Genomic DNA, 68,211 nt, shown 5'->3' on the forward strand with positions numbered 1-68,211 from the left:
GGCGAAATAAGCGCGCGCAGCCCCGGGACAGCCAATGCGTGAGTGACTGTGAAAGTCGCGCGGTCGTGTCCGACTCTTTGTGACCCCTCGGACTATACTGTCCCTGGGATTCTCCGGACCTGAATACTGGAGTGGGCAGCCGGTTCCTTCCCCAGGGGACCTTCCCAACCCGGGGATCGAACCCAGGACAGCCAACACTTTTAGAAAATTGTGAAGCCCGGATCTTTACATAATATCTGGAAGGAGAAGTTTATAAGAATAATAGAGTTCTTTAAACACGTTTTGCTTGGAAATCCCTATACTGGATATGCATTCTGACCGAAAGGAGGGTGAAAAGCTCCACGTTTTTCTCAAATCTTGAGTTTAATGATGGCAAACAAAGCTGAATTTTCAACAAATTTTTATTCACCCTAAAGCAAATTATTGGAAAATTGTGTTATGAGTAAAATACTTCAACACTCAAAAAAATCTATGTATACTCCATGACCTATAAAGCATATAAAAGGACAGAAATAGCCAGTCCTTTCTGTCGTGCCTTCTACTGAGTGCATGCTGTGTGCTGAGTCGCTTAAGTCATGTCCGACTCTGTGACGCCATGGACTGTAGCCCGCCAGGCTCCTCTGACCATGGGATTCTGCAGGCAAGAATACTGTAGTGGGTTCCCATGCTCTACATTTTTAAAAGTTAATAAAAGTTATACTGATTATGCAAAGTATTATTTTAAAATTGTCAGAAACCAATTAAGTTAATAATAGTACAATTTCTTAAATTTTGAGTGCACTTTTTTGTTACTTAAGAGTCTAAGAACTAGTTTTAGGGCTGCTGGTTAGGATTAGAGTTGCAATGGAAGGAATAAGAGAAAATATCTTATTCTAGTAGCTTGCAGTGGTAGCTGGATACTTATATAGCAAAACTGCCTCATTAAGGGCAACAACTTTAAAAAATTGAAGCTATAGTTTGTTCATTATAATTTTATCTTAGAGTGTAGAGAGGATCATTACTGAATTCTGTTCTTTCACTTCACTTATAATGACGGTAAAGCATCCAGCGTTGTGTTTGACATTCAAAAAACTAAGATCATGGCATCCAGTTCCATCACTTCATGGCAAATAGAAGGGGGAAACGTAGAAGCAGTGACAGATTTTATTTTCTTGGGCTTCAAAATCACTGCGGAGGGTGAGTGTAGCCGTGAAATTAAAAGATGTTTGCTCCTTAGAAGGAAAGCTAGACAAACCTAGAGACTATACTTTGCTGACAAAGGTCCATCTAGTCAAAGCTATGGTTTTTCCAGTAGTCATATACAGATGTGAGAGTTGGACCATAAAGAAGGCTGAGCACCATAGAACTGATGCTTTTGAATTGTGGTGTTGCTTGAGAATCGCTTGGACAACAAGGAGACCAAACCAGTCAATCCTAAAGGAAATCAACCCTGAAAATTCACTGGAAGGACTGATGCTGAAGCTGAAGCTCCAATACTTTGGCCACCTGATGCGAAGAGCCAACTCATTGGAAAAGACCTTGATGCTGGGAGTGATTGAAGGCAAAAGGAGAAGAGGGTGGCAGAGAATGAGGTGGTTAGATAGTATCACCAACTCGGTGGACATGAATTTGAGCAAACTCCGGGAGATAGTGAAGGACAGAGGAGCCTGGCATGCTGCAGTCCCCTGGCATGGGGTCGCAAAGAGTTGGGCACGACTTAGCAACTGAACAACACCTGTGTTTGAATCAGGATGGGCTAGGTTATATATAGTACTGCACTAGTCACCTGTAGGTCAGGTGACTCTCCAGGGCAGCTCACCTCCACGTGGTGACTCAGCATTTCCAGCTGCTTCCGTCTCTGGCTCTGCCGACCCAATGTGAGGTTCCACATCAGAGACGGCAGAAGAGCTACACTGGAGGATTCTGCAAAGGCTTTTCTTTGCCTCCTCCGGTTATGGACCTTTCATTTCTGCTGACCTTTCATTGGCCTGAGCTAGTCACATGGCCAAACCTGACTGACTCCCAGAAGGCTGGGAGGTACAACTTCCTGTGTGCTGGGGAAAAGGAACAAGAAAAAAAGATTTGGTAAACACAGCATTGTCTCTCTCACAGTGTTCAATAGTAAAGATAAATATAAACCAATCTGAAAGTGTTACAGGATCCAAGCTTTACAACCAGAGTTAACATAGAGAACTGTTCAAACTAAAGCCTTTATTTCCATTTCTATATAGTACAGTGTTATGTCTGTTGACTTAAAAAAAAAAAATTCACAACCTAAAAGTTGAGAGTTATGTTTTATTTGGTGGGAAGTTTTAGGACTTCAAACCCAGGAGACAGCAAGCATCTCAAGTAACCCTGAGATGTTAGGGTTACTGCTGAGCAAGGAGGTGAGGGAGAGGAGCCAGGTTATACCATTTTGCAACAAAGGGCAGGCAGTCTGAACATCAAATGATTATTGTTAAAGAAAACCAAATATTCCAAGTTAAGGAATTTAGCGCTTTTCTCTGTATGGAAAGATGCAAGAGTCTGGGCTCACTGAAATCATTCCTTTCATACGCACCTCAGCATCTGGAGCCAGTATCCAAGGTCTACACGTCTTGAGCTTCCTTTCCTCAGGGCTCATTGTGGGAAGTGGCCATTGTCTGATGGCGGCTAGATAGCACGTATTCTTCTCCTTCCTGAGGGTCCTCAAAGCTCACTGGCTTACACTGGAGGGCTGCAATTGCTGATAACTGTGACATCCTTGTTTACTGATATGGCAGGAAATATTTCACTTCTCTTGTCCTTTGAGTGAAAAGAAAGAAAAAACTTTTCTGATGTTCACGTAAGGCAGTTCCTGAAACAAATTCTCACTTTATGGAAAGGTTTCTTTCAGCAAATTTGTAATATATTACAAAACTCTGGACCCAACATTGGAGAATTAGGCTAACTATTGTGTCTTTTAATTAGGAGTTAAGAGTAAATTATTCTATTTTTGCTTCTAATTTCATAAACTGTTAATGAGCGTCCATGGGGTCACGAAGAGTCGGACACGACTGAGCGAGTAAACAACAAAAACAAATTTCATATAATGAATAGCGTATCAGATCTGATATTTTGGGGGTAGACATTAAGGAGATGGATTATGAAAACTGTATGGTCATAGAAAGCTGATTTTTATCAATTTATTTCTAATTTAATGAATCTCCGAAACCTGAATCTCTCAGATGTGTTTGTATCTGGAGTTGAAATGTTTTTAATGTCAAATTGGCAGACCAGAAATTTTCGATTGTCACAATGGCCAGTTCAAAAGGCAATATAGTTCATTTGATTGTGTTATTTAAGTTCCTTAAATATAACATCTGCTGCTGCTGCTGCTAAGTCCCTTCAGTCAGTGGCTGACTCTGTGCAACCCCATAGACAGCAGCCCACCAGGCTTATCCGTCCCTGGGATTCTCCAGGCAAGAACACTGGAGTGGGTTGCCATTTCCTTCTCCAATGCAGGAAAGTGAAAAGTGAAAGTGAAGTTGCTCAGTCGTGTCCGACTCTTCACGACCCCATGGACTGCAGCCTACCAGGCTCCTCCGTCCATGGGATTTTCCAGGCAAGGTTACTGGAGTGAGTTGCCTTTGCCTTCTCCAAAATATAACATGTACTACCAGTAAATATTACAAAGCACTTTCCACAGTATTTCTCATGACAACTTCTCAAAAGCCTTGTGTGAAAGAAAAAATGAAGCTGGTATTGCTAAGACAGCTCTCTAAAATGGAGCCAGGAGGCCACTGAGGAAATGTGACTTATGCATGCTCAGTCTGGATGGAATCTGACCTTTTGATCTGATGAAGTAATCCAGAACATTTGCCAGAGACTGCTGACAGTCTATCTACCTATTGGACTCTCACCCTAAAAAACTCATGATTCCTTAAAGACAAGTATTTTTCTGACTTGCATTGGAGTTAATCACCATTTTTTGCCAGACAACTTTTAACAACCTCATGGCTTTTTGTGTTTATAAGCCTCTGACGCTGGGAGGGATTGGGGGCAGGAGGAGAAGGGGACGACAGAGGGTGAGATGGCTGGATGGCATCGCTGACTCGATGGATGTGAATCTCAGTGAACTCCGGGAGTTGGTGATGGACAGGGAGGCCTGGTGTGCTGCGATTCATGGGGTCGAAAAGAGTCGGACATGACTGAGCGACTGATCTGATCTGATGTGATCTGATTCTTTTTCTTACCAGGAACCCTCCTTCAGGGTTACCCAAATCTATGTGTCCCCAGTTAGAGTTCTAAGTAAACTTTTCTTATTTGTAGCCTCCTGCGTAATTTTTTGGTTGACACCTGGGAGATAGATTTTACTACTCAAATTCACAAACAAGAAAAACAAGACATAAACAAGTAAAGTATCTAAGGTCATTTAACTACTCAGTGGTTCTGGTGGGCTGAAAACTCAGACCAGCTGACCCCAAAGTTCTTGCTTGACATTCCTTGAGTGAATGGCAGCTCGACCTGCTTCCAGGTGAACTCCTGAGCACTTCTAGACAGCACCCTAAATGCCTTCAACTGTTAAAACCAAGTAAATTATGGTTGACTCAATCTTAGAATGAAAATATTTTAAAGTAATAGCTATTATCAATCATATAAGAAACTAATTATCCTTTCTACATACTACATTGTATGTAGTAAATATAAAAACAAACCCCCAAATGCCAAGATTTTTTAACTCACTCAAAAGAATTACATTTGCAAAAACAATTTCTTTAAATGCTTTAGCTTGTATAATCTCTAGACCTGCAGACATATCAAATGAAACTTTATCAAAGAATAATCACTTATGTTTGGGAGTCCAAAATTGGGCTCAAATATAGATGCAAATGACTATTTCTGACTTTTTAGCAGGGGCCAGAACTCTGCATATTGACCCAAAGTAGATTCACAAGAATCTTTTGTACTTCACTTTCATCTGTTCACCTTCAGTAGCAATCTCTTCATGAAAGTCACAAAGGCTTATGACCAGCAGGAAACAGACTGGACCTTAAGTACATAATCAACCAGAGAAGCAAGAATTTTAAGTTCCTAGTGACTAGAATTTGCTACTAAATCGTTATTAATGTACATATGCTTTACATACAACTTCAGTATGCCATTTAGTCTCATTTATAGGACTGTTTCATCTGCAAAATCAATAAACATACAACCATAGTCCAAAGGTGTAGGACCCCAAGAGAATTACAAAGATGATAACCACAGGGTCTTTCCTCTAAGGGAACTTTAAAAAGTTAAGTTTGGTTATTTTGGTAACCAAATAGGAGATAAAGGGAAGTGAATCCACATCAGAATATTCCACTATGAAGTAAAAAAAGAAATGATAGAATATCCTAATTTTGCTGTCCCCTGTGAATTAATAGATACAGGTATTATGCATCAATAGGTCCTAAGATTATAAAAAGAGAGAATTCGATATTACATGCCTCCCGAGGGAAGACCACCGCACCACCTAAAATGCTGCTAGACGGATGGAACCTAAAGTGGGTCTAGACTTGAGATATAGTTGCCAATTTAAAGGAAACAGAGAACAGAGGGACATGTTGAACTGCACCGTGAATCACACAATCTGTGAAGTCCTGACCACAGAGGACTACAGGTCAAAAGGCCTCATTTCTTCAAGAGAAAACTTGTAAAGTTAAAAAAAAAAAGACAAGTTCAATTTTTTCAAACGTGCATGTATGTGTGTAGGGGGAAACCTATACTGTCTAGGGGAGAACACTTGTGTGGTCAAACCATTTTTAAAAAGGAAGTGAAAGTGGTTACTATAATGGTTACTTGTTTGTTGTTGGTGAAACGGTTGTGATTGGGAAGCAATAGACAGAAGGGACTCCTAATAGGTATTGAAGTTCTGTTTCTTAACTCAATGGTGATTACAAAAGTATTTGCCTTCCAGTTCCAGTTCAGTCGCTCAGTCGTGTCTGACTCTTTGCGACCCCAAGAACCACAGCATGCCAGGCCTCCCTGTCCATCACCAACTCCCGGAGTTCACCCAAACCTATGTCCATTAAGTCAGTGATGCCATCCAACCATCTCATCCTCTGTTGTCCTCTTCTCCTCCTGCCCTCCATCTTTCCCAGCCTCAGAGTCTTTTCAAATGAGTCAGCTCTTCGCATCAGGTGGCCAAAGTATTGCAGTTTCAGCTTTAGCATCAGTCCTTCCAATGAATATTCAGGACTAATTTGCTTTAGGATGGACTGGTTGGATCTCCTTGCAGTCCAAGGGACTCTCAAGAGTCTTCTCCAACACCACAGTTCAAAAGCATCAATTCTTCAGTGCTCAGCTTTCTTTATAGTCCAACTCTCACATCCATACATGACCACTGGAAAAACCATAGCCTTGATGAGATGGACCTTTGTTGACAAAGTAATGTCTCTGCTTTTCAATACGCTGTCTAGGTTGGTCATAACTTTCCTTCCAAGAAGTAAGCGTCTTTTGATTTCATGGCTGCAATCACCATCTGCAGTGGTTTTGGAGCCCAGAAAAATAAAGTCAGCCACTGTTTCCACTGTTTCCCCATCTATTTCCCATGAAGTGATGGGACCAGATGCCATGATCTTTGTTTTCTGAATGTTGAGCTTTAAGCCAACTTTTTCACTCTCCTCTTTCACTTGTCAAGAGGCTCTTTATTTCTTCTTCACTTTCTGCCATAACGGTGGTGTCATCTGCATATCTGAGGTTATTGATATTTCTCCCCACAATCTTGATTCCAGCCTGTGCTTCCTCCAGCCCAGAGTTTCTCATGATGTACTCTGCATATAAATTAAATAAGCAGAGTGACAATATACAGCCTTGATGTACTCCTTTTCCTATTTGGAACCAGTCTGTTGTTCCATGTCCAGTTCTAACTGTTGCTTCCTGACCTGCATACAGGTTTCTCAAGAGGCAGGTCAAGTGATCTGGTATTCCCATCTCTTTCAGAATTTTCCACAGTTTATTGTGATCCACACAGTCAAAGGCTTTGGCATAGTCAATAAAGCAGAAATAGATGTTTTTCTGGAACTCTCTTGCTTTTTCCATGATCCAGCAGATGTTGGCAATTTGATCTCTGGTTCCTCTGCCTTTTCTAAAACCAGCTTGAACATCAGGGAGTTCACGGTTCACATATTGCTGAAGCCTGGCTTGGAGAATTTTAAGTATTACTTTACTAGCGTGTGAGATGAGTGCAATTGTGTGGTAGTTTGAGCATTCTTTGGCACTGCCTTTCTTTGGGAATGGAATGAAAACTGACCTTTTCCAGTCCTGTGGCCACTTCTGAGTTTTCCAAATTTGCTGGCATATTGAGTACAGCACTTTCACAGCATCATCTTTCAGGATTTGAAATAGTGTTTGCCTTAGAATTACTGATTAAGGTGAACATTTTCTTTGTCTTGTCTTTGGTTTCTGTGTTTTATTTTATAATAAAAAATTTTTTTAAAAGAAAAGCTTTGGAACTAGAGGCTAGTCCTACCCAAGAGCAGAAATAATATTTTCTTCACAATGAGCCATTTGCAAATGTATCCACTTGGTTTCCTGGGAAAATATTAAGGTTCAGTTCAGTTCAGTTCAGTTCAGTCACTCAGTCGTGTCCGACTCTTTGCGACCCCATGAATCGCAGCAGGCCAGGCCTCCCTGTCCATCACCAACCCCGGGAGTTCACTCAGACTCAAGAGGCAGGTCAAGTGGTCTGGTATTCCCATCTCTTTCAGAATTTTCCACAGTTTATTGTGATCCACACAGTCAAAGGCTTTGGCATAGTCAATAAAGCAGAAATAGATGTTTTTCTGGAACTCTCTTGCTTTTTCCATGATCCAGCGGATGTTGGCAATTTGATCTCTGGTTCCTCTGCCTTTTCTAAAACCAGCTTGAACGTCAGGAAGTTCACGGTTCACATATTGCTGAAGCCTGGCTTGGAGGATTTTGAGCATTACTTTACTAACGTGTGAGATGAGTGCAATTGTGGGGTAGTTTGAGCATTCTTTGGCATTGTCTTTCTTTGGGATTGGAATGAAAACTGACCTTTAAGGTTAAATTACTTTAAAAAGAAAAATAAATGCTTTTTAGAAAACTTTTGAAAGATATTCCATGTTGAATTACAATTTGGGAATTTTATTTAGATACTGTCCATTTTTAAAGATAATGGACAAGTAGGTAGGAGTGTATTTTGAGGGTTAAAGGGGTAAAATGAGAAAACATAAGGAGACTAGAACAATTTCTTGATGCTTAATGGTTAAATTCCAATAAAGGTCAGGGGAGTAATCTATTAACACTTCCCACTGAGATTTTGTTGAGGGCAAGAATTCCCTCCCTTTCCTATCCTACATGGGAAGATAATTTCATCTCAGAATTCTATGACTTTTTAAAAGTACAGAGAATAGAATGCTCAGCTTGAGAGTCAAGAATCAAACAATCCTCTTAAACAGAAGTTCTGTGGGGAGTCAGACTGGAGAGTCAAAAAATGTAGATACACGTTAGCCCAGGCTTCAGCAGAGGCTGTGTGTAAACCACTGATATGTTTATCTCTCATTACCCTTTTTACCAGTTTACAGACTCAGACCTTCCAATCCCACCCACCAGCTCTGACCACTGCCCCTGTTTACCAACAAACAAGTCTCATTCTTGAGCTCAATACTGAAGATGCTGGGAAGTTTTTTTTTTTAACCTTATATGGGTTTTAAATAAACTGCATTTTGAAAAGAAAACAAAAAGGCAAGTCCCCAAATACACATTCTTCAGCTAGGATTTGAACCAGTGACATTTAGGCTCACAGAATAGATTCCAGCCACCCACTGAGCCACCACATAAAACCTTGAGGTTCTTTTACTTTGCTCAGATCACATTTTCTCCTTTTCCCCAAACATTCAGTAAATGAAAAAAGGACAAAATTTGTTTACCAAAGCATGCGTCCTGGTCCCTTTGCTCTCTGAGAAACTTTACAATGAAAAACAAACAGATAACTATTTAGTATGTTTAGCTAAGAGGGAGAAATCCCAAGGGAATAGAAGGGGAGCAGAAAGAAGGAAAGGTGGAGGCAATATCAAACTAAAAAGGAAAAAGAGAAAGAAGAAAGAAGAGGAGAGAAATATAGGAAGAAAAAGAGTTGGGGAGAAGGAAAAGAGAGAATGACAAAGAGGTAGGGAAGGAGAAGGAGGAATCAGAGAGGCAGAGAGGCTGGGAGTGGAGAGGAAGGAAGCTCGTCTCAGAAGGGAAGGAAAGACTAAGAACAAAGAATTGCAGCAGAAGCCAGGAGAGCTGAGTTGAGTTCCTTTTTTCATTCTACAAATATTTATTGCCCATTCACTGTGTGCAAGGCACTCTGATATAGTCATTTCTTGGGAGAAACAAATATGAATTACTCTATTGCACAGAGTTCATTATTTCATTTCTTTAGTACTCCCCCCCCACCCCGCCCCCACCGAGAATGAATGTAATTTATGCTTCTTCAGAAGATTTGGATGATAAAGCTCTAATTTTTTTCCTCTGGGAGAAAGGCAGGGTAAAAAGAGAGTCTAATTCTAGCCTGTTGACATTTTGCTGCCTTTTGTGTTGCATTCTTTCTGATGTTTAGTCTGAAGGGCAGCAGTTCCCCAGGGAAAACTCTTCCGTGGGGATGGCAAAGGTGCAAAAGGACAAGCAGAAACACACCAGGCCTCTTCAGGCCTAGGAACTAACCCACTGTCAGTCCTGCCTCTATCTCATGAAGTCATGGCAGAGATGTAGGATGCAGGGTAAAGAAACAAGACCAATAATTACATACATTTAATTTTATATCATATAAAAGGTATAACTCTCTAAGTACAGCAAATTTAAATTTATACAAGTTATACAGTCAGCTCTCCTCCACAAGCGTTTTTGTTTTTGTTGTTGCTGTTGTTTGGCTGCACCATGCAGCTTGCAGGATCTTAGTTCTCTGACCAGGGATCGAACTTGTGCCCTCTACAGTGGAAGTGCAGAGTCCTAACCACTGGACCACCAGGGAATTCTCTAGAACACTTTTTTTTTTTTCATATTCAGATAATACTTTATTATTCTGGCTTTGAAATAATTATGACACTACTCAGCAAAGTCCCAGGAAGTTCAAGTTACAAGGCTACCTTCCCAAAGTCCCTAAATAAATCACTCACATAGAACATCCATGCTTTTTCCAGTACAAAATAAAAGCCTGTGTAATTGTTAGGCTCTGAAAAATGCTTTAAAAAGCCTCTAATTCATAATTCATTTCAATCCAATAACCATTCATTGAGCCCCTAAACACCATATGCTAAATGACGATTGTGACAGTGTCTCTATTCTGGAGGAAGCTGCACACACAAAAATGTGCTGCTAAACATGAACATCTCAGGAGATGTTAAAGATGATTCTATCCTAGAGTCAGATAAGTTAGTGTAATGTAGTATAATTTCCATTTTCAGACCCCAAATTTTATTTGGCATATTAAAGGCCAAAGTAAGTCCCATAACAAAGAAGCCTGGCTTTTCACACCCTTAACTAGCAATTAATAAGCAAAACTACCTTCCAATGAACACCTAAGCCCCTTCCTCATCTCTTGCTTCTCTAATTACTTTGACCTCCACAAAGAATGCATTTGACTGTATCAGAATAGTTTTTATAGCAGGGGTTTTTTTTTTTTTTAAAACCAGGATCCAAAGTTCACACACAGCATCTAGTTGTTTTCCTTCTTTAGCATCTTCTAATCTAGGGCGATGCTCCCCATCTGCCCACCATTTTATCTCCCATAATACCACTTTTTAAAAAGAGATCAGCCAGTTAGCTTGCAGAATGTTCTCATGACTCTTTCAGACTTGTAACAATTTCCAAGGCCATTCTACTTTGAGGATTTCTTTGTCTCTTTCAGTACATAATTTTTTACTGAATTTTAATTATTTAAGGTATTTGTAATTTCCAGCTGCTGTTAGATTATTTCTTCTTCTAGCATCCTGTTCTTGTTTCATGGATGTAATGCTTTTCTGATGATATACTATGATTTTTTTTTGGAAGTATTTTTATGCTCCTCGATTTGTCTCTGTTTCTTGCAATTCTTTTCTCCCCTGATTCTTACGTATTGGAGATTTTAAATTATCTTATGTTGAAGTTAACCTTCAATATAAATCCAGTATTTACAGACTTCCCTGTAGCTCAAAAGGTAAAGAATCTGTGGATACAGGAGACTAGGGTTCGATCCCTGGGTTGGGAAGTTCCTCTGGAGAAGGAATGGCAACCCACTCGAGTATTCTTGCCATGGAGAATTCCATGGACAGAGAAGCCTGGCGGGCTACAGTTGTCCCTGCTGGAGGGATTGTTGTCCACTTATATTTTAAGAGAAAAGGCCCCAAAGCTGATCAGGGGCCACAAGTGTGTGTTTGAGTCTTGTCAGTTGAAGGGATTCACTGTAGGCTGTTCCTATGGGTCCCTTAAATGTCAGTATCTGTGGTTCTTTTTTCTGGCATGGTTATTTTTTCCTGAGACGCACCCTTTATTTTCTGCTAGAGATAAGAACGTGGCTGTGATGTTCTTTATGAGAATAAGAAGAGATCTGGTATCTCATATTCAAATTCAGACTCAGCTCCTCTCTTTTCATTAAGATGTCTCACTCCCACTCTAATCTATGCCTGGTGTTGCCATATTAGAACTCCTTTGGTTTACTTGTTCCAGAGGTGACATTTCTTGTTTCACATGATGGTAAAAGCAGTAGTCTGATTATATCAGGTGGAGTCAGGACCTGGGGATCTGATCACTTTTTAAACATATTTTCAAACAAATCTCTCTTTCCAGTGCTACAGTCTTTTCATCTCCACTCCTCTAACTTCCTTCTGTGTTTTACCTGCTTCCAATTCTGGAGTCTTTTCAGGGTTCCTCCTGGTGACATGCCTTGTTTCTCCGTGGTTTCTCCTTCTTCACCACTGAGATTTGACCTTCCTTGGGTCTTCTAAGTCCTTTGCCACCCTCCATCAGTTTTCCATTTTCATGTGCCGTAGGTTAGGGTGATTATCAAGTCTAAATAAAGATGAAATTTGTGGGTTTTTTTTTTTTTTCTCTCCTTTTTATTTTTGAGAGAAGTGGTATGCGGAAGGTCTCACTACCTTGAATTGAAAACTCTTCACTTATTTTTAGTTCTTCAAATGGCTTGAATTCTTTACCGCTGCTGGGCTTTTACATTTGGTATTCCAGCTCTCTGAGATATTCTTTTTCTCTCCCTCATCTTCTCTCCTGGCCAATTCCAAGTCATCTTTTAGGTCCCAGGTAAACATCATTCATAGATGAATCCTGCCCAGCCATCCAGACTAGGTTAAGTACACTCCCTATAGTAGATTTACATAACACCTGCCATGACTCTAATTAATGTACATGCCTAACTCCTCTGCTAACCTCCACAAGGGAAGGGAACATTTCTATCTTGTTGACTGCTAATGTCTAGTGTAATGCTTAGCATTCAGTAGGGGATCAGTATGTTTTTCTTACCGTTGATAACATATATTGCTCATTATAAAGATTTGTAGCTTAATTTACAGTTGCTGCTACCAATAAGTAGTTATTTTTAATTCAACAATCCTCATTATTATAATTGTCTAGCTATTAATATGAAAACACCATAATATGGACTCTTGGGTTTATTGTACAATGAACACTTTTTAAATTATCATGTGGGCTTCCCTGGTGGGTCAGATGGTAAAGAATCTGCCTGCAGTGTGGGATACCTGGGTTCGATCCTTGGGCTGGGAAGAGTCTCTGGAGAAGGGAATGGTGACCCACTCCAGTATTTTTGCCTGAAGAATTCCACAGACAGAGGAGCCTGGAGAGGGCGAGGCCAAGGCCAGGCTCCTCTGTCCATGGAATTCTTCAGGTAAAAATACATGTTTTGCCTGAAGAATACATTCCATGGGATTGAAAAGAGTCAGACACAACTGAGTGACTAACACAGACAAATCGTGTACTGGCAGTAATGAAATATGCCCGCAAGTCAGCACACTGTATAGGTTTTCTATTCCTACTGTTTCAAATGATCACAGATTGGATGGCCTAAAACAACACAAATTTATTATTTCATGGTTTTGGAGGTAGAAAATCTAAAATGGGTTGGCAAGGCTGCATTCCTTCTGGAGGCTCTAGGAGGGAATCAGTTTCCCCACCTTTTTCAGCTTCTAGAGGCTGCCTGCATTCCTTCGCATATCACTCTGACCTCTGCGTCCACTGTTACATCTCCTTCTCTGACTCTCTTGCCTCCTTACAAAAGACCCATATGATTAGTTCAGGTTCACATAACCCAGAATAATTTCTGCTTTTCAATAGCTTTAACCACATCTATAAAGTCCATTTTGCTGTAGAAAGGAAAATGTTCACTGGTTCTGGGAATTAAGATGTGGACATCTTCGAGGCCTACCACACAGAGACAACAAAATATGAACCCACAGATGAATTAGTTGCTGCAGGAAATGATAAAAACCTGACTCACATACATTTAAAACATTAAATTAGAACAACCTCCAAAATAGATAAATAATTTAAATGAAAAAATATCATTACTATGCCTCGAAATAAGATACCTAATATAAACCAATGATTATTAAATAGACAACATATATCAGCTCAACAATTACTTAGACTTCCATATACCTCCCATGACTATGCTTTTGAGAATCCTTGGATTTCCTCAAGGTTTCAGGTAGTCACAGCATTTTGTAAAGACAATTATACTAACAACCATGTTAGTATAGTTGTTACTAACAAGAGTTTAGTGTTTTTCTTAAATATATTTAAAAATAAATTTTAGATGAAAAATATAGCTGGTGCTCTGTAGTCACCAGTTCTGCATCCTTGGAGCTCAGTTGTAAAGAATCTGCTGTAATGCAGGAGACCTGGGTTCAGTTCTTGGGTCAGGAAGATTTCCTGGAGAAGGAAATGGCAACCCACTCCAGTATGCTTGCCTGGAGAATCCCATGGACAGAGGAGCCTGGCAGACTACAGTCCATGGGGTCACAAGAGTCGGACACAACTTAGCAACTAAACCACCACCACCACCAGATAGAAAATATTCAGAAAAGAAAATTCCAGAAAGTTTCAAAAAGAAAAAAACTTGGAATTTGTTGTGGGCCAGCAATTATTTACATAGTATTTACATTACATTTACAATTATTTACATGGCATTTACATTGTGTTAGGTATTATAAGTAGTCTAGAGATGGGGGCATAGCAACCCACTCCTGTATTCTTGCCTGAAGAATTCCAGGGACAGAGGAGCCTGGCGGGCTACACTCCATGGTGTTGCAAAGAGTCAGACACGACTGAGCAACTAACACTTCATTTCAGAGATAATTTAAAGTATATGGGAGGATGTGCATAGGTTATATGCAAATACTATGCCATGTTATATAAGGTACTTGAATATCTGTGGATGTAATATCCAAAGGGGATCCTAGAATCAATCCTCCATGGATACCAAAAGATGGCTGTATAATTAGCACTGATCATGTTTCAATAAATATCTCATAACATCCTGCAGAATTACTTGGGAATAATTATAATAAAAACCTATTTGGGGAAAATGAAGTCTAATATGCTCAATTATTTACTTTAACAGGCCATAATTAGATACTTTATTCTCAATTATCTAGCAATGTCATGTGAACAACCAGTACAAAATGACAGTTTCACAATGAGCTGGTGGGTAATGCTGTCAGCTGGCTCTTTCAGACAAGACTCTCACCCCAAAACTGTATCTTGATTGTCAATTTTGCTCATTTAGTAATTTAATAATTGTACCCAGGTCTGATCTAGCTCTGAGGCATTAGCTGGAGAGGATGTCCTTTTCCCAATGGAAAGTTAACTTGAGAAATCAAATAAAGGTTAGAAGATTGCCTGATGAGAACAGTTAAAATGTCAGGCATCCTAAGGCATCAAAAATGACCAGGCACACACTACACTTCATCCCACAGCTCCCACACCCCAAATCTGGCCCAAATTACAATAATCAAAATTTATAATAGCATCCTACACTGGAAAATGTCATACATTTGAATAATGATGAAATTAGAATTTTACCTAATGGCATTGTTGTATGGCAGAAACCAACACAACATTGTAAAGCAATTATCCTCTAATTTAAAAAAATGAGAATTTTACCTGATGATATCCCCCAACTTAGTTTTTCTAGCTGAGATTGCTGCTTACTGTCGTTCTCTCAAAGCCATTTCTTTTCAGTTCTTGCTTCTTCCTCTAAAGCTGCAATACAGCTTTATCATATTTATTGTCCAATACAGTAGCCACTGGCCAAATGTAGCTACTGAGCACCCAAAGTGGCTACATTTGAACTACATTTGTGGCTAATTTGGACTGAGATGCGCTGTAAAATATATACCAGGTTTTGAAGACTTACACTAATGAGAATATAAAATATTTCATTAATAAGTTTTATATTGACTACCTGTGGAAATGATAACACTGAAATTTATTTAGGGATACATTTGGTTAAATAAAACATATCATTAAAATTCATTTTACCTATTCCCTTTCACTTTTTAATGTATCTACTAGAAAACTTAATGTTATATATGTGTCTCACATATTTTTATTGGACAGTACTGATGCAATGCTTCAGAAGGCCTCCTCTGCTACCTTTCAGTTGTTTTTTATGGTTTGACCTCTCAGTCATTCTTTGATTTTTTATTAACTGCTTAGATTTAGAAGGTAAAATAGCAAGTCAAATTCTGTGGCCAACCTTTAAAATAAGATAAGTAAGTATACTGATAGACAATGAAAATCATCAATTCTTCAACTTACTCGATTGGTGCTTTACTGCTGCTGCTGCTGCTGCTAAGTCGCTTCAGTCGTGTCCGACTCTGTGCAGCCCCATAGATGGCAGCCCACCAGGCTCCCCCGTCCCTAGGATTCTCCAGGCAAGAGTACTGGAGTGGGGTGCCATTGCCTTCTCCGACTGGTGCTTTAATATTGGAAGAAAAGGGAGCAGTGTGCACAGAATAGCCTTCATTGGCATCTGCAGAGATGGACTGTGTGTATATGGAGTATTAAAGAGGGAATACAGGAGCCATTCTGGGGAGGAAATACACACACCCACATCCACACACACACACCCTGCAGTAGGTTGAAGAATATATTCCATCTCCAGTCTTCCCCACCTGTCTAGGTTTTTTAAATCTATTTTTCTTTTGGCTATACTATTAATAATTTGTCTCTCTTCTATGTGTACTAATTTAACACTGTTCCCTGGATGGAATGTAACTATTATGATGAGAAACTGCTGGGAGATGAGGATACAGGGTGATGTATCAGATCTAAAGAGTAAACAACATAGATGTTTACTTCAGTTAAAAAAAGAACTTACAGATCACCCTGTTCCATCTTCCACCCAAATGCAAAATCTTTTAATATATGGTATAAAGGCTGTTTGTGTTAAAATATCAGTATTCATTTATCATACCAAATATATACTGAGAAATGGGAGAAATCCTCTGAAAATATTTTTAACAGGAAAAAAACATGAAGAAGAAAAAACACGATGCCATTGTTTATGAACCTAAAGAACTTCTGAATCCCTCTCCCAATGTAACAAATTGTTGCAAATCACTGTGGGTGAAATACAGTTTTCAGAGTGCTTACATGACCCAACTTGTCAGCTCCCAGCCAGTTTCAGCCATGTCAAGGAAACCAGGTAAGATATTATTTGTATTAAGCTAAGTTAAATATTCTATTTAGCTTGTATTTTTCCTGGTACTGAAGATATAAAATTGGGCACTGGAGTATTTAAACATTAAGAAGTAGTGTAAAAAAAAAGAAGTAGTGTAAACCTATTCATCGAAGTTCTTACATAGTAAAAATCTAAAACTGACTTTGCTTCATGGTATAAATCTCCTAGTTTCTATGAGCTCTGAATCACTGATGTGACAACTAATTAAGATGATCCCAAATTCACTAAAATAAATCAAATTCATCTTTTAATAAAAATATACCTTTAAACTTGACCTGAAAATATCTGCATTGTTAAGGTAGAGAAAATTCAGTGTAGGTTCCTTCTTGATATTGTCAATATAGGAAAGAACATGAGGGAAAGATAAACTTGAAATTTTGTTTTTAAAAAATGTATGATTCCTAAATGTCCCAAAATGTTGGAAAATTAAAGTGCTATGTTTGGAAAAGCATTAAAGAATGTTAGAGTTAAATGCATGCGGTTTTAGACTTTTAGATTAAAAACATGCTAGACACCTGAAAGGATTTAAATTAATCTCAAACTATTTTCCACTTTAAAAGAATTACGTGCCACTAAGAAAGCAGAAATTTCAAGCATCCTAATGAGACTCTTGGAGAAGGCAATGGCACCCCACTCCAGTACTCTTGCCTGGAAAATCCCATGGACGGAGGAGCCTGGTAGGCTGCAGTCCATGGGGTCGCTAGGAGTCCGACCCGACTGAGCGACTTCACTTTCACGCATTGGAGAGGGAAATGGTAACCCACTCCAGTGTTCTTGCCTGGAGAATCCCAGGGACGGGGGAGCCTGGTGGGCTGTCATCTCTGGGGTCGCACAGAGTCGGACATGACTGAAGCGACTTAGCAGCAGCAATGAGACTCTGGCCGCCACATCAAATATGGTATTCATTTTCTAAAAAGAACTCAGTTGACCAAAATTTTGAATTTTCATCTGGACAGGTGTCAACAATGGTATCTCCAAACCTGAGACTGTGTCACCTATTATTACCTTATAGAACATACATTTCATTTTTCTAAGTTGAGATGTAACTCGTACCATAAAGTTCACACTTCTAAAGCACAAAATTCAGAAGCTTTTAGTATATTTACAAAGCTGTGCACTATTCTAGAACTTGTATTTTACTGCAAACCTTTTCCAGTGTTTTCACACTCACTATGGGGTCGCAAAGAGTCGGACACGACTGAGCGACTGAACTGAACTGATATTACTTAATCCTCACCGATCCTTATGAAACTGAGGTGCACTGTGGGTGGTTGCCACATTTACCCCAAAAGCTTTCCTAATTAGTTTCACCTCAAAAAAAGCAGAAGGGTGAAGAATTACTAATGCTACTAACAGTGACAGCCAACAGCCTAATCTGCATTTTTTTTTTTTTTTTTGCATAGAGTTCTCATTTTACTGCATGTGTAAAAATCTTTGTGTCTGGCAATTTTTGTCTGGTGCGCCAATAGTGCATGCCACGGCCGCGGGTTACCGCTCTGTCAGAGGCGGTAGCGGCCAGAAGCCGCGCCCCACCCCCACTCCCATTTCCTTCCCTCACAGGCTCAGCAAGAAGCATCGTGTTTCTCCCCTTTTATCGCTGAAGGAATGGGGATGCGCAGACTGAAGGGGGCAGTGTGAGGGACACTGAGTTATTTATGACGTCGAGAACGCTAAAGCCAGGGTCACTGGAGGGGCCTGGTGGTGTACCCCGGATACCTGTTCTCCCTCCCTCGCAATCGGATTTGAAGCAGGTAGCGAACAAGTTCGCCTGGAAAATCCCACGGACGGAGGAGCCTGGTAGGCTGCAGTCCATGGGGTCGCTAAGAGTCGGACACGACTGAGCGACTTCACTTTCACGCATTGGAGAAGGAAATGGCAACCCACTCCAGCGTTCTTGCCTGGAGAATCCCAGGGACGAGGGAGCCTGATGGGCTGCCGTCTATGGGGTCGCACAGAGTCGGACACGACTGACCTGACTTAGTAGTAGTAGCGAACAACGAGCGCCACCCCCTGCGCCAGAGACCGCCTCTGGGCACAGCGCGCCATGTGCACTTCCCATTGGTCACAGACGCTCACGTGACCTCTACTGCCAGCCCCGCCCCAAGGGTTTTTCCGGCCTCCGACGGGGTCTGGGCAGCGCGTCTGAGGAGAACCCTGAACGCGCAGTCATCCAGGTCTGGTTGGTCGCGTGGAGGGAAGCTCTTCTGCTGGGAACTTGATTGGATGGATGGACGGATGACAGAGATAGATTAGATAGGTTAGATAAATTAGATACAGCGAACTGTTAATGAAGAAGCTGATTGAGAAGATCCCTTTCTCCTATTAGTGCTTTTGTCCCAGGTTGCAACACAGACTGAAAATGAAAATCACAAGCCATTGTTGGCTGGAAAATGACTGGTTGAAGCCCAAACTTATCTCTGTTACTTTGGGGCTATTCTCTTGATGAAAGTGAAAGAGGAGAGTGAAAAAGCTGGCTTAAAACTCAACATTCAGAAAACTAAGATCATCGCATCTGGTCCCATTACTTCCTGGCAAATAGATGGGGAAACAATGGAAACAGTGAGAAACTTTATTTGGGGGGGCTCCAAAATCACTGCAGATGGTGACTGCAGCTATGAAAGTAAAAGACGCTTGCTCCTTGGAAGAAAAGCTATGACCAACCTAGACAGCATATCAAAAAGCGGAGACATTATTTTTCTGACAAAGGTCTGTCTAGTCAAAGCTACGGTATGGATGTGAGAGTTGGACTATAAAGAAAGCTGAGCACCGAAGATTTGATGTTTTTGAACTGTGGTGTTGGGGAAGACTCTTGAGAGTCCCTTGGATTGCAAGGAGATCAAACCAGTCAATCCTAAAGGAAATCAGTCCTGAATAGTCATTGGAAGGACTGATGCTGCAACTCCAATACTTTGGCCACCTGATGCAAAGAACTGACTCCTTGGAAAAGACCCTGATGCTGGGAAAGATTGCAGGCAGGAGGAGAAGGGGACGAGAGAGGATGCGATGGTTGGATGGCAACATCAACTAGATGGACATGAGTTTGGGCAAGCTCCAGGAGTTGGTGATGGACAGGGAAGCCTGGCCATGCTGCAGTCCATGGGGTCGCAAAGAGCTAGACACGACTGAGCAGCTGAACTGAACACTAGCCATATGAACATATCTGTTTGGTGCTGGGGTCGGGGGGAACCCATAGTATTTGTATGGAGAATGTGTGTGTGTGTGTGCACACACACACCTGTGCTCAGTTGTGTCCAACTCTTTGCGACCCCGACTATAGCCCACCATGCTCCTCTGTCCATGGGGTTTTTCCAGGCAATAATACTGGAATAGGTAGGTTGCCATTTCCTCCTCTAGGGGATCTTCCCAGCCCAGGGATTGAACCTGAATCTCTTGGTTCTCCTGCATTGTCAGGATTCTTTATCACTAGCACCACCTAGGAAGCCCATGTAGAACTAAAAGACACTTAGAAAAGTTGAGGAGGTGGGTAGGATTTGGAGAAGTCCAGAGCAACCGTCCTGATACGTCGTTTAAGATAAATTAGACACTCTTGGGAAAACAAAAATGATTAAAAGTGGAAAGAAGCCCTGTCCACCTCTAAAAATGTAAAAAGTATTGCTAGGAAAAGTGTGTGTGCTCAGTCATGTCCAACTCTTTGTGACCTGTGGACTACAGCTGGCCGGGCTCCCCTGTCCATGGGATTTTCCAGGCAAGAATACTGGAGTGGGTTGCCATTTCCTTCTCTATTGATAGGAAAGGGCAGACATATATATACACACACACAGAAAAATTTCCTGGCATCTGGACTCTGCACTTCTGTACAGGACTCTGCACTTCCCAATGCAAGAAGCCTGGGTTCAATCCCTGGTCGGAGAACTGAGATCTCACAAGGTGTGGGGTGTAGCCGAAAAAGAATCTGTCAGCAATGAAAGAGACCCAGGTTCAACCCCTGGGTCAGGAAGATTCTCCAGAGAAGGGAATGGCAACCCACTTCAGTATTCTTGCCTGGAGAATACCATGGACAGAAGAACCTGGCGATCTAAAGTCCATGGGGTTACAAAGAGTCGGACACAACTGAGCAACTAACACAGAGACACTCATAGATACATAGGTAGGTGTAAATGGGATATATTAATTGTAGAAGTCAGAAGAGGGTCCAGTTTTCAGCTTCTTTCTGCTTCTAAGATTGCTTGTATTACAGAAAGGGGGGCCCTCCAGGGTCCCCCTTCCTGCACCACTTGGGTGTTCATTATATATATATATATTTTTTTACTCTCTAGTTGTGGTGCATGGGTTTCCGGTTGCAGTGCCTGCTTCTTGTTGCCAAGCATGGGCTCCAGGGCACAAGGGCTCAGTAGTTGTGGTGCATGGGTTTAGTTGCTCCATGGCATGTCAGATCTTCGTTCCCAGAGTAGGGATCAACCCTCGACCCCTGCACTGGCAGACATATTCTTAACCACTGGACCACCAGGAAAGTCCCTTGGATGCTCATTTTTGCTTTTTTTTTTTGGTGCTCCTAAGGCTCACCATCTGTCTCTTTCCTCCTCTAGATGGACACATTGACTTTTTTTATTCATTAAAAAAAAATACTATTTTAGGCACTGTATTACATACTCAGCTGACAATGGTGAACAAAAACAGCAACAGCCCCTTCCTTCCTGGCACTGATGGTCAGGTAAAGAAGGCAGACAGCAGTCAATCACATGTACCAATGTTAAATGTAATGTGATAGGGTGCTAAGAGGTCCAGATGCTATAATGGGGCTTCGACCTAGGAGGGAGGTTAGAGAAGGCTTCCCTGGAGATGTAACCCTGGACTGAGACCTGAGCGGGTTAAGGAGGGTGCAAGTTGCAGGCAGAGGGAATGGCTTGGGCAAGGGAGAGCTAGTAGCCTCTCCCCTTCTGATGACTGCTCATCTCACCCATTTCCACTAAACATACACTGATCTTGCCTCTAAGTTCTCAGAAAATACTCTTTTCTTTTAATTCTAAGTTCTTAGGGAGTAACGGTAACCCATAATTACTGATATAGACAATGTGTATCCAATAGGTAAGTATGCTGATACACACATCTAATACGCAGTATCATCTCTGTTATTTCAGGCTTCCCAGATGGCACTAGTGGTAAAGAACACACCTGCCAATGCAGGAGACTCAAGAGACGTGGGTTTGATCCCTGGGTCAGGAAGATCCCCTGGAGGAGGAAATGGCAACCCACTCCAGTATCCACACCTGGAAAATCCAATGGACAGAGGAGCCTAGCAGGTTACAGTCCATGGGGTCAAAAAGAGTTGGACATGACTGAGCACACACGCATTTGCCATGCTGCAAGTGTTTCACCAGTAATTGTTCAGACATGCACGAAATACAAATAGTTGTTATGTTGAGTTCCAGAATACAAAACACACTTCTTGCTTTGAGCACAATCTTCTGTTGTGTACTATCTCTAGGTCCTTCCTTCTCTGCCCCTTTGTCTACCCAGCTGAAATACCCAAGGCTTATTAGCATTCTTTTCTTTTTCTTTTTTTTTAAGTCGCTCAGTCGTGTCCAACTCTGCGACCCCATGGACCGTAGCCTATCAGGGTCCTCCGTCCATGGGATTTTTCAGGCAAGAGTGCTGGAGTGGATTGCCATTTCCTTCTCCATTTATTAGCATTCTTATAGCTCCATGTCTCCCAATGTCCATTACTGGAACTTACCCAACTTGTATTCCATCTTCATACTGCAGATACTGGATTTTGTACTTCCCAGGTGACAGTCAGTTAAAATGATAGTTGCAAATCATCATGCTTTTGATTGGCACAGGTAGGGCTGGCCCTAAACCCATTTTTAAGTTGATGATACTCATTTTGAAGGTCTCCCCACTCAGTTGCCCTTTCTCCTCTCCACATGTTATGTTACAAAGGTAAAAGGTTATGCAAATACCCTTCACATTCTCTTAAGGCTCTGGGATTCAGGAGTGGTCACTACCACCAATCAAGTTCGTAGGTACTGAAGTGATTTTCCCTGAGAATAAACATCTCCAAGTAATGAAATAGTGGATTAAAGCTGTGATTGCTTAAATCAGGCTGAGTGCCATCAAAAAAAGTTGATCAGTTGGTCTAAGAAAGAAATGGAAATTTTATTTTGAGCCAAATTGAAGATTATAACCCCGGAATAGCCTCTCAGAAAACTCTGAGAACTGTTCTGTCCATTAAAGGTCAAAGCACAGTTACATATGTTTTTGAGACATTATGCTGTACATTAAATGATGGATTGTTGACAGTTTACATAATCCAGATCTGCAAGTAGTGGGTCATGAAAGTGAAAGTTGCTCAGTCGAATCCAACTCTTTTCGACCCTATTCCTTTCCAGCGGATCTTCCTGACCCAGGAATCTAACTGGGGTCTCCTGCATTGCGATGGCACCCCACTCCAGTACTCTGGCCTGGCAAATCCCATGGATGGAGGAGCCTAGTAGGCTGCAGTCCATGGGGTCGCTGAGAGTCGGACATGACTGAGCGACTTCCCTTTCACTTTTCACTTTCATGCATTGGAGAAGGAAATGGCAACCCACTCCAGTGTTCTTGCCTGGAGAATCCCAGAGACAGGGGAGTCTGGTGGGCTGCCATCTATGGGGTCACACAGAATCGGACACGACTGAAGTGACTTAGCAGCAGCAGCAGCATTGCAGGCAGATTCTTTACCAACTGAGCTATCAGGAAAGCTTAAAGCCTTAAAGGAAAGCTTTAAACTTAAGCCACATCTTAATTGGCTTCTTATTTATACCATAAACTTTCTGTATTACCTTTGTTTTCTGGACTTTCTCACTGCCTCTCCTCCACTGCTCACACAATTTGTAATTATGATATCTTCAAGTTTCCCAAATTTTCAATCATGCTATGTTTTCAATCAAATCTCCCTTTCCTTGGGGACTTCCCTTCTAGAGTTGTTCTCTTGTTCCAATCTCATCACTATCTGGGCCTGTCATCCTGGGACTTCCCTTCCCAGCGTTGGATCCACCTTTTGCTGATTTTTTTTTCCCCCTTGATTTAGTCATACTTTGTTTCACTGGAAAACCTCCTCAAGAGGCTTCCTAAGAAATTGTTTATGGGAGAACAACTTCCTGAGTCCTTGCATGTCTGCAAATGTCTTTATTCACCTCTCACAAATTATCGAGAATTAGGTAGGCAGAAACTTCTAGGTTGAAAAGAATTTTTAATAAAATCCTCGAGGGTGGGAATTCCCTGGTGGTTGTGGTTAGGACTTGATGCTTTCACTGCCAAGGGCCAGGGTTCAACCTCTCTGGTCGGGGAACTAAGATCTTGCAAAGCATGTGGCATGACCAAAAAAAAAAATTCTTGAGGGTATTAATTCTACTATATTCTAGAATCCATTACTGATGGGAAGTCAGTCATCAAACTAACCCATGTTTCTCTTTGGAGATCTTTAGCATCTTTAGCCAAAATGACATCTTTTGAAATGTCAGTATGGTCCAGAGGTGAGGATTTTATTTCCCCTTTTGTTGTCCTGAGAATTTGGTGGGGCTTTTTTCTTGGTGAGATGTTCTAATCTGAAGTTTGTACTGGGAAGCTGTCATATGCTGTTTAACAATTTTCCTCCTCTGTTTCTGTGACTCTTACTAATCCGGTGCTGGTCTTTCCAGATTGGTTCTGTATATCACCTATCTTATCTCGCCTATTTAAAAATTCTGATTTTTTTTTCTGAGTGATTTTCTTTTCTCAGACGGTCAATTGTATTTTTAATTTTAGCAATCATATTTTTAAAAACTGAAAGATTTTGTTGTAGGTTTAATCTTTTTTCACAGCATTTTCTTTTGTTTCCTAAATGTAATATTTTCTTTCTTTTTTTTAATAAAGATTTTTGTTGATGTGGACCATTTTTTTAAAGTCTTTATTGAATTTGTTACAATATTGCTTCTGTTTTTATGTTTTGTTTTTTTGGCCACAGGCCTGTGGGATCCTAGTTCCCTGACCAGGGATCAAACCCACAACCCCTGGGGAAGGTGAATCCTAATCACTGGATCGCCAGGGAAGTCGCTAAATGTAATATTTTCTTAAATCACTCTAAAGATATACATTAGAACTTGCAAACATTCTCTTCTGTTTCCTGAATTACACCTGTTTTCTTCAGGATCACTATTTTGTTTGTTTATCTGGTATTTCTCTTTCAATTATTGTTCTTCTCAGTTGCCTGGTGATCTTCTGTTATTAAAAAAAAAATACTGACCGGTTAACTCGTGTGGGTTTTTTCTGCTGTTATGTGAGGACTGTTTTCCCAGTTGGTGGCAGTAGCTAACACTTACATAGTATTTGGGCTTCTCTGATAGCTCAGCTGGTAAAGAATCTGCCTGCAATGCCAGAGACCCCTGTTCTATTCCTTGGTTGGGAAGATCCGCTGGAGAAGGGATAAGCTACCTACTCCAGTATTCTTGGGCTTCCCTGATGGCTCAGCTGGTAAAGAATCCGCCTGTAATGCGGGAGACCTGGGTTCAATCTCTGGGTTGGGAAGATCCCCCTGGAGAAGGGAAAGGCTACCCACTCCAGTATTCTGGCCTGGAGAATTCCATGGACAGAGGAGCCTGTCGGGCTACAGTTCATGGGGTCTGTATTGGACATGACTGAGCAACTTTCACTCACTCATATAGCATTTATCCATGTTCCAGGTGTGGTCCTGCACAGGTTAAATGTATTAATTCACTTAATCATTTCAACAACCCCTCTACAAGGTAGTTACTATAGTATCTTATTAAGTTTGTGCTGTGTGCTCAGTCGTATCTGACTCTGCAACCCTATGGACCGTATCCCACCAGGCTCCTCTGTCCATGGAATTCTCCAGGCAGGAATGCTGGAGTGGGTTGCCATTTCCTTCTCCGCTCATTAAGTTTAATATTCCATCAATTGTAAAATGTACTACAATTTTGTTTCCTACTAAGAAAATAAACAATCTGTTGGAATATGACATGCCATAGACTATAAAACACATTCTCTTTTGGAGGCATTATAAAATCTTAGAATTGATAAAATAATATATCACCATTCCCATTTTACAATTGAAGAAACGAAGGCATAGAGAGATTAAATAACTTTCCCAGGTTACACAGTTTTTTCTATAAATTTTACATTTGAACCCAAATGATTTGGCTTCGGAATCTTAGCACGATGCCTCACTGCTTCCCAGGGCTCCTCACTGAATGGGGACTCAAATAGGGGGTCTGAACTGGGAGAGTTTTAGGGCGGTGAGTTAGGGGAGCTGACGTTTTGGCCCCAGATCCCTCAAATGCCAGAACAAGGAGACCTTTGACCTGAGGCACCAATATTCATAAAGAAGTTTTAGCTCTCTCCACAAGATTTGTTCTCGTGTTAGGGAAGACTGGTCTGGATTTTTCACCTGAAATCTGATGGGTCCAGTGGGCTGGGGTTGCCAAGGGTACCAAGTGGGACAGTAGATCCTCCTCAGAATTCTAGTCAACGGCATGTTCCCCTTTCCCAGCTTCCGGGTCCTGGTGAGTGAAGGGGCTTCCTATCATGGGTTCTTGGCACTTTCTGGCTCACTTGTCTATATCTTGTCTTCTCTTTCTGCCTTCTAGAAACATGTATAGATCTCTCATCTGCTGTTGACTCTGCTTCCCATTCTTTTCACTGTGGCAGTTTTACTCTTTTTTATACTTTCATTTTGGTGAGGTCTTGGGAGGGACTAGGAGAAACGGAAAGGTCAATGCTTGTGCTCAGTCTTAAATCAGAAGGCCTTAGATATCTCTTTTTTATCAAATAAAATCAAGATTATAAAAAGATGATCACCGTCTGAGACAATAAAATATTCACATTATAGCTGGCAGTGGAAAAGCACTTACAAAACCTTAAAGTCCTATTCGTTTAAAAGTTTTCCTAAGTGCAATGGAAAGAACCTTTTGTATGTTGATACATTTTTTTAAAGTCCCAATACATTGAGGCTTGTTATTTGCTTTATGAAGGAGTTATTCTTTTGAAAAGATTAACAATGAGATTTTTCCAAATTCCCCACTAGGTCATTTAGATGACAGTTTTATTTTTAGAATTCTATGTGGATATGTATATATCCACACAATTTTCAGCATAAAGTGAGATAATTTTTCCTTTTCGATATTAAAAATTCAGTATTGGAATATAATAGAGCACTTGAAATGTGGCCAGTGCAATCAAGGAACTGAATTTTAAGTTTTATTTAATTTTAATTAAGTTTTAAAAACTGATACTTGACTTAGTTGTTGGAAAAGTTTTAGGTATGTGTGGAACAACTTGGATATATATAAATTTACTTTTTAATTGTAAACTTCATGAAATCTAAATACAAATCAACACTTCATGAAATAAAATACAAGGTTTTCCAATGAAATTAGTTAATATCTGGATTGAGATGTGTTGTAAGTATAAAATAAACACTGGAGTTTGAAAGCTTAAATAAAAAAGTGCAAAACATACCACTAATAATTTTATATTGATTATATGTTATGATACTTTGGATGTGAGAGTTGGACTATAAAGAAAGCTGAGCACTGAAGAATTGATGCTTTTGAACTGTGGTGTTGGAGAAAACTCTTGAGAGTCCCTTGGACTGCAAGGAGATCCAACCAGTCCATCCTAAAGGAGATCAGTCCTGGGTGTTCATTGGAAGGACTGATGTTGAAGCTGCAACTCCAATACTTTGGCCACCTGATGCGAAGAGCTGACTCATTTGAAGAGACCCCTGATGCTGGGAAAGATTGAGGGCAGGAGGAGAAGGACGACAGAGGATGAGATGGTTGGATGGCATCACCGACTCAATGGACATGGGTTTGGGTGGACTCCAGGAGTTGGTGATGGAGGGGGAGGCCTGGTGTGTTGCAGTTCATGGGATTGCAAAGAGTCGGACATGACTGAGCGACTGACCTGAACTGAACTTTGGATATACTGTCTTAAGTAAAATACATTACTAAAATTATTTTTTACTTGATTTTACCACTAGAAAAATTAAAATTTATATATAGCTTGAATTATATTTCTACTGGACAGAGCTATTTATTCCAGTGCAAGGCTTTGCTTTCAATAATCACTATGATGATGGGATTTCATTCCTCTCGTTGTCTAAGCCAGTTTTAAGTGACTAGTGGTGAGTGATAGTTAATGCAATTATCTCTTTGAACTCTTTTCTATCAATGTAGATTACAATCCACCTTCTCAGCCCAAGGAGGATAGTATTGGCCAGAACCATCACCAGGAGGAAATACGTCACAAGTTGGCCGTGCGCCTGAGAAACATTGGGGACAGCATTGAGCAGAGAATGGTGCAAGAGGTGAGACTTAAATTTCCCCAGCAAAGGCCTACCTGGAAAGAGCAAACAGAACAATGGCTGCCAAGTAGCTGGAATGCCCAGGAATTAGCAGAACACATGGGTTAATAATGTCCAGATTACCAAGCATTAGATCTGAAAATTGAGAACCTGAGCCAATGCCAGTATTTGATCTCACATTTGCCTCACGAAAAACTGGTCCACGGACCAGCGGCATCCGCATTATTTGGCAGCTGACCAGATGTGCAAAATCTCGAACCCCAGCCCACAGCTCTGGCATCAGAATTTACCATTTTGCACACACCCTTGGGGATCTGAGTTATAAATGTGAGAAACTTTGCTTCACACTCTCAAACTAGGATGCATGTGAGGATCACCTGTCGAGTTTTAAGAACTATAGATGCTGGGCCCTACCTTGAGAGATGAGTCCAAGTGAATGTAATGCTCCATCGTGGAGGAGAACCTTTGACTTAGATTGTGGTTATCCTCCTTGAACCAACCCAGGTTCTGCTCTAAGCCCAGCTCTCCCTGATTTCTTTGTTTCTCCTGATTATTATAAGAAGTAATAAGGGAAAACATAAAGATTACTCTTTTAAATTCTGTGAAAGTGTTAGTCGCTCAGTCATGTCCGACTCTTTGTGATCCCATGGACTGTAGTCAGCCAGGTTCCTCTGTCCATGGAATTCTCCAGGTAAGAATACTGGAGTGGGTAGCTGTTCCCTTCTCGAGGGGATCTCCCTGACCCAGGGATCAAACCCCAGTCTCCTGCACTGCAGGAAGATTCTTTACCAGCTGGGTCACCAGGGAAGCCCAAATCTTAGGCACGATGAAATCCACAGCCAACTTAGTTTTCCTCCAGAACAACCTGTAACTGGCAGCAGCAGGAGAATAACCATGTGGGGCTCTGTGCTAGGACAGGTGGCTGACCCTTAGAGCCCAACTTCTTGCCCTTAAATTCATCACAGGACAAGTACCTGCAGCGATTTCTTGTTTATCCCTGCTGCTGCCATCATGCTGACTTCAGGGAGTGCCAGGCCCCTTTCTATGCTCTGGTTCAAATGTGGCAGTACTCAGCCATCCCCCTCAAATAAGACATTCCTGGAGACAAAACAAGAACAGAAGGTCCCAACAATAACGTTACTAAAAGTGACAAGGAAACAATCACATAAAATACTGATAGACCGATTATGCAAATATTTATTGAGTACCTACTATGTGCCAGTCCCAGGTATTGACAGACCAAGTTCACTCAAACAAGTATTTATTGAGTGCTTCCCATATGCCAGACTCAGTTCCAGGCAGAGAGCAGGGCGGAAGATGAGCCTACTCTCATAGGGCTCATAGGAGCGGGACAAACTGAAGTCATGACTAGACTGCTGTGGGTACTGAGTGATGGAGATGACCCTGCATGGGCCGTCAGGAAAGGCTTCTCTGAGGAGGTGATGTTTGAGCAGAGACTGGAAGTGAGCCAGGGGAATACCTGGGGAGAGAGTGTTCCAGACAGAGGGAACCGGGAGTGCCAAGCCCTTGGCATAGAAGCAGGCGTAAGGAACAGCAGGGAGGCCAGAATGGCTGAGCGCGTGGGTGTGAGGTCCAGGGGCTGGCCTCTGTCTTAGGAGTGGTGGTAAAAGGTTTTTGGGTTTCACCCTAAGTGTTTATAAGAGAAACTTCTTCAGAGGGAGAGTAGAAGAGTGCCATGTTCTGATTTATATTTAGAATGAAGCCAGTAGACTGTTCTGAACACTGAGTGAGATAATTTGATGGAAAATGATCAGTACATGTTATCAAAGCCAACAACTTACTTTGTTTTTGGCCTTATTTGGGTTGAACACTTCTTGGCCGCGTATCATGTATTACAGAGTGCTCTTCCTCCGATGCTTCAGTTCCCTCTGCAGTTTTCACTGATGACTGTGCTTTATGCATTACAGGCAAGTCCTTAGTTCAACTTTCCTGCTTCTTTATCAGCTAGCACTCTGAATACTCCTGCTTCCTTCTAATGTTTTCTCTGGAGAGAGCAGAGTAGGAAAAATCACAACCACCTATTTTCTACATTTATCTCAACCCAATCAGGGAGTCACTTCTCTATGTCACCTCCACTTCCATTTTCCTTTTCTTCCTTTCCCTTACCTTTTTTTTTTTTGTAATGATTTTTTCCCCTTACCTTTTAAGCTGTAATTTACTTATGTCTTAAATTTACCTCTGCAACTTAATAAATTAACCTTTTTTTCTTTAAAAAAAAACTTTATTGAGAAAATTCACATCATACAATTCATCCATTTAAACAGTATAAGTGGCTTTATGTTTATTCACAGAGTTGTACAGCCATCATCACAATCAATTTTAGAACAGTTTCATCACCCCAGTAAGACACTCCAAACCCAATAGTAGTCCCTTCTTATCTCCTCCCATTTTCCTTCCAGCCCCACCAATCTACGTTCTGTTTCTCTGGATTTGCCTATTCTGAAATTTCATATAAGGGGACTAATATAGTATGTGGTCTTTATGTCTGACTTCTTTCACGTCAGTTCAGTTCAGTCGCTCATTCATGTCCGACTCTTTGCGACCATGGACTGCAGCAGGCCAGGCCACAACTCCCGGAGCTTGCTCAAACTCACATCCATTGAGGCAGTGATGCCATCCAATCATCTCATCCTCTGTCGTCCCCTTCTCACTTAACACAATGTTTTTTTCAAGGTTCATCCATGTTGTAGCATGAATCAATGCTTCATTTTATTGATGAATAATATTCCATTGTATGTATATATATCACTTTGTTTATTCATCAGCTGATGAACGTTGGGGTTGTTTCCACTTTTTGACTGTTATAAATAATGATGCTACGGACATCTGTGTGGGGGTCTTTGTGTAGATGAGTGTTTTCAGTTTTTTTGAGAACATGCATAGGAGTGGAATTGCTGAGTCATATGACAACTTTAACTTTTTGAGAAACTTCCAGACTGTTTTCCAAAGTGGCTGTACTATTTTACATTGTGGCCCACCAGCAAGGTATCAGGGATCCTGTTTTTCCACATTCTTGTCAAAAATGAGTTAACTATCTCTTTGATTATAGCCAGCCCAGCGGGTGTGAAGAAGAGTCATATTGTGAGTTTGATTTTCACTTCCCTGAAACTTAATGTCATCCGCATATCTGAGGTTACTGATATTTCTCCCTGCAATCTTGATTCCAGTTTGTGTTTCTTCTAGTCCAGCGTTTCTCATGATGTACTCTGCATAGAAGTTAAATAAACATGGTGACAATATACAGCCTTGATGAACTCCTTTTCCTATTTGGAACCAGTCTGTTGTTCCATGTCCAGTACTAACTGTTGCTTCCTGACCTGCGTACAAATTTCTCAAGAGGCAGATCAGGTGGTCTGGTATTCCCATGGCAGAAAGTGAAGAGGAACTCAAAAGCCTCTTGATGAAAGTGAAAGTGGAGAGTGAAAAAGTTGGCTTAAAGCTCAACATTCAGAAAACGAAGATCATGGCATCCCGTCCCACCACTTCATGGGAAATAGATGGGGAAACAGTGGAAACAGTGTCAGACTTTATTTTTCTGGGCTCCAAAATCACTATAGATGGTGATTGCAGCCATGAAATTAAAAGACGCTTACTCCTTGGAAGGAAAGTTATGACCAACCTAGATAGCATATTCAAAAGCAGAGACATTACTTTGCCAACAAAGGTCCATCTAGTCAAGGCTATGGTTTTTCCTGTGGTCATGTATGGATGTGAGAGTTGGACTGTGAAGAAGGCTAAGCGCTGAAGAATTGCTGCTTTTGAACTGTGGTGTTGGAGAAGACTCTTGAGAGTCCCTTGGACTGCAAGGAGATCCAACCAGTCCATTGTGAAGGAGATCAGCCCTGGGATTTCTTTGGAAGGAATGATGCTGAAGCTGAAACTTTGGCCATCTCACGTGAAGAGTTGACTCATTGGAAAAGACTCTGATGGTGGGAGGGATTGGGGGCAGGAGGAGAAGGGGACAACAGAGGATGAGATGGCTGGATGGCATCATTGACTCGATGGACGTGAGTCTCAGTGAACTCCGGGAGTTGGTGATGGACAGGGAGGCCTGGCGTGCTGCGATTCATGGGGTCGAAAAGAGTCGGACACGACTGAGTGATCTGATCTGATCTGATAGTTAATGTTGTGCATCTTTTCAGGTACTTATTGGTTATTTGTATAAATCTCTGGAGAAATGTCTATTCAGGTTCTTCATTTTAAAATTCGGTTGTCTTTTAATTACTGAGTTGCAGGAGCTCTTTATATGGGCCTACCAAGTGGCACTAATGGTAAAGAACCCACTTGCCAACGCAGGAGACGTCAGAGATGTGGGTTTGATCTCTGGGTCAGGAAGATGCCCTGGAGGAGGTCATGGCAACCCACTCCAGTGTTCTTGCTGAGAATCCCATGGACAGAGGGGCCTGGAGTCCTATGGCCCATAGGGTCACAGAGGCTTCAGTCGTGACTGAAGCGACTTAGCACAGCGCAGCAGCACAGTTCTCTATATATGCTGAATATAAGTCCCTTATCAGATATGTTATTTGCAAATATTTTCTCCCATTCTGGAGGTTGTCTTTCATCTTGACAGTGTTCTTTGAAGTGCAAAAGTTTTAAATTTGATGAATTTCAGCTTACCTATTTTTCTTTTGTTGCTAGTGCTTTTGGGTCATATCTAAGAAATCATCATGAAGATTTATGCCTATGTTTTCTTTCAAGAGCTTTAGACTTTTAGCTCTTAAATTTAGGTCTTTGACTCATTTGGAGCTAATTTTTATATATGGTATGAGTTATAAGTTCATCTTCATTCTTTTGCATATGGGTATTAAGTTGTCATAGCACATCTGTTGAACAGAGTACTCTTTTCCTACTGAATTGCCTTGGCACCCTTGTCCAAAATCAACTGACTATAAATTTGGGGTTTATTTCTGAACTCTCAATTCTATTCCATTGATCTATGTCTATACTTATACCTGCCCTAGCTTTTCTTGCAGTGTTTTACAAAGCTGGCTTTGACCTACACTTTTAAAGTAGTCTTTCTTGTATTGCAAAATTGTCTTTTAGAGCACTTCAAATAGACCATAGACTATTTTTTAAATAATTTTTAAAATTCCTCTTCAGTTTGACTCTAAAATGCTAAAAGGCTTTACTCTGCTGCTTCCAGGCTTAACTCAAGTAACTTCAACAAAATTTTGAATCTGGCATGGTATATTTCTTTCATATGCAATCATTTATTCACATTTTGTACTTTGTTTAATCAAGTGGTCTCATTGATTCTCCAGATGCCTTCCTGCTTTTGATGTATTTAAAGAAACTTTGATTCTTGCTCTTGGAACTCCCTGGCAAGGAGCTCACCAAGGTGCATTTTTATCTGCTGAATTGATTGTCCTCAAGCTATCACATAGCTTGACTTCTTATTATTTTCACTTAAGCAAGTGTTTGGTGTTTTCAAATAGGCCTTGATTCTCAACCTATTTTGCCATCTAGTTTTGAGGGGTTTTGTTTCAAGGACCTGTTTTTTTCTAATCTGGGGCATGTAATTTTCCTAGCTATAAAGTATGTATTAAAACAGTCTTTCTATGCTTTTAGGATCTTAAAGTGCCTTTGAAATTTTTCTCCATAGACTCTATCCTGGGTCCTAGAAGCTGCCCCCTCCCTGTCCCTACAGGCCGAGGAGTGGCAATGCCTCTGCTGTTACACCACCCTTATGCCTCCTCCCCCTACTTTTGTAAAGTGTCTTCATCCGACCCTGTATTATCCTAATTTGAGTGTTATCTGTTTTCTCTGGGACCCTGACAGTAATGTATAAGAAATTTCTTAAGATTGTTAGAAGGACAGGTGGGAAATGAACATTTACTAAACATTTTCTTTCAGGCACTCTGAGATACTCTTATTTGTTTCATTTAATTTTCCAAATAACTCTATGAATTAGTGGAATCGGTATTTCAGGAGAAGCATTTGGGGTTCAGCAAGATTAGATAACCTATCCAAGGTTACTCAGCAATTAAGTGGCAAAACTGGAATTTAAATATATGCGCATCTGACTCAGTGCTCTATACATTTTCTTGTCTGCTTTGCTGGAAAGAAATTCAATTTTTCTTTTTTTAATTAAAATTTTTAAAATTTTTTGGCCATGCCACGTGGCATGTGGGATCTTAGTTCCCTGAGTAGGGATTGAACCTGCGCCCCCTGCAGTGGAAGCACAGAGTCTTAATCACTGAACCACTGGACCACTGTCAAAGTCGCTCAAATTTTTAAATTGATATCAATTATAAAAGGGAAAAACAAGTTCTTTCATGGTTTCCAGTTACAGTGGTATTTACTTATGGGCTTCCCTGGTGGCTCAGCAGTAAAGAATCTGCCTGCAACGTAGGAAATGCAGGAGATGCAGGTTTGATCCCTAGGTCAGGAAGATCCCCTGGAGGAGGGGATATGGCAACCCACTCCAGTATTCTTGTCAGGAAAATCCCACAGACAGAGGAGCCAGTGGGCTACAGTCCACGGGGCTGCAAGAGTCAGACACAACTGAAGCGACTGAGCACGCACCAGAAACCTGCTGAGGTCTTTGCTTCCAACCGTGCTCACACGCACCCCCTCTTCACCATCTAAAGTCCATTCTTCAACCCCAAAGCAGACTCCCTTGGTTCTTTGGGAGAACTAAGAAAGTGCTCTGGGAAGCCAGCTAAGCTAAGCTAAGTCACTTTAGTCGTGTCCAACTCTTAGCGACCCCATGGACTGCAGCCTACCAGGCTCCTCCATCCATGGGATTTTCCAGGCAAGAGTACTGGAGTGGGGTGCCATTGCCTTCTCCGTGGGAAGCCAGAGGAACAGGTTAATCAACCTGGAAAAGAGTGCCCAATTTGCTGATGGTGAAGATGGAAAAAATGTCCAGAGGAAAACTTCCCCAGGTTGTGTGGATGGCACGGACATCACGAACAGACCAAGATATTCTCCCACTCAGACACTTCACGGAGCAGCCCGAGAAGCGAGTCTGTAGCACTGACTGAATTAATACTAATACTGAATTTCTAACTTTGGATTATTTTATCGCCTTTTTAGAAAACTCACCCTCCCTTTCTTGCTCTCTTTTTAAACAGAACTTTCAGCAAGAAGGCAGAGCTATCCTGGCTCACTACGTCTTCGTTTTCTTTGGAGGAGTTCACATGCTGCTGCGCTTTCTCTGGAACAACCATTTGATGTAGAAGGAACGTAAGCGGCAGGCTCTGCTTTCCTTCTACCCTCTGAGAAAACATGAATCCCACCGGGGCAGATGCAAAGAAGACCCTTCTACTCCTCCTCTCCTTGTTACCCATCGCGGTTGCTTTTGTCTGGTTTGTTGAAGAACTGCGGACCCACTGGCCATTTGTCTGTTTATTGGTCAGCCAGCGATGAGACGTCTGTGACGGTCTCATGGTGGAGCCCAAGGAACTTAGAAGCCCAGGAGGCCTCACTGCTTAGGAAACACCAGCACTGTGGATAGCCCCAGTGCTCCTTATAAGGAAGCCTTGGAAGGGAACCTCCCATGAGTGCCACTGAACCTCATTCCCAAACCAGAGGTCACAGAAATGGGTGCTTCCTCACTCTTGTTGCCCGTGTCCAGATCTGCAGCGACCCCTGCTTCTTTTTACCGCTCTGTCTACCTCATATTCCCTCCCTCCGCCCTCTGAGAAGCATGGCGAGTGTTAAGCAAGTTTGTTGTTATAAACTGCAAGTTCTGTTTGAGTTCTTTGTAGGAAAAGTGTTATTTTAGAAAGTTAGTAATTAAAAATGAAATAAATATGGTTATTTTATTGAGCATGAAACACCTGTGCATATTTCTTTTGTGAAAGAGGGATTCCCCTTGTTCCTGCTCATACGAGTTCATAATTTTGTAGTTTGATCATACACAGTGTCGTCTTTGTCCTTCCAAAGGGAAATGTTCCCATCTTTTTAAGTGTTTCAGGCAATGCCTATCATCACCTATGTTTTGGCTTCCCTAAAATATCTTCTTTATTTTTTAACTCTTTTGAGTATGTATTTATTCACTTATATGTTTAAAAAATCAAAACCATATAAGAACATTTACAATGAAAACACTTGCTCTTATTTACTTTCCTGAATTCTAGTTATAAGTTTGTTACATACCCTTCCAGAGTTTCTTTGTACAAATACCTGCCTGGAAGAAAAGCTATAACAAACCTAGGTCCGTACAGTCAAAGCTTTGGTTTTTTCCAGTAGTCATGTACAGATGTGAGAGTTGGACCATAAAGTAGGCTGAGCACTGAAGAACTGATGCTTTTCGAACTGTGGTGTTGGAAAAGACTCTTTAGAGTCCCTTGGACAGCAAGGAGATCAAATCAGTCAATCCTAGAGGAAATCAACCCTGAATATTCATTGGAAAGTCTGATGCTGAAGCTCTAATACTTTAGCCACCTGATGAGAAGAGATGACTCATTGGAAAAGACCCTAATTTGGGAAAGATTGAGGGCATGAGAAGGGGATGACAGAGGATGAGGTGGTTGGATGGCATCATTGACTCAATGGACATGAGTTTGACCAAACTCCGGGAGATAGTGGACAGGAAAGGCTGGTGTGCTGCAGTCCATGGGGTCTCAAAGAGTTGGACACGACTGAACGACTGAACAACAACAATATATATTCACACACAAAAGGTAGCATGTAATTCTCTGGTGGCTTAGATGGTAAAGAGTCTGCCTGAAATGTGGGAGACCTGGGTTTCATCCCTGGGTCAAGAAGATTCCCTGGAGAAGGACATGGCAACCCACTCCAGTATTCTTGCCTGGGAAATCCCATGGATGGAGGAGCCTGGCAGACTACAGTCCGTGGGGTTGCAAAGAGTTGGACATGACTGAGCGACTTCACATAATTAACAGACACTATTCTGTACCTTGATAGCATGGTGGTCAGGTACTCCTGGTCTTACAAATGTTAACTTATTTACTGTTCATAATAACATTAGAGGATAGGTATTATTATTATTAGCTCTATGGTAAGTCCCCTACATCCAAAATGAGTTCCATTTGGAGAGTGTGTTCCTAGGTCCAATTTGTTCGTAGTCCAGCAAAGTTAGCCTAGGTACTCAACTAACATGACTGGCCATCAGTTCAGTTCAGTCACTCAGTTGTGTGGGATTCTTTGTGACCCCATGGACTGCAGCACTCCAGGCTTCCCTGTCCATCACCAATTCCCCAAGCTTGCTCAAACCCATGTCCATCGAGTCGGTGAGGCCATCCAACCATCTCATCCTCTGCCGTCCCCTTCTCCTGCTGCTTTCAATCGTTGCCCGAGTCAGGGTCTTTTCCAGTGAGTCAGCTCTTCGTATCAGGTGGCCAAAGCATTGGAGCTTCCGCTTCAGCATCAGTTCTAATGAATATTCAGGGCTGCTTCCCTTGTGGTTCAGCTCGTAAAGAATTCACCTGCAATGCAGGAGACCTGGGGTTGATCCCTGGGTTGGGAAAATCCCCTGGAGAAGGGAAAGGCTATCCATTCCAGTATTCTGGCCTGGAGAATTCCTTGGACTGTATAGTCCATGGGGTCGCAAAGAGTTGGACACAACTGAGCGACTTTCACTTTTCCTTTAGAACTACCAGTTGGATCTCCTTGCAGTCCAAGGGACTCTCAAGAGTCTTCTCCAACACCACAGTTCAAAAGCATCAATTCTTTGGCACTTAGCTTTCTTTATAGTCCAACTCTCATATCCATACATGACTACTGGAAAAATTATAGCTTTGACTAGAGGGACCTTCGTCAGCAAAGTAATGTCTCTGCTTTTTAATACACTGTCTAGGTTCGTCATAGCTTTTCTTCCAAGGAGCAAGCATCTTTTAATTTCATGGCTGCAGTCACCATCTCCAGTGATTTTGAAGCCCCCCCAAATAAAGTCTCTAACTGTTTCCACTGTTTCCCCATCTATTTGCCATGAAGTGATGGGACTGGATGCCATGATCTTAGTTTTTTGAATGTTGAGTTTTAAGCCAACTCGTTCACTTTCATCAAGAGGCTCTTAAGTGCTTTTTTGCTTTCGGCCATATGATTGGTTATATAGTACTGTAATAGGTTTATAACATTTTTCACACAAATAATGCATGAAAACAAATACAAAAATAAAACATTTAAAATCTTACAAAACAGTACTTTGAAAAGTATGGGGACTTCCCTGATGGAGGAACAGCTAGATCCCATATGCCGCCAATTAAAAAGATCTCATATACTTCAATTAAAGATCCTGTGTGCTTCAACTAAGACCCAACACAGCCAAATAAATAAATATATTTTTTAAAAAGTCCAGTAGTACAGTACAACAGCTAGCATACAGGGCCTGTCATCGAGGGACTAGGCAACAAGAGTTACTGACTGGAGGAAGGAGGGAACATGGTAGATGGTAGAGCTGAAGGATGGTCAGCCATAAGAGATGGACAGCAAACTGCACTTTCACTCACACCTGACGCTGATGGCACAAGTTCTAGTTCCTTGCTGGAATAAGATGCACATTCGCATCTTTGAAAGTTCATATGTAAGGGACACACTATATTTTTACTATTAAGGAAACAAAGGCAGTATTTTGCAGAGAGAGGCAGTACAGAAGGTAACTAAATTGCTCAAGGGCACATAGCCAGTAAGTGACATAGTTGGGTTTCCAAGCCAGCGGTTATCCTCAGAGTCCAGGGACTTACCCACTCTGCTGTACTGACTCTAGGAGAGCTGGCCACGGTCCACTGAGAGCCTGTCGGATGACGCACAGGATTCTGTTAAATGGATGCAGCATCATTTATTTCATCAGCCCTCTCTTTATGGATGCCTGAGTTGTTTCTAATCACTCGGTACTGTAAGCCGTGCTGAAATAAATAACCATGTACCTTTTGTATACAGAGAAGGCAATGGCACCCCACTCCAGTACTCTTGCCTGGAAAATCCCATGGACGGAGGAGCCTAGAAGGCTGCAGTCCACGGGGTCGCTGAAGGTCGGACACAACTGAGCGACTTAGCTTTCACTTTTCAGTTTCATGCATTGGAGAAGGAAATGGCAACCCACTCCAGTGTGCTTGCCTGGGAAATCCCATGGACAGAGGAGCCTGGCAGGCTACAGTCCGTGGGGTGGCAAAAGAGTCCGACACGACTAAGTATCTATTGAATACACTTCCAGCTGGGATTGCTAGGTGAAGGCTATACATTTGCAGCTTTGCTGATCCTGCCATCCTGCCTTCCGCGGGGCTGCACCACCTTACATGTCCTCAGTTCTCTGTTCCCCTCAGCCTCTCCAGCAGATTGTTATGAAACTTTTAAGTTTTTTTCCAAATTAGCAGGTTAAAAATGATTATCTCAGAATAATGTTAATTTGTACATCTTTTACAATGGGAGAATCTGGGCATCTTCTATGTTCAGAAGCTATTTGGCATTTTGTTTAAATGTGGATGGTCTACACATGTCCTTTGCTCATTCTTCTATTGGGTCTCTGGTCTTGTTCTTACTGGTTTCTAGGTGCTTATGATTTATCAACGCTAAGCCAATAGCATCTACACCTTGGCTTTTTTTTTTTTAAAGGATTTTCTTTTTTTAAAAATTTATGTATTTGGCTTCAAGGCATGTGGGATCTTAGTTCCTCAAACAAGGATCAAACCTGCACCCCTTGCATTGGAAGTGCGGAATCTTAACCGCTGGACTGCCACGGAAGTCCCACCTTTGGCTTTTGGGCAGGTTATTAAGGCTTCTTGCCTCCTTTTCTTCCACGTGCATTGGTTTGCTCTAGTGGTTACAATCTCTCGGCTTCCCCTCAAGGGAGAGGGAGCTGAAGCAGGTACACATGGGTGATGGGCAGGTGGGCACCACACCTGGAGCAGCCAGGGGCTGTGAAAAGGTGGCAGCTGGGATCCACTAAGTACCTGAGTCTAGGTCAGAAGAGCATCACAGCCTCTCTAATGGTGGCATTAGGGCCAAAGGGGAGGCCGTGGTGGGGTCGGAGGTGTAAAGGCCACTCACCCTTAAGGGGAGAAGCGCCTGGTCTGGATGGACAGCACGGGAGGGCCCCCCACCAGCACCCCCCGCCCCGCATCTGCAGAGATGAACATGAAGTTGGTGTGTTGCTGCTGCGAGACCAGGACCAGGGATTCCCTTGGCTCTGCAGGTCTCGCAGAATACAACCTCTGCCCCCACAAGGAGTGCTGCCCATCTGCGAAAGAGGTGCGAGCAAGACCTGTGCCTCCCAGCCAGTGAGCTCTCGGGCACTCTGGGACTCTGCTCCCACAAGGGCCAGCCCCCTGCCTCCCCGAAGCCGACATTGTGGGGAGTGGAAGCCGGATCCGCTCTTTCATTTCCCAGGAGGATACCAATTACCAGAGTGCCCCGTGCACCTGCTCAGCTGGAACCCCAGCACACACCACCTGGCTCTATTTGAGATTCCATCCCATCAGGCTTTCCAGTTTGGAGGTCAAGTTTGGGGTTTGGGGAAGGAGGGCCTAGGAGTGCTGGCTAGGGCCCAGCAGCCGCAGCCCCTGGAGCTTCATGAGGGACAACCAGCAGCTCCCTCACCGCGTGCAGTGCAGGTGAGAGCCTGATGGCTGAACCACGCGGCAGCACACAGGGCCGCCCGCCCTCCGCCCCTTCCCCACTTCAGGGCTTGATGCAGATTCTGCTGGCTGACCTCGTGCTTAGAACCTGGGCCATTCCTGGGGCACAAGTCCTGTAGGAAAAACCTTTTCACCTAATATTCTTCGAACACGTGAGGAACAGAAAAGTCCCTTTAAAATTCTTTTTGTTCTTGATTTACAATGTCGTGTTTAATGTCTGCTGTATACAAAGTGACTCAGTTATACATATATATATTCTTTGATATTCTTTTCCATTATAGCTTATCGCAGGATATTGAATACAGTTATCAGTGCTGTAGAGCAGGACTTTGTTGTTTATCCATCTATATATAATAGTTTGCATCTATTGCTAATCTCAACCTCCTAATCCTTCCCTCCTCAAAATCTCCTCCCTCTCGGCAAGCACAAGTCTGTTCTCTGTGTCTCTGTTTCTGTTTTGTAGGTAGGCTCATTCGTGTCATATTTTACATTCCACACATACGTGATATCATATGGTATTTGTCTTTCTCACTGCACTTAGTATGATAATCTCTAGGTTCATCCATGTTGCTGCAAATGGTATTATTTCATACTTTTTAACGGCTGAGGAACATTTAACATTCAGTTTATATATATACATACCTGTTGCTTCCGTGTCTTGGCTGTTGTAAATAATGCTCCTGTGAACATAGCGGTGCACACATCTTTTTGAATTAGAGTTTTGTCTGGGTATGTGCCCAAGAGTGGGATTGCTGGATCATATGGCAATTCTATTTTTAGTTTTTTGAGGAACCTCCATACTGTTTTCCACAGTGGCTTTGCCAGTTTACATTCTCACCAACAGTGTAGGATGGTTCCCTTTTCTCCACGCCCTCTCCAGCACTTATTATTTGTAGACTGAAAAAAGTCCCTTTTACTTATCACTGGACTGGAGGTGCTGACTGCAAGAGAATGAAAAGTGAGGGTAGGAGTCAGCATGTGGAAATGAAATAAAAAACAAATTACATTCCAGGAAGATGACAGGCTTCAAAGTTTCAGGTGCTACTGGGGGTTGTGTGTGACCTTAGGTCCTTCAGAGACCGCAAGGGAAATTCCTGCCCGTCTCTCTGGACCTGGGAGGACCCCATCTGTGGTTGATAATGTCTGAAAAATTCAGGGGTTTCCCTCTCAGCATAGTTTTCGTGTTTTCATGGAGGCAGAACAGCCAGAAAGGAGTGGAATTCTTTCCCACCCTCCAGCCAAACACAGGAAAACAGACCCCTCTGACTCAGGTATCATAGTTTTGAATTTGTGGGCTGTAGGTCTCAAATATCACAGAATAGAGAAGCACATTCAAAATGCAATTGGCAGTTGGTCCCTAGAGTTCCTGGAAGTCCTGGCTGCCCGTGCAGGCCTGCCCCAACACCTGCATGACACCGGCACACAGCCTCTGAGCTGTACACCATACAGCTTTTAAAAAATTAATTATTTTATTTTTTGGCTGTGGTGGGTCTTCATTGCCACACACAGGCTTTCTCTGGTTGTGGTGAGCGGGGGCTGCTCTTGGTTGCAGTGCACACACTTCCTGTTGCAATGGCTTCTCTTGTGGCAAAGCATGCACTCCAGGGCTCATGGGCTCAGTAGTTGCTGCTCTTGGGCTCAAGAGCATTGGCTTAGTAGTTGTGGAGCATGGGCTTAGTGGCTCCATGGCATGTGGGGTCTTCCCAGACCAGGGATCAAACCTGTGTCCCTTGCACTGCAAGGCAGATTCTTAACCACTGGACCATCAGGGAAGCCCCAGCAGGTAACTTTTTGTGTCTCCCTTCTGCATTATCAGAGATCTCCCTTGGAGACTCTAAAGTCCTACTGCTATTCTCCACACAGCCTTTTCCTTGCATTCATGCTAGGTATAGGTGTTATCATTAAAATGACATCTCACTCTGCTCTCTGCCTGTCCCTGGCTACTGAGGCATCCTGCCACATGTTTTTTAGTGGATCTGCTCTACTGCAGAGCTTCTCAACTGAGTAGTTTTTCTCTCCCTCCCCAGGGACATGTGGCAATGTCTGCAGACATTTTTGGTTATCACAACTCGTGAGTTGGGGAGGGGTGAGGCTGGCATCTAGTGGGTAGGCACTGGGGATGCTGCTATGTATCTTATAAAGCGCCCACAGCAAGGGGCTGTCAGACCCGAAGTGTCTACAGTGCCGAGGCTGATAAACCCGGCTGCGCTGAGGACTGCTGGGAAGGTTCTTCGTCTTAAAAAAAAATCAATTTAGAGATGCTCTTGACCTGTCACAGGCATTTTATTTTTAAAAATAATTTATTTGTCCGTGCTGGGCCTTCTCTCTAGTTGCGGCACATGGGCTTCTCATTGCAGTGGCTTCTCTTGCTGCAGAGTCCGGGCTCTAGGGAGCACAGGTTCCAGTGGTCGTGGCACGTGCGCTCAGTAGCTGCGGGCCCCCCGCTCCAGAGCACAAGCTCAGTAGCTGTGGCACATGGGCCTAGTTGCCCCGCGGCATGCGGGATCTTCCCAGGAATCGGGGATCAAACCCGTGTCTCCCTGGGTTGGCAGGCAGACTCTTTACCACTGAGCCACCCAGGGAAGCCTGCAGGCATTTCATCTGCCATCTGCATTGCAACAGGGAATTTTGGAATTCCCCCAAATCCATCCTCTTTTCATTTTGTTTATGGTATCTTTTGACACATAAAAATTAATGCAGCCAAATATGTGCTTCACTTTTTATTACAGTCTCTGAGTTTCCTGTCCCGGCTGAGTCTCTGCTACCCTTGTTCAGTGCATATGGTTTTCTATTTCCACTTCTGTTAGGGTTGCTATTTATTGTTCAGTTCATTAGGCCTTAATCCATCTGGAACTGATTTTTGTGATGGGTGGGAGGTGAGGGTCCAAATACAGATTTTTCCAGACAGAGAGCCAGTTGTGGTTTTATCTTACCTCAAATTGGCTAACCTTTCCCACTAAATTAATGTCACACACACACATAGGGCTCCCTCTTCTTTTCCAGGGATACTTGTCAATCTTTGGTTAGTACCATCAGATCCTGATTATGTGGTTTTGTCCACAAAGGCCAACTCTCACTTCTATTCCTTTTTTTTCCCCTTAAAAAATTTTTGGGTCAATTCAGACATTTCTTCTTCTTTCTTAGGTCTCCAAATAAAGAACGGATGCCTCTTCTTCCTCCCATGCTGGGTTTTGTCGCTCCGCCTTCTGTTTGTAGCACAGCGCACTTTTCGTCTGTGTTGCTGGTCGGGACTGTCACGAGACAGTCATTGGTTCCTGGGGTCCCTCCTGCCAGCTTCACTCTGTGCCCTGTCCCAAGCAGCAGCATGGTGCCTGGCACGTGGCTGGAGCTGGAATAAATGAAGGAATGCATGATGCATATCTCTTTTTTCCCAAACACGAAAACTAGTTCTCTCTTTTGTGTTGTTTTGGGACCTGGTGGTCAGAGGCTGGCTTAGTCCTTGTCATTGTCAAGGGGTGGCCTCAGACAGTCGTTTCTCTCCTCTGCTTCGGTTTTCTTACCCGTCAGGCTGGACCTGATGAGCCCTGAGCACCTTCCACTCTCACGCAGCTGGGGGCAGGAAGTGATGAAGAGCTCTGGAGAGAAGCATCGCAGGCACAGTGCGAGGGCCTCCATACTCTTAGGGGCCCATGAAAATCGCACAATTTCTTTTAAAAATCGGAAGAAACGAAGTCATACCTTTTAAGTCATATGATCTGGCTTTAAATCAGTCATACACCCTTAAGTCACATGACCTGGCTTTAGGTCAGATCAACCTAGAAAGGGGCGGGGGGAGGGAAGAGGGAAGAGGAAGAGGCTCAGATGGGAAGGGAAGAAGAAAGTCTGGGGAGAACTCTTGAGAGAAAGGGCACAGCGCCCACCAGACGCCCACCAGAATACTACCGCTTTTGCCTGCTCCATGTTCACGACCACAGCCGCGTTTTCCAGATGTCAACACGCATGCAGGCCTATAGCTTAGAAACTGCAAGCCCAGGAGTCAAGCCCAGCATTTCTGGGCCGAGCCCCGCCTCTGGGGAAACAAAGGGCAGTCACACCGCAGACTTCCTCTCAGGCAGTCCAACCACTGCGCCAGCCGACCAAGCTGGAAGTGTCCGCGTCGGGTGCTCACGGTAGACCTCTGGGCCCTCTGTGAGGCGAGGCAGTTTGGGCCGGGGTAGAAGCTCCGGGTACCCAACCCCTCCTCTCTGGGCACGTCCCTGGGATTCCACCAGCCCGGGCTCCAGCTCCTTTCCCAGCCTGGAGGGCCAGCCCGAGAGCTGCGGGTGGGCTCTGCCGGTGCTCTGGCGCCCTCCAGTGGCCATCTGCTCTAAGGCCCGCTCTCAGCCCTTCCCCCTCCCTCCCTCCTCAGCCCTGGGCGAACTGCTGCCTGATTGCTTCCTCCTCTCCCTCCAAGCCCAAAGAAGTGACCTGCAGTGGGGGGCATTTCTCTCTCAAAGCCTCCCAGGTCACTTGCCCCTCCCTAGCCCACCCCACTACTTTAAGTCAGTGAGTCAGCTTTAAATCAATCAGCATCCCCTGAAATCACATAAGCTGGCTTTAAATCAGTCAGTCACTATGGAGAAGAGAATGGAGATGCCCCAAAAACCAAAAATAGAGTTGCCATGGGATCCGGCAGTGATACTCCTGGGCATATATCCAGGGAAAACTCTCATTCGAAAAGATGTGTGTACCCCAGTGTTCATACCAACACTAGTTACAATAGCCAGGACATGAAAGTAACCTAAATATCCGTCGACAGATGAATGGATAAAGAAGATATGGTATATAACTAATATGGAATATTACTCGGCCATGAAAAAAAGAACAAAATAACGCCATTTGCACCAATGGGTGGACCTAGAGTTTATCATACTAAGTGAAGTAAATCAGAGAAAGACAAACGCCATATGGTATGACTTACATATAGAATCTAAAATATGACACAACAAACTTATTTAAATAAAAAGAAACAAACTCATAGACATAGAGAACAAACTTAAGGTGAGCCAAGGGGAAAGGAGGGAGGGATAAATTAGGAGTTTGGGATTAGGAGATATGAATTATTATACATAATAAATAAACATAAGGTACTACTGTAGGAAAAAACAGGAGGAAGCCCCTTCCCCCCAGTGTGTGTGCACACACTCTCATATTCATATCCTCTCTCTGACACACACATACACACACACTCACACCAGCCCAGGCACTGACTCTGAGGTCACAATGAGAACAGGATGAAGAAAGCAATTACACTGCCAGGTATTTTGATAATACAATTTTTGAAACCGCTAGCTGAAAACAGTTAATGGAGTAACTAAGATAACTTGACCTAAAAGCTTTGATTTAAAATTAACCTGGCATGTGTATACTGTCTAATTATTCTCTCCTATGATCTACCCTCTCATTAAAGTCAAATTTCTTTGCGAGAAATTCTGCATTTTGCACCGTGATTGGGAAGAAGCCACACTCTCACCTGCTGATGGCAGTGGAGGGCTATCAGAGGAGCTGAAGGGGACCGGCGTGTCCTGCCTTCTCAGGTGCAGGGAGATCCGTCTCTGCAACAAACCGCACCCTCCTTCCCACCTTTCCCTTAGGGAAGGACTGACGGAAATCTAACCAGCATCAGCTGAGGACCCCAAACGACTAGGTGCCTAAGTGGGAGGGAGGTGCCCATGGGGCTGGAAGAGGCACCTCAAACTCAGAGAAAACTCAATAAGCTGGCATCCAATTCACTTCTGCACCGGTGAGAAAGCCCAGGCCAACGAGGGAGGGGCCTGTTGGAGACCAAACACCAAGCCGGTGGCAGGGGTGGGAACAGAAACTGTTTTCACTGCAAAGCTTCTCTCGCTGCGCCCGCCATCACCTCTCCTTCTAACTCACGGTTTGCTGGCACATTCCCACCTAGCAGAGCTCCAGGCGTGGTGTATGGCTCCTGGCATGGAGATGCTGTTGGCTGGACCAGGCTTCTGAGGCCACGCTCCAGGGTGGCCCCTGGCTGTTGGGCGGTTTTCTCTTGTCTGCATCTCTAGCCAGCTGCCTGCTAGGCCCTTGACCAATCTAGGATTCTGCGACGGGGTTGGGCACCTGATGAGGCTCACCTGTGGGAGGAGGGTCGTGGCCAAGGCTTCTGTTGGCAAGCTCTCCGCCAGTGTCTGAACAAACGGCATCCTTTCTGTGTATGGAAACCCTCGGAGGTACCGCGATACTGTTTTTTAAACATAAGCCCCACTTGGCATATTTAGGAGATAAAGAAATTCCCCCATTAAAGTTCTGGAATGACATGCATTTAGAATGAGCAGGAAGACACAGTATGCTCGCAGATGATCTATTACTTGGGGGACTTTAAAATTCTCACCAGAAATCATTCACCCTCTTCACCCTCTTGGGCATCAGCACAGGCAAGGCTTGGCTGCACTCTGCCTTTATCCCTGTGATTTCTCTTGAGTCTTTCCTTCCAGGAGAAATCTCTGGCCTCTGCAGGGACTTGAGTGGTGACAGGTAACTGAGGCTGAAATGCTGGAAGAAGACAGATAAGGTCTGCAAACATTTGGATAGCTGGAGCAAAGGAGATTTCTCCATGGAGACATGTAAACACAAGTACAAAGGCCTGGGCTAGGGCTGGCATGAAAGGTGGCCTGACTGAGGATCAGAGGCCAACTCAGGAGATGCCCTGAGGGGCCTTCTACCGAGGGGGAGGGCAGTGGCTACAGTTCCCGCTGGGGAGGTGGGGAACACATGGGGCAGGCCCTCTTTGTGACTGATCCTGGGAAGCGGGTCAGCTCCGGGCTGATAAGCCCAGGGCGGGTCTGGGACTGCGTGGCCTAGTCAGGAAAGGGTGGATCCTGGCAGTCCAATGGTTGGGACGTCTCACTCTCACTTGGGTTCAGTCCCTGGGCGGGGAACTAAGACCCCACATTCTGTGTGGGGTGAGGGTGGGGTGTGCAAAAAGAAAAAAGGAAGGGGATATCCTGAGTTCCAGCAGAATCGTTGTGGGGAAGGTTCTTCACAGGAAGCCATTTCTCAGACACAGAGGGTGGGGAGATTTCTAGACCTTCAGGTCACCTTCAACATTGCTGAGAGGCAACGGGCTGTGGAGGGGACAGGAAGGGCAGACGCCCAGACCCTGGGCTGTGACAGGTTGGAAGGAAACACAAATGCATCTCAAGGGTCAGAGAGGCAGGGCTGCTGCTGGCTGATCGGGAAACGCAGGCTGCGACCTCCCAGTTAAGTGGAGTCCGTGCTCCCAGTTGGCAAGCCTGCAGAAGCCATTACATTTGGAAAATCAAGCTGAAATGGAGCCAAATAACCCATGACTTCTCCAAAAAATAGCTATAGAATAATTAATTGGAAACCACATGCAATCAAAAGACTGTAGACACAAACTTTACAATTTACACCAAAACTCACTAGAAATTGTTCACAAACACATTTAAAAAGCAAAAGGATAAAAACTGTTAGATGAAAACACAGAAGAAAATCTACATAAACTTGGGCTTGGTGAATTTTAACACAAAACCTCAACAGCCTATTCACAAAAGAAATAAAGTTTTGAATACAGACTTTAAAAATTTAAAACTTTATGAAACATTCAGAAAACCGAAAGACAAGTCATAAATTGGGAGAAAAAAAAATTTGCAAAATGCATATCTGATAAAGAATTGGTACAACTATAAAGCAAACACCTTTTACAAATGAGTAAAGATTTGAACAGACACCTGGCCAAAGAAGATATACAGACAATAAATAAGTGGACAAAATATGATCAGCATTGTATATACCGTTAGAGAATGACAAATTAAAACAAGAAGACAGGGGCTTCCCTGGTGGCTCAGTGGTAAAGAATCTGCCTGCCAATGCTGGGGATATGGGTTCAAGCCCTGGTCTGGGACGATCGCACAGGCTGTAGAGCAACTAAGTCTGTGCCCCACAACTACTGAGCCTGTGCTCCACAATGAGAGGAGCCGCTGCGATGAGAAGCCCACACACCACAGCTAGAGAGTAGCCCCTACTGCTGCTGCTAAGTCGCTTCAGTCGTGTCTGACTCTGTGCGACCCCATAGATACCCCTGCTTGCTGCAAATAGAGAAAAGCCCACGTAGCCACGAAGACCCAGCACAGCAAAAAAAGACACAACAAAAATCTCAAAAACAACAAAACAGCCCACCCCTCCTAGGGCTGCTAACCTCCTCCCAAAATGGCAACACCGTTAACCGGAGGAGGAAGAACAGCAGCAGCCCTCCTTCACTGCGGATGGGACTCGCATCCGGCCTCCTGAGACACGGGCGGCAGTATCTTCCAAAGCCAAACAGGTCTCACACCTTGAGAGCCACCCTTCATGCGTCCAGTAATCATACAACTGCTTGGAAAAGCTGTATCCAAACAAAAACAAGGATGCTATTACGCACAGAACCTCTTCTCATGTCTGAACCTTACAGCAATCAGGATGTCTTCAGGAGATAGTGCATAAGCAAATTGGGGTTCCTCCATGTGAAGGAGAGCAGAATACGACACCTGAAATACGGGATTTCAAGAGAACCTAAAGAGAGCTAAACCATTTTTTAAAAAGAAAATCCATGTTGGAGGTTCACACTTACCAACATCTGATGTTAGCACACAGAAATACTGAACAAGACACTGTGATACTGGCATGAAGATACACATATAGATGAACGGAATGGGATAGAGGTCCCAGCGATAAACCCATTTGTCTTCGATGAATGGATGTCAGACTACAGTCAACAGCAATAAAGATGGGGGGAAGTGGGGGACTTCCCTGGCTGTCCAGTGGTGAAAACTCTGCACTTCCACTGTAGGGGCATGAGTCTGACCCCTGGTCAGGGAACTAAGATCCTGCATGCCACACAGCCAAAAAAAAAGAAAAAGAAAAAAAATGGGGGAAATGGTGTTTTCCACAAATGGTCCCAAGTGATTGGCTATCCACAAGCAGAGGAATGAAACTGGACTCTTACTTCATACCACACACAAAAAGTATCTCAAAACACACAGAAGCCTTAAACGTAAAAAGTAAAATTTCACTTAGTCCCTTGTATCCACGGGTTCCACGTCAATGGAGTCAACTAATGCCAGATCAAAAAATATTTTAAAAAAAAATCAAAAAAGTTTCAAAAAGAAAAAGTTAAATTTATCACATGCCAGCAACTATTTCATAGCATTTACTTGTTTTACAACATTTGTATAGCATTTATATTGCATTAGTTCTTAAACATAATCTAGGAATGTTCAAAGTATACAGGAAGACGTGCCTAGGTTATTTGCAAAACTCGATTATTTTATATAAGAGATTTGAGCATCTATAGATTTTGGTATCTGCAGGGTGTCCTGGAACCAATCCCTCATGGATGCTGAAGGAAAACTGTGTAAAATCTCCAATAAGACATGGGGATAAATCTTCAGAATCTTGGATTTAGCAATGGTTTCTTCAATCTGACAGCAAAGCACCAGCAACCAAAGGAAAACAGCTTTCCTCAAAATCAAAAACCTTTTTTGCATCAAAAAATGCAATTTAGAAACTGGAATGACAGCTCACAGAATGGAGGAAAATAATTCCACATTATATATCTGATGAGTCTTTATCCAGTGTGTATCAAGGACTTTTACAACTCATCAGCAAAGACAGCCCAGTTTTAAAAATGGACAAAGGACTTAAATAGACTCTTCTCCACACAAGACATGCAAATGGTCAACAAGCAGATGAAAAGATATGATGGAATGCAACTTATAATCACAATGCAATAACTCCTTCACCCACGTTAAAGTGAGTATAATCAAGAAAATTAAAAATAACATATGTTGACAACAATGCAGAGACACTGGAACTTTTAAACCTTATTGTGGAAATTGGAAAACGATGCAACCTGTGTTTACCCTATGAATATGCAACTGCCATATGGCCCAACAACTCCACCCCTGGATACAGAACCCAAAGAATTGAAAACAGATGTACACATCTATTGAAAGCCGCAGTGTTCGCAATAGCCAAGAGAGATCAACAACACTAATGTCCACCAATGGGTAAATGGATAAGCGATTCTGCCAGAAAAAGAATCAAGGGAAATGACACCACCTCAGTCGAAAATAGTACGGCAGTTCCTCAAAAACTTCAACATAGAATTAACATATGATCCATCAACTAACTCCACATGAGGGTATATACCTAAAAGATTGAAAGTAGGAAATGATATGGTACCCCCATCTTCATAGCAATATTAATTACAATAGCAAAAGATGGAAGTGATCCAAGTGTCCATCAATCAATAAATGTGGTATACACAAAAAGCACTGAAAATTCAGCCTTAAAAACAAAGGAAATTCAGACACAAGCTACAACATATATGAAAAATGGTATGATTCCACTTAAACAAGGTATCCAGAGAAGTCAAATTCAAAGACAGAAAGTAGAATGCAGTTGCCAGGGGCTGAGGGGAATTCGTATCTAATGGCTACAGAGTTTCATTGGTGAAAATGCAAAAGATCTGAACATGGATGGTGAGGAAATTTGTACAACAGTGTGAATGTGGTTAATGCCAGGGAAGTGTGTACATAAAGTGGTTTAAATGGTAAATGTTAGTACATTTAATCACAATAAAAAATGAAGTACTAATCCATGTTACAATACAGAAAAGGCCACCCAGATCTTACTAATAATCCATCAAGGTTGCGATAATGAGGAAAAGTATCCTCATGGTTCCAGAAGAACAAACAGGATCAGAATGAAGAGAGGCATTTCCCGAGAGCCAGGGCAGCTGGTGAAAGTTGGAGTGGGCCTGCGGATTGGATGACAATGTGGAAACCACAATGATTTCCTTATGTGAAGGTCTCGTGCTCGTTCCCTGGAAGACTGTCATCATTCTGGGCAAGGCACATTGGCGTGTTTTGTGAGCAGCGGCGAGAGTCAGTACTTTGTACCACCACTGAAGAGTTCCTGTACATTTGAAATTACTGGTAAATAAGTTACTTTTCAAAACACTCGTGTCAATAAAAGGACAGAAAACAACAAGCTTTGCTATAGAGGCCAAGGCCCGCCCAGATCCTGCTCACCCAAAATGATGACGCAATTCACCTTTATATGACTTCACGTATTTTAAAAGGGCGCTGTGGGAAGATTATATTAGTAGTCACTGTGTCTTGGGTGTTGTGGATGACCGGGATGTGGCAGAAACAGTGGGATTTCTAATTCCAGCTTTCCGCATCAAATCACCAAAAGCATCTGTTAGGACCAATATATGAGTTCAGTGTAGCTGCAGGAGACGACATCAGTATACAGAAACCACTTGTAGTGTTTCTACACACTAACGATGAGCTATCCGAGACAGAAATCCAGAAAACAATCCCATTTACAAAAACATCAAAAGAACCAACTGCCTAGGAATAAATTTAACCCAAGATGTGAAAGAGGGGCACATTGAAAACCTTAAGACATCGATGAAGAAATTTGAAGACGCAAATAAATGGAAAGATATTCTGAGCTCATGAATGGGAAGAATTAGTAATGCTAAAATGTCCATTCTACCCAAAACAGTATGCACATTCAATACAATTCCCATCAAAATTCCAAGGGATTTTTTGCCAGAAGCTGCGTAAAACAATCCTGACATTTGCACGGAACCATAAAGGACCCCAAACAGCCAAGAGGATCTTGGGAAAGGAGAACAGCAGCTGGAGGAAACTCACGCATTGACTTGAAACCACATTGCGACGTTATAGAAACCACACCCTAGAAACGGCACAAAGAGAAACACACGGGCCAGAGGAACAGAGATCCCGGGAGAGGATCACTGTGTTGGTGTCTTGGGGACATCTGGAGGAGTTTCTGACAGTGGGGACGCAATCTGTCCATCTTTTCCCTCCTTGGTAGAAATCGCCATGTGACATGAGCCTCTCTAAGAATCCTCCCTGAATTGGCACCTGAGGGAATCAGAGCTGAGATTCAAGTTGTCCTCACAGACAATAACACAAGTGTCACTTCAACAAGATAAAATTTAAATGCTATCATCGGGAATTCCCTGGCAGTCCAGTGGTTAGGACACTGCTTTCACTGCCAGGGGTGTGGGTTCAGTCCCGGGTCAGGGAACTAAGATCTCATAAGCCCCTTGGCACGGCTAAAAGAGAAAACAGGCTATTATTGCCCTCTATTCCAAACACGAAGAGGGGGAATGTCAGCAGGGCAGGGGCCTAGTGTTTGGAGCTGTCTGATTTGACTGGGCCTGTTCATTTGCCCTCAACTGGCCTCACACCCACTTGAGTTACTGGCGATGACCAAGCTGAATCCAGACTTGCCAGTAGGAAGGACGCTGATGGAAACTTTCCTATTGCCTGTCTTTTGGTTTCTCTGCATTTGCTGGTCAGTAGGCTGTGTCACTCCCTATGGTGCCAGATTTTTAATATAGTTATCACCAATTATGAGGAGGAACAGAAATAAGCTATCCCATGAAATCTCTCTGAAACTGGAGTCACTTTGTTTTCCTAGTTTAACAAGTCAGTTAGTTGCTACTCATTACTAACTAGCCCTGTTTTACCATCACACCAGGCAGTCAACTGAGATCTACCCATGTTTATATTTATACTGGTTCTACTTCAAAGAGCCTCCTGGATCAATCAAACATGTGAGCAGTGTCACCTCAATGTGGAAATACTGGAAAGGCAGAATAAATTCAGTTTAATGGAATTTATATAAATTATTTCTTACAGGGTAAAGGTCTTCATGGTAAAGGCCAATAGTTGTCACCTGCTGCTGCTAAGTTGCTTCAGTCGTGTCCGACTCTGTGCGACCCCATAGACGGCAGCCCACCAGGCTCCCCCATCCCTGGGATTCTCTAGGCAAGAACACTGGAGTGGGTTGCCATTTCCTTCTCCAATGCATGAAAGTGAAAAGTGAAAGTGAAGTTGCTCAGTCGTGTCCGACTCTATCGACCCCATGGACTGCAGCCTACCAGGCTCCTCCGTCCATGGGATTTTCCAGGCAAGAGTACTGGAGTGGGGTGCCATTGCCTTCTCCGTAGATGTCACCTAGTTAAAATAAATATATAACACCAATCTGATCTCATCTGATCTCAAAATTGTGCTTGCTATATACACACATACCAACACACACACACTGGCGTGGACACATACATGTGCACATGGTCAGACAGACCCTCGCTAAAGTTATCAATAGCTCAAGTTACCAAGGGCTTCCCTTGTGGCTCAGCTGGTAAAGAATCTGCCTGCAGTGCAGGAGACCTGGGCTCGATCCCTGGGTTGGGAAGAGCCCCTGGAGAAGGGAAAGGCTGCCCACTCCAGTATTCTGGCCTGGAGAACTCCTGGACTATACAGTCTATGGGGTCCCAAAGAATTGGACATGACTGAGTGACTTTCACTTTCACTTTGAAGCCAGTGAACCCCACAATTATGAGCTAACAGTGTGGAAGGAGCTGCATCTGGGTTCAAATCCTGCCTCTGGCTGTGTGACAGGGCACTTCACCTCCCTTCACGGCTTTCCTCTGCTACTGAACAGCGCCCACGACAGAAGGGTTAATGTGAGGATCAGATGGAACAGTGCCCGCTAAACTGGTGCTTCTCACACTCCAGAGTACACACGAGTCACCAGACTTCCTGGGGATCATGTTACAAGGCTGGTGCCGATTCAGGTTCTCAAGTGGGGCTTGACATTCTAAGTTCCTGGGTTATGCTGCTGGTCCACGGAACCAGACTTTGCATTGCAAGGCACAAACTGAAACTTCACAAAAGGGAAACCAAAACCACGATCCAGTGGTCCTGCCAGTCAAGGAGGAGAAGCAAACTGAGCAAGGATTGTTTTTGGTGCTCAGTGTGAGTTTGGCATGAACTCAGTTCCTCTCGATGCAGAGATGATAACACGTAGGCTTCATTCTGCCCCCTCCTTAGCCTTAGCATGACTCAATTTCCCTTCTTCCACCCAGGGTCATCCAGGGGCCATGGGAACACACAGAGATGGGGAGTCTCATACCTGGCAGAGTCCTGGCAAATCTCCCCCGCAGCCACCAAGGCCTTCAGGTACTCGCTGGGCTGCTAGTGGTGGATGTAGTGTGGAGAACAACTGTTCCTGGGGTCTCCGTTCAACGCAGGAGACTCTATAGCTACCTGGAAGGAAAGACAGGCAAATGAGTGGACTTAAACTGAATGCATCTTACAGGAATTACAATCAGCTCTGAGAGACACACACAGCCTGATGGGAGGAAAAGCAGCACTTGACACACCTGCCGATAATAAACGGAGTTAGAGAAGAAATTCATTATACCTTTAAAAACTAGTTACTAGACCACACATTGTAAAGCAATTTTCCTCCAATTAAAAAAAAAAAAGTTACTAGGGAATTCTCTGACAGTCCAGTGGTTAGGACTCAGTGCTTTGACTGCTGTAAGTTACTAGGGAATTCTCTGACAGTCCAGTGGTTAGGACTCAGTGCTTTGACTGCCATGGGCCTGGGTTCAATCCCTAGTCAGGGAACTAAGATCCTGCAAGCCATGCTGCTGCTGCTAAGCCGCTTCAGTCGTGTCCGACTCTGTGCGACCCCATAGACCGCAGCCCAACAGGCTTCCCGTCCCTGGGATTCTCCAGGCAAGAACACTGGAGTGGGTTGCCATTTCCTTCTCCAGTGCATGAAAGTGAAAAGTGAAAGTGAAGTCGCTCAGTGGTGTCCGACTATTAGCGACCCCATGGACTGCAGCCTACCAGGCTCCTCTGCCCATGGGATTTTCCAGGCAAGAGTACTGGAGTGGGGTGCCATCGCCTTCTCCGGCAAGCCGTGAGGCCTGGCCAAAAAACCAAAAACGAACACAACCAGTTACTAATTTAGTTACTCATCTGCTTGAGGTCACCTCTGTCATCTGCAATCTCCCTCTCCCCCCACGCCCACTCATCTCTGTGTCCAAAATGGAACTTGAGGTTGATGTTCAGGTCAGAAAGCCCAGCTGCTGGTGATCAACAGCATCATCAGGCAGCAGAGCTAAGGGCAGAATATTGTAATTCACTAAGTCTTCTGTGCTCTCCAGGCAGGATGATTCCATCGCTGAGGCCTAGATAAAAACCCCCTTAAAACTCAATTCTGTGTTAAAGATGTGGTCTGTATAACAAAGCCATTGTTACTCTCACGAGTGGCCACTTGCAGAGAGAGATGGTGAAGTGGTTATAAAATTTCTGCCAGAAGTAGCTCTGAGAAAGGCTCCATTTATGTAAAAACTCATGCCCATGCTGGAGAAGACACCTGAATGCTACGGCATTGTCTGTGACAAGTGTAGAAGAGAAACCTCTGGCCACCAAGTTGTCATTATCCTTTAATTTCTTAAATTTTTTTATGACCCCCAATATTATCATCATCTAAATAAAAGTTGACTCACTGGACACTTCTTAACAACAACAAAATGCCCAAGCCTTGGGGAGTGTTGCTAAAACAGAAAGGCATGTCTCTTCTGATTTTTAACATCATCACCATTTCAATAAAAGTTATCCCAGCAAACACAGCTCCAAAGAAAAGCTTACATTTGGGGGTGGCAAGTGGGGAGAGAAGGGTGAGGTCTGGAGGTGCAGTGGGGAGGGGGGCCTTCTGGTCCGAGGGGTCAGGGACAATGTGGGGTGCAGGGCAGGCTGCAGAGGCCCATCCCTGGCAAAGGGGTCCCTGAAGCTCGTGCTGGGGTCAGCCTGGCTCACTCAGGGAAGCAGATCAGGACTGGGACTGAGACCCTGAGAAGGTGAGGACAGAGGCCTTAGGGAGAGGGTGGTCTCTTTCTCACTGGTTCTGGGTCTGACAAATGAGGAACGCAGGGGGAAACTCCCAAGAGCAAAATCTGCACATAACCTATTTCATGCGGTAAGTGATGCTCTGAGAATACAGACTTTCCTGAGAGGTGCAGTCCCAGGTCCTGTGCTGGGGGCTCCCCTGCACCCCATCACAGGATCCTGTCTGGCCTCTGACAGCCAGATCCAGGCTTGGGGTGACCTGCTGATTAAACCTGTGCTCTTTCCTCAGGAATGAGTGAAACCAGAAGGAGAAATGGTGAGAAGCGCAGCCGGCCCAAGATGGGGGCTCGTTCTCTGTGGTTCACCACCCAGAGCAGAGCCCGGGGCCAGAGCTGGGGCCTGTTTCAGGTTTTTAGGAGGGGATGAGCAGGATGAGGCTTGCCTCAGGTGGGGCTGCACCGACCCACTGCGCTCTCAGATGTTTCACTTTTGCTCACCTTAAATGAACTCTCTGTGGTAAGGCAAGGCACGAAGCTCATCATAGCTCCTCCCACCTACAGCAGAGGCCTTTGACTGATAATAAATGATACAGTAAGATAACAGATATGCACTTTGGTAGACAAAATCTGTCAGAATCTGATACCCATGGAGCAAAAATATAGAGGGATTTTTTTTTGTTTGTTTTTTATGAGGGGGATGGGGTTTTATGGGTGGTTTCGTGGAGGCTCATGCAGAACTGAATTGGGGAATTTTACTTCTAGGCAGAGATAATTCAGGGTCACTCCCAAACACAAAGATGGGCAGAATGAACAAATAAGCCTCCTCCTCACCTCCCCAACACCCCATCTCCATGCCGCCGCCCCCACTCCCACTTCCCCAAGTAGCTTCCCAGTTTGTCATCCCAGGAATCTGGAATAAAGTTTGGGAAAGAGGTGGTCCCTTCAAATCCAGGCATGTGCTCAGAACTCCTGAGTCCTGTTAATAAGTCCTCCTTGTAACAGTGACCTCTCTGATACATGCCAGTGCCTGGCCCAGTGCTAACCTTTCCGAGCTCTCACTGTGGTTCTGAAATGGTTGGAAACTCGCTTCACTGTTTAGGATTCCAGGGACACTCAGGCTGCAGGCTTCTCTCCCTGGAAGGGCCTGCAGTTTAAACCCTTGTCCACCAGGTGGCGCAAAGCCTCTTGTGTTGGTGTTTGGGTCACTAATCTGCAGAGTGTCTGTTCTGAGACAGAAGGCCTGCCTTCTCCTACCAAGATGTATGTAACTCTCCAACTCAGGCATGCTCTGTAAGGAGACATCCAGCCCCTGCTTGAACACTTCCAGTGATGAGGCGCTCACTACCTCTCGGGGCAGAGTTAGTAGCAGGAGGGAGGGTGGAACTGCAGGCACCAAAAAGCTACTTGTTCAAGGATTTCACTTCTCCTTTCCCAACCAGCCCGGCAATGGTTTTTGCAATTCCTAGCTTCCCAGGCTCTTTCTTGGGAATAACTTAACTCCTTTTCTTATCACCTTATCTCTGAGTAGGTCACCAACTTGCTGAGCAGAGGCCCAGATGAGTCCTCTCTGGGGCACAAGCCTCCCTACCTTCTACCCACACCCTCAGCCGCTGATTAGGAATCGAAAGGACTGAGCTCCCTCAGTTCCCTGGTGACTTTAGTGAAGTCAAGCATCTGAGCCTAAGTTTCCATATCTGTAGAATAAGTAACAGCATTGTCTGCTCTACTGGCCGCATTTTGTTGAGACCTTCAAATGAAATCATTTATTTACTTAACAACTGTTTACTAAGCACCCATGATATACTACCCCTTCATGGATCATAGCCTTTTACCAGTGAAGGGGCTTCATAACTCAGTGAAGCTCTGAGCGATGCAGTGCAGGTCCACCCAAGACAGATGGGTCACAGTGAAGAGTTCTGACAAAACGTGGTCCACTGGAGAAGGGAGTGGCAAACCACTCCAGTATTCTTGCCGCTGGAACCCCATGAACAGCATGAAAAGGCAAAAAGATATGACACGCCCAGGGGAGATGAGCCCCCCCAAGGTCGGAAAGTGTCCAGTATACTGCTGGGGAAGAGCGGAGGGCAATTACTAACAGCTCCAGAAAGAATGAAGCAGTCGGGACAAAGCAGGAACGACACCCAGTTGTGGATGTGTCTGGTGGTGAAAGCAAAATCCGATGCTATAAAGAACAATATTGCGTAGGACCCTGGAATGTTAGGTCCATGAATCAAGGTAAATTGGACATGATCAAGCAGGAGATGGCAAGATTGAATATCGACATCATAGGAATCAGTGAACTAAGTGAAGTGAAGTCGCTCAGTCGTGTCCAACTCTTTGCAACCCCGTGGACTGTAGCCCACCAGGCTCCTCCATCCATGGGATTCTCCAGGCAAGAATACTGGAGTGGGTTGCCATTTCCTTCTCCAGAGGATCTTCCCAATCCAGGGATCGAACCCAGGTCTCCCGCATTGCGGGCAGATGCTTTAACCTCTGAGCCACCATGGATAAGAGTGGGCGAACTTGATTCAGCCAACCATTATATCTACCACTGTGGGCAAGAATCCCTTAGAAGACATGGAGTAGCCCTCAGAGTCAACAAGAGTCTGAAATGCAGTACTTGGGCGCAAGCTCAAAAATGATGGAATGATCCTGGTTCATTTCCAAGGCCAAACCATTCAACATCACAGTAACCCAAGTCTATGCCCCAATCACTGATGCTGAAGAAGCTGAAGCTGATTGGTTCTATGAAGACCCACAACATCTTCTAGAACTAACACCAAAAAAAAAAAAGATGTCCCTTTCATCGTAGGGGATTAGAATGCAAAAGTAGGAAGTCATGGGATACCTAAAATAACAGGCAAATTTGGCCTTGGAGTACAAAAGGAAGCAGGGCAAAGGCTAATAATTTTGTCAAGAGAACATGCTGGTCACAGAAAACACCCTTTTCCAACAACCCAAGAGACAACTCTACAAGTGAACGTCACCAGATGGTCAACACCAAAATCAGATTGATTATATTCTTTGCAGCCAAAGATGGAAACACTCTATACAGTCAGCAAAAACAAGACCTGGAACTGATTGTGGCTTACATCATGAGCTCTTTATGGCAAAATTCAGGCTTAAATTGAAGAAAGTAGGGAAAACCCCTAGGCCATTCAGGTATGACCTAAATCAAACCCCTTATGATTATACAATGGAATTGATAAATAGATTCAAGGGACTAGATCTGATAGACAGAGGGCCTGAAGAACTATGGACGGAAGTTCAAAACATTGTACAGGAGGCAGTGACCAAAATCATCCGAAAGAAAAAGAAATGCAAGGAAGCAAAGTGGTTGTCTGAGGAGAATAGCTGAGAAAAGAAGAAGAATGAAAGGCAAAGGAGAAAGGGAAAGATATACCCAACTGAATACAGAATTCCTGAGAATAGTGAGGAGAGACAAGAAGGCCCTCTTAACTGAGCAATGCAAAGAAATAGAGGAAAACAACAGAATACAAACACCAAAGATTTCTTCAAGAAAATTGGAGATATCAAGGGACTATTTCAAGCAAGGATGGGCATGAGAAAGGACAGAAATGGTGTGGACCTAACAGAGGCAGAAGAGATTAAGAAGAGGTGGCGAGAATACACAGAAGAAGTATACAAAAAAGTTAATGACCTGGATAACCATGATGATGTGGTCACTCACCTAGAGGTGGACATCCTGGAATGTGAAGTCAAGTGGGCTTTTGGAAGAATTTCTATGAACAAAGCTAGTGGAGGTGACAGAATTCCAGCTAAGCTATTTAAAATCCTAAAAGATTTGCTAAAATTTCTTGTAAGATTTGTAAAGTAAATTTTCTAAATTTGTTGTAAAATCCTAAAAGATTTGTAAAGATTTGTTGATGTTAAAATTCTGCACTCAATATGTCAGCAAATTTGGAAAACTCAGCAGTGGCCACAGGACTGAAAGAGGTCAGTTTTCATTCCAATCTCAAAGAAGGGCAATGTCAAAGAATGTTTAAACTACCGTACAATTGTGCTCATTTCACATGCTAGAAGTTTATAGTCAAAATCCTTCAAGCTGGGCTTTAGCAGTACTTGAACCAAGAAATTCCAGATGTACAAGCTGGGTTTCAAAGAGGCAGAGGAACCAGATATCAAATTGCCAACATTCACTGGATCATGGAGAAAGCAAGGGAGTTCCAGAAAAACATGTACTTCTACTTCATTAACTATGCTTAAGGCTTTGTCTGTGTGGATCACAACAAGCTGTGGAAAATTCTTAAAGAGACAGAAGTACCAGACACCTTACCTGTCTCCTGAGAAACTGGTATGTGGGTCAAGAAGCAAGAGTTAAAACTGGACATGGAACAACTGACTGGTTCAAAACTGGGAAAGGAGTATTATGAGGCTGTATACTGTCACCCTGATTATTTAATTTATATGCAGAGTACATCACGTGAAATGCCAGACTAGATAAATCACAAGCTGGAATCAAATTGCCAGGAGAAATATTAACAACCTCAGATATGAAGACGATACCACTCTAATGGCATAAAGTGAAGAGGAGCTAAAGAATCTCTTGATAAGGGTGAAAGAGGAGAGTGAAAAAGCTGGCTTACAACTCAACATTTAAAAAACTAAGATCATGGCATCTGGTCCCATCACTTCATAGTAAATAGGAAGGGAAAAAGTGGAAGCAGTAACAAATTTTATTTTCTTGGGCTTCAAAATCATGGCAGATGGTCACTTACACTTGCTCCATGGAAGGAAAGCTATGAGAAACCTAGACAGCTATTAAAAAGCAGAGACATCACTTTGCTGACAAAAGTGCATATAGTCAAAGCTCTGGCTTTTCCAGTAGCCGTGTACGATGGACCAGAAAGAATTGGATCATAAAGAAGGCTGAGCGCTGAAAAACTGATGCTTTCTAATTGTGGGGTTGGAGAAGGCTCTTGAGAGTCCCTTGGCTGCAAGGAGATCAAACTGGTCAATCCTAAAGGAAATCAACCATGAATCTTCATTGGAAGGACTGTTGCTGAAGCTCCAATACTTTGACACCTTGATGCGTAGAGCTGACTTATTAGAAAAAACCTTGATGCTGGGAAAGATTAAAGGCAAAAGAAGAAGGGAGCGGCAGAGGATGAGATGGTTGGATGGCATCACCGACTCAACGGACATGAATTGGAGCAAACTCCAGGAGATAGTAGAGGACAGAGGAGCCTGGTGTGCTGCAGTCCACAGGGACGCAGAGAGTTGGACACAACTTAGCACTGAACAACAATAACGACACACTAGGCATTGGTTTAGAGACCAAGGAGTACAGTGGCAGCCAAGACAGACAGGCAAGTGGTAAACACAGCATATGATGTCAGATGGTGATAAGCGACATGAAGGCAAACAGAGTCAGTTTCAGTTTATAAAACTGAGCTGCTAGAGGTATGAAACGCTTGTGAAAGTAGAAGCAAGTCATCACCCCCTGCATCAACTTTCCCCTATAGACTACCTGTCCCCTTCTATCTGACCTGCAGTTCCCACCCATGAAAGTCATGTCTGAGATAGACAGTGTTGTTAGTCTCTGTTATGTGCAACCAAATGCGATCCTAATGGATATGAATTATGCAGACAGGAAACCAGGAGATGATCAACACGGCACAGAGCTATCCTTTTCTATCTCCCTCCTCTGCCCATGGCGGAGCCGTAAGATAAGACCAAGTTCAATTCAGTCACTCCATTGTGTCCAACTCTTTGTGACCCCAGGAATCAGAGCATGCCAGGCCTCCTTGTCCATCACCAACCCCCGGAGTTCACTCAGACTCACGTTCATCGAGTCAGTGATGCCATCCAGCCATCTCATCCTCTGTCGTCCCCTTCTCCTCCTGCCCCCAATCCCTCCCAGCATCAGAGTCTTTTCCAATGAGTCAACTCTTCGCATCAGGTGGCCAAAGTAGTGGAGTTTCAGCTTTAGCATCATTCCTTCCAAAGAAATCCCAGGGCTGATCTCCTTTAGAATGGACTGGTTGGATCTCCTTGCAGTCCAAGGGACTCTCAAGAGTCTTCTCCAACACCACAGTTCAAAAGCATCAATTCTTTGGCGCTCAGCTTTCTTCACAGTCCAACTCTCACATCCATATATGACCACAGGAAAAACCATAGCCTGGACTAGACGGACCTTTGTTGGCAAAGTAATGTCTCTGCTTTTCAATATGCTATCTAGGTTGGTTATAACTTTTCTTCCAAGGAGTAAGTGTCTTCTAATTTCATGGCTGCAGTCAGCATCTGCAGTGATTTTGGAGCCCAAAAAATAAAGTCTGACACTGTTTCCACTGTTTCCCAATCTATTTCCCATGAAGTGATGGGACCAGATGCCATGATCTTCGTTTTCTGAATGTTGAGCTTTAAGCCAACTTTTTCACTCTCCTCTTTCACCTTCATCAAGAGGCTTTTTAGTTCCTCTTCACTTTCTGCCATAAGGGTGGTGTCATCTGCATATCTGAAGTTATTGATATTTCTCCCTGCAATCTTGATTCCAGCTTGTGCTTCTTCCAGCCCAGCATTTCTCATGATGTACTCTGCATAGAAGTTAAATTAGCAGGGTGACAATATACAGCCTTGATGTACTCCTTTTCCTATTTGGAACCAGTCTGTTGTTCCATGTCCAGTTCTAACTGTTGCTTCCTGACCTGCATACATATTTCTCAAGAGGCAGGTCAGGTGGTCTGGTATTCCCATCTCTTTCAGAATTTTCCAGAGTTTATTGTGATCCACACAGTCAAAGGCTTTGGCATAGTCAATAAAGCAGAAATAGATGTTTTTCTGGAACTCTCTTGCTTTTTTGATGATCCAGCAGATGTGGGCAATTTGGTCTCTGGTTCCTCTGCCTTTTCTAAAACCAGCTGGAACAACAGGAACTTCACGGTTCATGTATTGCTGAAGCCTGGCTTGGAGAATTTTGAGCATTACTTTACTAGCATGTGAGATGAGTGCAATTGTGCAGCAGTTTGAGCATTCTTTGGCATTGCCTTTCTTTGGGATTGGAATGAAAATGGACCTTTTCCAGTCCTGTGGCCACTGCTGAGTTTTCCAAATTTGCTGGTATATTGAGTACAGCACTTTCACAGCATCATCTTTCAGGATTTGGAATAGCTCAACTGGAATTCCATCACCTTCACTAGCTTTGTTCTTAGTGATGCTTTCTAAGGCCCACTTGACTTCACATTCCAGGATGTCTGGCTCTAGGTCAGTGATCACACCATCGTGATTATCTGGGTCGTGAAGATCTTTTTTGTACAGTTTTTCTGTACAAAATACACAGTTCTTCTGTGTATTCTTGCCACCTCTTCTTAATATCTTCTTCTGTTAGGTCCATACCATTTCTGCCCTTTATCGAGCCCATCTTTGCTTGAAATGTTCCCTTGGTATCTCTAATTTTCTTGAAGAGATCTCTAGTCTTTCCCATTCTGTTGTTTTCCTCTATTTCTTTGCATTGATTGCTGAGGAAGGCTTTCTTGTCTCTTCTTGCTATTCTTTGGAACTCTGCATTCAGATGCTTATAACTTTCCTTTTCTCCTTTGCTTTTTGCTTCTCTTCTTTTCACAACTATTTGTAAGGCCTCCCCAGACAGCCATTTTGCTTTTTTGCATTTCTTTTCCATGAGGATGATCTTGATTCCTGTCTCCTGTACAAACAATGTCACGAACCTCATTCCATAGTTCATCAGGCACTCTATCTATCAGATCTAGTCCCTTAAATCTATTTCTCACTTCCACTGTATAATCATAAGGGATTTGATTTAGGTCATACCTGAATGGTCTAGTGGTTTTCCCTACTTTCTTCAATTTAAGTCTGAATTTGGCAATAAGGAGTTCATGATGTGAGCCACAGTCAGCTCCTGGTCTTGTTTTTGTTGACTGTATAGAGCTTCTCCATCTTTGGCTGATTTCGGTGTTGATCTTCTGGTGATGTCCATGTGTAGAGTCTTCTCTTGTGTTGTTGGAAGAGGGTGTTTGCTATGACCAGTGCATTTTCTTGGCAAAACTCAATTAGTCTTTGCCCTGCTTCATTCCGTATTCCAAGGCCAAATTTGCCTGTTACTTCAGGTGTTTCTTGACTTCCTACTTTTGCATTCCAGTCTCTATAATGAAAAGGACATCTTTTTTGGGTGTTAGTTCTAAAAGGTCTTGTAGGTCTTCATAGAACCGTTCAACTTCAGCTTCTTCAGCGTTACTGGTTGGGGCATAGACTTGGATTACTGTGATATTGAATGGTTTGCCTTGGAAATGAATAGAGATCATTCTGTCGTTTTTGAGATTGCATCCAAGTACTGCATTTCAAACTCTTTTGTTGACCACGATGGCTACTCTATTTCTTCTGAGGGATTCCTGTCCGCAGTAGTAGATATAATGGTTAAATTCACCCATTCCAGTCCATTTTAGTTCGCTGATTCCTAGAATGTCAACGTTCACTCTTGCCATCTTTTGTTTGACCACTTCCAATTTGCCTTGATTCATGTGGTCCACTGGAGAAGGGAATGGCAAACCACTTCAGTATTCTTGCCTTGGGAACCCCATGAACAGTATGAAAAGGCAAAATGATAGGATACTGAAAGAAGAATTCCCCAGGTCAGTAGGTGCCCAATATGCTGCTGGAGATCAGTGGAGAAATAACTCCAGAAAGAATGAAGGGATGGAGCCAAAGCAAAAAGAATACCCAGTTGTGGATGTGACTGGTGATAGAGCAAGGTCCAATGCTGTAAAGAGCAATATTGCATAGGAACCTGGAGTGTCAGGTCCATGAATCAAGATAAGACCAAAGAGATCATCAAATCTACTGAACAGACCTCAACACTCCAGGTTAGGCCCAGCTAAGCATGCCAGCTCAAGGAAGTCCTGTGTATTATCCACAGTGATCTGGTTGGAAAGCCCCAGAGTTCTAAACATAGCCCTTGAAATCCCAGCAATTCTGATCAGAAAGGGATTTCCCCTCTGTCAGATGATCATTCACTTCAGCCAGTGACAGGCTCAGGTTCTGAACCCATGGCATGGGATGAAGGTGTACAAATCAGATTCCTGGGAAGCGAGCAGGCACAGGGAGGGAATCTCCAAGAGATTCTGAAGCACCTGACAAGGCACTTTTCTTCCCACCAGCCCTCAGGAGCATCAGAATCTGGCCCAGTTTAGGGATGGGGAAACTGAAATCCAAGATGTGGGGGGAGCTTGAAGGTCTGGGATCTGGATTTCCTCCAGAACCGCCCCCCCCTCCAAGCTTTGGAATACACCGTGTCAACTCGATCTCTCCACAGACTCTAAGGTGTTTTGCAATATTTCAAAAGTTATGTTTCCCTGGCTGAACAGTGAATAATTCACCAACTCAGGTCTCGATCAGTATCAGAAAGAGAAAAGGGACTTTGACAAAGCAGATCTGAACTAACAGTGCAAGGCCCTCAAAGAAATCACAGAAACAGAAGCTTGGTGGTTCAACCACATCTGATTTTGAGCAAAATAAAGTGCTTTTCTGATAATACAAATTATTTCATTGGACTCCATAGTGAGGAAGACATGTCCAGATGAAAACCCAGCTCCCCTTCAAGGGAAGCCAGTCCTGACGATTCTGCTCCCACTGTTTTAGCTACTGTATCAGTTACACCTGTAGAACATGAACTGAAATCTCAGTGGCTTAGCATGGTAAACATTTGGTTCTGTTTTTGACTACCTTTAGTTTTATTGAGATGTAACGGACATACAACACTATATAAGTCGAAGGTATACAGGACAATGGTCTGACTGAAATGATTATCACAATTAAGTTTAGTGAACATCTGTCATCTCATACAGATACAAAATTAAAGAAATAGAAAAAACCTTTTGCCCTTGTGATGAGACTCAGCATTTACTCTCAACAGTTTTACATATAACACACAGCAGTGTTCATTATAGTTACCGTGTTGTACATTAACATCCCTAGTACTTATTTATCTTTTAACTGCAAGTTAGCACGTTTTTACTACCTTCTTCCGATTCTTCCCCCACCCCAAACACACTGTGCCTCTGGTAACCAAAAATCTGATCTCTTTGTCTGCGGCTTTGTTTGTCTGTTTCTGAAGTACAGTTGACCTACAACTCTCTGTTAGCACAACATAGCGATTTGGTATTTCTGTACCTTTCGAAATGAGCATCAAGATAAGCCTATTTACCTTCTGTCGCCATACAAAGATATTGTGTAATGACTGACTATATTCCATGACTCATTTATTTTGTAACTGGAAGTCTGTACCTCTTAAATCTCCCTCACCTATTTCTCTCTTCCTCCTATCTCCCTCCCCCCGGCAACCACCTGCTTGTTCTCAGTTATCTATGACTCTTAGTTTCTGCTTAGTTATGTTTGCATTTGTTTTGTTGTTTAGGTTCCATGTAAAAGTGAAATCATACAGTGTTTGTCTTTTTCTGCTTGATTTGACTCACTTTAGCATAACAGCCTCTAGGTCCGTCCATACTGTCACAAATGGCAAGGCTTCATTCTTCTTTATGGCTGAGTGTGGGGGTATCACATCTTCTTCATGCATTCATCTATTGATGGGCACTGTGGTTGCATCCTTATCATGGTTATTGTAAATAATGAATATCTTTTGCCATCCCCTTTCAGTCTGTGTGTCTTTTAGATCTGAAGTGAGTCTATTACAGGCAACATATTTATGAGTCTTTTTTTGTTTCCATTCACCCACTCTATGTCTTTTGATTGGAACATGTAGTCCATTTACATAAAGTAACTATTGCTAGGAACATATTTATTGTCATTTTAAAAACTGTATTGGGTTGTTTTTGTAGTTCTTTTTTGTTCCTCTCTTCTTTTGTTCTCTTCCCTTGTGATCTGATGACTATCTTTAGTGTTATGTTTGGATTCCTTTCTCTTTTTGTGTTTGTATCTATTACAGATTTTTGGTTTTTATAAATCTATAATATATTCATTTATAATAAATTGTTTTTATAAATCTATTTTTAGTTCTATAAATCTATTATAGATTTTACCATGAGGTTTATATAACTATATACATAATTTTATGTATACACAGACACGTTATTCAGTCACTAAATCATGTCTGAGTCTTTGTGACTCCATGGACTGCAGCACACCAGGCTCCTCTGTTCTACACTATCTCTTGTAGTTTGCTTAAATTCATGTCCACTGAGTCAGTGATGCTATCTAACTATCTCATCCTCTGCTACCTCTGGGAGTATTAGACCACCTTACCTGTCTCCTGAGAAACCTGTATGTGTGTCAAGAAGCAGCAGTTAGAGCTGGACATGGAACAACTGACTGGTTCAAAATTGGGAAAGGAGTATGACAAGGCTGTATACTGTCACCCTGCTTATTTAACTTATATGCAGAGTACATCATGCGAAATGGGCTGGGTGAATCACAAGCTGGAATCAAGATTGTTGGGAGAAATATCAACAACCTCAGATATGAAGATGATATACCACTCTAATGACAGAAAGTGAAGAGGAACTAAAGAACCTCTTGATGAGCGTGAAAGAGGAGAATGAAAAAGCTGACTTGAAATTCAACGTTCAAAAAACTAAGATCATGGCATCTGTCCAACAGCAGACAGAAGTGGGAAAAATGGAAGCAGTGACAGATTTTATTTTCTTGGGCTCCAAAATCACTGTGGACAGTGACTGCAGCCATGAAACTGAAAGACACTTGCTCCTTGGAAGAAAAGCTATGACAAACCTAGAGAACATATTAAAAAGCAGAGATATCACTTTGCTGACAAAGGTCCATATAGTCAACAGCTATGGTTTTTCCAGTAGTCATGTACAGATGTGAGAGTTGGACCATCAAGAAGGTTGACCACCAAAGAACTGATGCTTTCAAATTGTGGTGCTGGAGAAGACTCTTGAGAGTCCCTTGGCCTGCAAGGAGATCAAACCAGTCAATCCTAAAGGAAATCAACTCTGAGTATTTATTGGAA

The 68,211-nt window shown here is 43.1% G+C and overlaps 1 protein-coding gene and 1 long non-coding RNA gene across 2 annotated transcripts; one reads left to right on the top strand and one right to left on the bottom strand.

The window, feature by feature from the left end:
* Positions 1–16,470: 16,470 nt before the first annotated feature.
* Positions 16,471–35,684, top strand: PXT1 (peroxisomal testis enriched protein 1). The gene is made up of 3 exons (XM_070360973.1): positions 16,471–16,642; positions 27,853–27,983; positions 35,078–35,684. Exons 1-3 carry the CDS (start codon positions 16,471–16,473, stop codon positions 35,180–35,182), a joined length of 408 nt encoding a protein of 135 aa, XP_070217074.1. The 3' UTR covers positions 35,183–35,684.
* A 9,239-nt stretch (positions 35,685–44,923) lies between these two features.
* On the bottom strand, positions 44,924–57,061 carry LOC138984992 (uncharacterized). Its single transcript, XR_011462227.1, has 4 exons — positions 56,754–57,061; positions 54,527–54,660; positions 46,899–47,059; positions 44,924–46,641 (listed from the first exon to the last, which is right to left on the bottom strand). It is a non-coding gene; the product is annotated as an uncharacterized lncRNA (long non-coding RNA).
* Between the last annotated feature and the right edge of the window lie 11,150 nt (positions 57,062–68,211).

This window comes from Bos mutus, chromosome 23 (assembly GCF_027580195.1).
Source record: "Bos mutus isolate GX-2022 chromosome 23, NWIPB_WYAK_1.1, whole genome shotgun sequence".
Lineage (NCBI taxonomy): Eukaryota > Metazoa > Chordata > Mammalia > Artiodactyla > Bovidae > Bos > Bos mutus.

Coding starts and splice junctions, on each gene's coding strand:
- PXT1 (XM_070360973.1), top strand. CDS start 16,471: ATGAAGAAGAAAAAACACGATGCCATTGTTTATGAACCTAAAGAACTT. Junction 16,643..27,852: donor AGCCATGTCAAGGAAACCAG/GTAAGATATTAT, acceptor CTATCAATGTAG/ATTACAATCCACCTTCTCAG. Junction 27,984..35,077: donor AGCAGAGAATGGTGCAAGAG/GTGAGACTTAAA, acceptor CTTTTTAAACAG/AACTTTCAGCAAGAAGGCAG.